Source organism: Convolutriloba macropyga, chromosome 13 (genome assembly GCF_964194025.1).
Source record: "Convolutriloba macropyga chromosome 13, txConMacr16.3, whole genome shotgun sequence".
NCBI lineage: Eukaryota > Metazoa > Xenacoelomorpha > Acoela > Convolutidae > Convolutriloba > Convolutriloba macropyga.
This window is the reverse complement of record NC_134480.1, coordinates 25,304,011-25,376,099: the sequence shown is the minus strand read 5'-3', so window position 1 is coordinate 25,376,099 and position 72,089 is coordinate 25,304,011.

Below are 72,089 nucleotides of genomic sequence, written 5' to 3'. Positions count from 1 at the left end.
TCTAAGCTAAAGCAAACCTCTGGCTACAGACCAAGCCAACCGCTCGCCGGTCCTTTGATAACAATTCGTTCCGACGTTAGTCGGCTATCTTTCAAGAAATTGTAAAAACGGGTCATGATCGAAGTCATCCGGTTGCTGAACGGTTCTCTAAGATTGTTCATCATTGTTGTTCCGACAGTTTTTCAAAACGTAGGAGAATGTGAGCAAATCCAGTTTTTTCTTCAGTCTAATTTTTTACTTTTTGTTTTTGCATCTTAGCGAAGACAGAAACATCATTTTGGAGCCCTTAAAAGCTACTTGATTTTATTAAAATCTACAAATTTTATCGCATACTGGGAAAGGAGCAAAAATTGGAAGGAAAGGAAAAGAATGGGTGTACTGAATTAGTGAAAAAATTATGATAATTTGTGATAAAACTTAAAAGTGTTAATACATTACATTAGTCAATGGGCTGTAATAATCAGGAGATCTATGATTGAACATAATTTGCAACTAACAAAACTCACTGAGAATAAATGTAACCCACTTTTCACAATATTAAAGTCATATTATAAGCTATGATAACCTGTGCTTGAATTGTTATTTTTTATTTAACCGGGGACCAAGTATAAATTTTACAAATTTTGTTATAATTACTATACACAAAAAATTGTCCAATTTTTCTTTTCACGTCTTCTCAATCATGAAGAAACTTCGAGGCGAAATTGTTGAGTACTTCTACTGTAAACTCAAAGAACTGGCCGAAAATTGAGTTTGAAAATAAGGAGGAAACCTTGATATGAGATGTCTTCACCACAAAATTAATTGATACAGAAATTCAAAAGGAACTTCTTAAGCAAACGGTCGAGTCGAGAAAAGCGTTGGAACTGGCGATGAACATGGCACTCGGCGATGAACATGAACAACACAATAAGATCCTAATCCCGGCTAGCGTAAACAGATTTAGTACCCACCTAGCACTCGATCATCGAATTGGTCACTTTCCACAATTTCCACAAACAAGGCAGTCGTCCTCCGCTCTATTGCTCAAAGTGTGGTGGACATTGTCTCCTAAATCGCCGGGATAAATGTTTTGCCAAAGGCAAATTATACACTAATTGTGGTCTGTTAAACCACTTAGCTAAAGTTTGTTGAAAAAAAAGAACCAAAAGCTGCAAAACCCAAAGAAAAGATCAGTTAACACACTGGACGAAGGTCTACACCCTGAAGTTTCGGTTAATTTCCTACATTCAACAAAACTCTGTGAATCTGTCTATAACAATGGCGAGGATAACATGGTAGCGACAATCCAAAACTTCTCGTCGACCTTCCACTACACTTTTCGTCGACTCCGGAAGTGCATGTAGCAATCTCAACCAATCACTCGGGTGTTGTCAACAGCAGTGCACATGCATTTTGAATACGCGAAAAGGCAAAACCACAACTTAGATTTTTTTCCAACGAGCCTATTCAAATTAAAGACAAAACTCTAACTCTCGTCTGGAGTAACGGATGGACGCGCTTCCTTTACGGTCTTTATAGACGGCTTAAAAATTCTAAATGGTCTTGATCTATTCGCCAGTTAGGACTTGCAGTAACTCAGTCATTCTCGCAGAAAGTTAATCAAGTTATTCTTTTTTCACCACACTCTGAATTCAAAAAACATATAGCGTTAAGTTTTCCCGACCTCATATCCCGTATTGAACGTTCCAAAAATCATGTTGCAAAATCTGAATTTCGTAAAACATTTCAACCTAAACAGCAAAAAGCGAGAAGCATACCCTTTAGTTCACAAGATAAAGTGAATAAAGAACTCAAAAAATTGCTGGACGAAGGACACTCAATAAAACTCACTAATTGTCCTGATAAGTATTTAATTTCTCCAATAGTTGCCACTGTTAAAAAAGATCAGTCAATTAAACTTGCACTTGACTCAAAAATATTAAATAACGCGAATCACAAAAACATGTAAAAAATGCCAAGAATTGATACGCTCATCGAATCCATTTTTCAACAAAATAATGATCCAGTGTCGCAAAACACTACCTAGATCTCACTTTTAGATTTTAAGTACGCGTGCAGCGTAAATTTAGACTCTAAAATTAGACCCAGATACATCTAAACATTGCAATCTTAAAATAATAAAAAGTGACTTGACAGGCGCATACCAATTTCAAACTGGATGTTACTGTTCAACAGATATGCCAGCGGAGTTCCAAAAAGCCACAGACTACATTTTAATTGGCTTAAAAAATACATACTGTTTTCTCGATGACATTTTAATCGTTAGTAAAGGATCAGAGGAAGATCATAAACAATTTGTATTAAACTGCCTCAAAAGACTGGATGAAGAAACCTTGGAATTAACCTTCCAAAATGTCATTCCAATAAATTGGAAATTTATTGGCTTGGTTATCATGTATCATAATCAGGTATTTCGCCAATCGAGAGCAAAATTTTGGCTATTTTGACCATTGAAGCGCCAAAAACACTAAAAAAGCTCCGATCCTTTCTTGGCTCGATACATTATATTAGTAAATTTGTTCCGAATCTTGCACAATTTAGCCACTCATTACGTCCCCTGTTGAAAAATCAAATAAATTTATCAGTACCGAAGTATATGAAAACTGTTTTCCTGAAATGTAGAACCGAATCGCGAATGCCATCGAAAAATGTCACAATAACCGGCAGCTCGAAACACGTGTCAAAAGGGACGCTTCTTGTTCCGGTCTTGGAGCAGCTCTTGAACAATTAACTGCAGATGGATGGAAACCGGTTGCTCTCACATCTAGATTCCCAATTTACAGTGTTAACGAATTAGAACTACTGGGTGTAGTTTGTTCTGTCGAATATTTCAAAAACTACTTGTTCGGAAAACAATTAAAACTCATTACAGATCATAGAGCTCTCCTCTCAATCTTGAAAGGAAAGTGATCTAACAAATCATATATTAGTCGCTTAACTCGCTGGGTAGATAGACATTTACCCTTTTAATTTGAAATTGAGCATATGCCAGGGGCGAAACGGCTTAGTGGATTACATTTCTCGCCATCCTAATCAAAAAGCTATAAAGGTCTCCGCTAATGATGAGGAATTTATGGTGGCTAAACTTGATCTTATTTCCGCATCTACTAACACCCTAAATTTAAAAATTAGTCAATCAGCACCTCAGTTACTTAATTCATTAAAAGCACATGATCCCGCACTGCAAATCACAATTAATAGTGAACTTGGCATAAAGCAGTAAATACAATTAGCGCATTTGACAATCGCCGTCACATTCATGAATTTTAATTATCCCCGCATCGCAAAATCAATTAACAAATACCAGTTTCAATTTGAAAAATTCTAAATATGCATCAACCGCGTCGCAAATATCAAATAACACTAAACTCGCAAAACGAATTGCACCTCAATTTAAGCATTCATTACCAAATCGGAATGAAAAGTATTCCAAGAAGCGCGATACCCATTTATTATTTCAATTCTAATTTTCCGCTAATTAGAAGACATTCCTAACATTTTTTTCAAAAATCACCAAACATACAAAAATATAGTGGTTTTCGCCCAAAACAACCTTAGAATCCAGTCGCATATAATTAAGCCTCAACTTCATTCTAAATTATCCAAAACATTAGATATTGACACCAATTCAACAAACAAAATCACTATGCCTTCCTAGAAACGAATCACCCGAGTTCAATTTAATGAATCCTCCAGCCCAGCGAATCCACCATCAATCCCCCCCACCCTACCTCCTCGCAGAGCGTATCATCCCCTGGCTCCAACTACCTCAGTTTGCCCTGCAGCATCCTCTGGCGTTTGCACTCCTCTGACGCCCAGCCCCCAAATCCAAACCTTTGATAACATTGTTGGAAAACAATTAGTAAATCTTCGTTGCCGCGTTAACCGGTAAAGGAGCGGTTCTTTAAGAGGTACGCGATTGTGTTTTAAATAAAAACGAAGCGAGACTAAAAGAGTTAAATCCCTGTATACACTCGTACTGGCGAGATCTGCACGACCGCGCTGGCTGCGTGTGCAAAGACGAGAAAGTAGCGATTTCTAATGTACTACGCGAGGCACTTATTGACGACAATCAAGCCAGCCCCCCTCCGATACCTGGGAGATGATGTATGACCACGCACTGCTGGTGGCCATACTTGAACCGCTAGCTCATAGTCAAGTCCACAGAGTGTAAACGAGCAATTTCATCCTCATATACCGTGTGCCGAACCGAATCAAAAAATGCAAATTGATTTTTGTGGACCAATTTTTGATGAAAAAGGGAGTGAAATATACTCCTAGCTGCAATAGATTGATTCTCTAAGTTCCTTACTGCACTTATGTACTAATAAGCTAACGGTCCTAATATATTAAATTTTATGGACATGTACATTAAAAATCACAGAGTTCCACGCTTTATTCGTTTGGATCAAGCAAACTGCCTTATCGGACATCAAGTAAGGACCTTCTGCAATAGAAACAATATTGAAATTTTTGAAGCTCCTGTTAACGATCATCGTGCTATTGGTTTCATAGAAAAACTAATTCAAACAATTATGAATAGATTTGCATGTATCAAAGAAGAGAAATCGGCTAATAATTCATTGAACATAAAGCATGCACTGAATATGATCGTTCACCAATGCGAATATTTAAACAGAAAACGACAAAGATCTCGCCCTTCGAAGCACACTTTGGTAGAAAGCCTAATACCCCCTTAGCGTAATCTCCTCTAAGTCTAAACTGGCTAATCTCTCTTACGAGATTATTATAAATTATTATATAGACGAAGACAGTCACCCCCGAAGCCATTGTACCAGACGACAAACCGATGACCGGGTACAGAAGCGACATAGACGTAGAAAAGGGGATGAATAGGGCTACGAAAAATGCAAACCAGTGATAGAGGCAAAATGTGGACGAAAAATCCAGATTTCGCAGATCTGGAGTGTCCAGGCCAATACCTCTCACTGAATGAGCAGTTCAAGTGAAATTGGTCAAAGATCCACGGAGAACGCCGATCCAAGAAAGGCGTCGAGGAACTCTATGAGGTATTAGCGCCGGAATCTAAAATTGTAAAAGCAAGCCTCAATACTGCATCCGCCATCCTGGAAACTGGTAAAGCTGTCGCGACTGTTAGAAACCGTGATTTTGCAGTGTTTTTATTTCCACAAGAACGGTAAACCCCACTGAAAGTACACTACCTAGGATTACATGCGGCTAAACGCAAGACTTACAATGAAAGTACACGCAGAGTACCTCGAAACAGTGAAAAACTCTTAGAGCAACGTATACAAAGCCATATCAAGGAATACACAAGAAAAATCATGAGAGAGACAAAAAGATGAAGCATCGAAGACTAGACGCCGGCAGCGGAATTCGATCAAATGCTAGGGCGTGTCCTAAAATTACCCAACTTTTCGACAATTGTCAACCCGATTCGCAAAGAGAGCTCTTCATTCGAGCACCTACAGCGTCTACATCCGCTTTTCAACAAGTTCTACCCGCGGCCAGTACAACACCACAAAATAAACATTTCTCTGACAGGACTCGCCGTAGTCCATACTTTTTTGGATTTGAAAACTCTTCGCCGGACTCTGAAATAACAGCAACTCCTAAAAGACTGCGTAGGGCAGGCGATGTTGAAAACTACCAGCCCACCAACATCTCAGTGGTTGAGACGGTACAAACCCTTGCCGAGAAACTCCCAGCCGAAGACAACATTTCCCCAACAATCGGAATTGTATCACCACCCCCTTGATGACCGGAGGACCCCAACACTCAACGAAGATTTTATATCTAGGAATGTATTCGAGGCTGCGAGTCAGGAGAGCTATGATTGAACCTAATTTGCAACTAACAAAACTCACTGACAACAAATGCAACTCAAATTTTATCATATTATAGAGTTATTATTAGCTATGATAACCGGTACATATAATGTTATTACTTAATTAACCGGGACCAAGTATTAATTTTTTAAATTTTGTTTTTATTACAGTTTACGAAAAATTGTACTGTTTGTACATTTCTTCTTTTCACATCAGTGGGTATGTGATACCTGTGTTCAGTACTTATTTTAATTTTTTGTGTGCAGTAAATTTAATACGATGTTATAAATAAGTTCAGTTTAAATTACCCTTCAGTTTTAGTTCATCTTCATTTTAATTCATATTTCCTTTTTCAACTTAACTTTCTTTCATCATCTTATGTTTCCTGCCTCGTGACTCTTATCACTCTTATCTGTCTGATCACCTAATCACATTTTGTTTATACTTGAGTTGTACGTCTTATTTCCCAATTTAATTTCAGTTGCTTCTCTTTCTTTATCTCACGCCACAGTTTCAGTAAAAGAATTAAATTGCGAATTCGCTCCGTGAAATACTATATAGAAAAATAAAACCGTCTCGCTGAGCAAAAGTATGCACCAAAAAAGTAGAATACGACAATCTGTAATAATCATTTTGTGTTGAGGTAAAGTTTTAAAAGTTTTTTTAATAATACGCAATTCTTAAGGTTTTTCAGCTTATTTGCGAACTTCTAAAATAATTTATCCACTGTAAGGCCATTCCGTTGATTTTTGCCTTAATTGCTAAATGAAACAATGCTTTTCACTCAAACTAGAATTTTTGTGGTTTAAAACAGTGTTTTAGTGGAGAAGAATGAAGCATAATGATAAATTTTAACCTTTTTCAGCCAATTTAATGTAGTTCTTTATTTTTAGGAAATTGAAAATTTTGCAGGCTTGCGATTGCTCGGTTATTGTTGTGGAAGAGAATTTATGGTTTCAATGACATAGGAAAAAAAATTTTATATTACTTGTAAAAGCATTATAAAAATTTTTCACCTTTTTTGTTAGTTGGTTTATCAGAATGGCGTTTTCGTTTTTTGACTCATTTTTTGTAAGTTCTGCTTGTCACTTTGTTAAGTTCCATTTGCCTTATAAACTAGTTCCAAGAAAGGCCTCGAGGGACTTTATGGGCTAGTAGCGCCGTAATCTAAAAATCTAAAAGCGAGCTCCACTACTCCATCGACCATCATTGAAACTGTTAAAACTGTACTGACTGTTTGAAACCGTGATATTGCCAGGCTTTGATTTCCACAAGAACGTTGAACCCCATTGAATGTATACGCTGACTACCTAGGGTCTCGAAACATTGAAAAACTCTTAGAGGAACGTATACAAAGCCATATCAAGGAATACACGAGGAATTGATTATCGTCAGTGCATGCTTTATGTTGAAAGAATGATTAAAGTTAAACCAATTAAGGGAAAACATAGACGGATGATTTCGGGAAACAATTCGAATTGTACTCTCTGTCAAAAAACGGGTTCATAAGGGAACTTAAATTGCTAAATTGACATACAGAACTTAAAAAAAGTGAGTCAAGAAACGGAAACGCCGTTCTGAAAAACAAACTAACAAAAAGCAAGAAGGTAAAAAATTATTATAATGCGTTTACCAGTAACATAAAAAAAACTTTTTTCTATGCCATTGAAACCATAAATTCACTTCCACAACAGTAACTGAACAATCGCAAGCTTGCAAAATTTTCAGTTTTCTAAAATTAAAGAACTACACCAAAATTGGCTGAAAAAAGTATAAAATTTATCATTTTTGCTTCATGTTTCTCCACTAAAACCCTGTCTTAAACCACAAAAAATGTAATTTGAGTGAAATGCATTGTTTCTTTTAGCAGTTAAGGCTAAACAAAACAACATAATTGCCTTAAAATTGATAATTTGTTTTTGAAGTTTGGAAATGAGATGAAACACCTTTAAGAATTGCGTATTAATAAAAAACTTTCAAAACTCTACCTCAACACAAAATGATTTTTAGAACTTGTCGTATTCTACTTATTTTATAAACACTTTGGCTAAGCGAGACGGTAATACTTTTGTAAATAGTATTTCGCAGAGCGAATTCGCTGCTTAATTCTTTTACTGAAACTGCGGCACTAGTTAAAGAAGAGAAGCAACTGAATTTGAATTGGGAAATCAGAAGTACAACTCAAGTACTTATAAACAACATGTGATTAAGTGATCCGACATGTCTGATCACGAGGCGGGAATTATAAGATGATGAATGAAAGTTAATTTTAGTCAGGAAATGTGAATTAAAGTGAAGATGAACTAGAACTGAAGGGTAATTTAAACTGCAATAAGTTATAACATCGTATTAAAACCTACTGCACTCAATTAATTAAGACATAAATACTGAACACACGTATCACATACCCCCTGATGTGAAAAAAAAATTGTACAAACAGTACAGTGTTTTGCAAACTGTAATAATAATAAAATTTACAAAATTAATACTTGGTCCCCGGTTAAATAAGTATACCTTCGAATACCTTCGTAGATATAAAATCTTCCTCGAGTGTTTGGGTCCTCTGCTCATCAGGGGCATGGTGATACAATTCCGATTGTTGGGGAAATGTTGTCTTCGGCTGGGAGTTGCTCGGCAGTGGTTTGTACCGTCCCAACCACTGAGATGTTGGTGGGCTGGTAGTTTTCAACATCGCCTGCCCTACGCAGTCTTTTAGGAGGTGCTGTTACTTCAGAGTCCTGCGAAGAGTTTTCAAATCCAAAAAAGGATGGACTACGGCGAGTCCTGTCAGAGGAATGTTTATTTTGTGGTGCTGTACCAGCCGCGGGTAGAACTTGATGAAAAGTGGATGTAGACGCTGTAGATGCTCGAATGAAGAGCTCTCTTTGCGAATCGGGTTGAGAATTCTCGAAAAGTTGGGTGATTCTAGGGTTCACCCTGGCATCGCCCGTGCAATATTTGAGCGAGATGAAAGTCCGCTGCGGGGCTCTCGTCTTCGATGCTTCATCTTTTTTTCTCTCTCTTTCCTTATTATTACTGTTTGCAAAAAATTGTACTGTTTGTACAATTTTGCTTTTTTACATCTGGGGGTATGTGATACGTGTGTTCAGTATTTATGTTTTAATTAACTGAGTGCAGTAAGTTTTAATACGATGTTATTATTTTTTGCAGTTAAAATTACCCTTCAGTTCTAGTTCATCTTCACTTTAACTCACATTTCCTGATTCAACTTTCATTCATCATCTTAGAATTCCCGCCTCGTGATCAGACATGTCTGATCACTTAATCACGTTTTGTTTATAAGTTACTTGAGTTGTACTTCTGATTTCCCAATACAAATTCAGTTGTTCTTTTCATTATCTCATGCCGCAGTTTCAGTAAAAAAATTATGCAGCGAATTCGCTCTGCGAAATACTATATACAAAAGTAATACCGTCTCGCTTAGCAAAAGTGTTTACAAAATAAGTAGAATACGACAAGCTCTAAAAATGATTTTGTGTTGATGTAGAGTTTTGAAAGTTTTTTTAATACGCAATTCTTAAAGTTTTCATCTCATTTGAAAACTTCTATAACATATTATCCATTTCAAGGCGATTACGTTGTTAATTTTGCCTTAACTGATAAATGAAACAAGGCATTTCACTCAAATTACAATTTTTGTGGTTTAAAACAGGGTTTTAGAGGAGAAACATGAAGCAAAAATGATAAATTTTATACTTTTTCAGCCAATTTGTTGTATTTCTTTAATTTTAGAAAACTGAAAATTTTGCAGGCTTGCGATTTTTCAGTTATTGTTGTGGAAGTGAATTTATTTTTTCAATGGCATAGAAAAAAGATTTTTTATGTTACTGGTAAACGCATTATAATAATTTTTCAACTTGTTTTTTGTTAGATTGTTTTTTAGAACGGCTTTTCCTTTTTTACTCATTTTTTTATGTTCTGTATGTCAAATTAGTAACTTTCAGTTCCCTTATAAACTAGTTTCTTGACAGAGTACACTTCGAGTCGTTTCCCGAAATCATTCGTCTATGTTTTCCTTTAATTGGTTTAACTTTAATATTTCGTTGAACATAAAGCATGCACTGAAGTTAATCAATTCCTCGTTTATTCCTTGATATGGCTTTGCATACGTTCCTACAAGAACTTTCCACTGTTTCGAGGCCCTAGGTGGTCAGCGTATACTTTCAATGGGGTTTACCCTTGCGAATATGTAAACAGAAAACACCAAAGATCTCGCACTTCGAAGCACCCTTTGTTAGAAAGCTTAAAAACCCATGAGCGTAATCTCTACTAAGTGTAAACTGTCTAACCCTTCTTACGAGAATAATATAAACTATTATATAGACGAAGACACAGTCATCCCCGAAGCCATTCTACCCGATGACAAACGGATGAACTGGTACAGAAGCGACAAAGAAGTGGAAAAAAGGGGAGGACTCGGGCTACAAAAGATGCAAACCAGTGAGAGAGGCAAAGCACGGACGAAGAATCCAGATTTCGCAGATCTGGACTGTGCAGACCAATACCTCTCACCGAAAGAGCAGTTTAAGTGAAATTGGGCGCAAGATCCCTGGAAAACGCCGATCCAAGAAAGACCGCGAGGGACTCTATGAGATATTAGCACCGGAATCTAAAATTCTAAAAGCAAGCCCCACTACTCCATCCATCATCATTAAAACTGTTAAAGCTGTCGTGACTGTTAGAAACCGTGAAATTGCCAGGTTTGGATTTCCACAAGAACGGCAAACCCCATTGAATGTATTCGCTGACCACCTAGGGCCTCGAAACAATGAAAAACTCAGAGGAACGTATACAAAGCCATATCAAGGAATACACGAGGAACTGATTATCTTCAGTGCATGCTTTATGTTCAACAAATTTTTGAAGTTAAACCAATTAAAGGAAAACATAGACGGATGATTTCGGGAAACAACTCGAAGAGTACTCTCTGTCAGAAAAACAAGTTTATAAGGGAAATGAAATTTACTAAAGTGACAAACAGAACTTAAAAATAGGAGTCAAAAACGGAAACGCCATTCTGAAAAAACAACTAACAAAAAAGAAGGTGAAAATTTTTTATAATGCGTGTACCAGTAACATAAAAAATCTTTTTTCTATGCCCCTGAAACTATAAATTCACTTCCACAACAATAAAGGAGCAATCGCAATACCATTTTTTAGTCATATAAGCTATGATAACCAGTACACATATTGCTTTTACTTATTTAACCGGGGACCAAGTATTAATTTTGTAAATTTTCTTATTCCTGTTTTCAAAAAATGTACTGTTTGTTTCATTGAGTGCAGGAAGTTTTAATACCATGTTATAATTTATTGCAGTTTAAATAACCCGTCAGTTGTAGTTCATCTTCAAATGAATTAACATTTCCTGTTTCAAGTTAACTTTCATGCATCATCTCATAATTCTCGCCTCGTGATCAGACATGTCTGATCACTTAATCACATTTTGTTTATAAGTATTTGAGTTGTACTTCTGATTTCCCAACTCAAATTCAGTTGCTTCTCTTTTTATCTCACGCCGCATTTTCAGAAAAAGAATTAGGCTGCGAATTCCCTCTGCGAAATACTATATACAAAAGTAATACTGTCTCGCTTAGCAAAAAGTGTTAACAAAACAAGTAGAATACGACAAGCTGTAAAAATTATTTTGTGTTGAGTTAGAGTTCTGAAATTTTAATAATACGCAATTCTTAAGGTTTTTCAGCTCTTTTGCGAACTTCAAAAACATATTATCCATTTTAAGGCGATTACGTTTTTTTGCCTTAACTGGTAAATTGAACAGTGCATTTCACTCAAATTACAATTTTTGTGGTTTGAAACAGGGTGTTAGCTGAGAAGCGTGAAGCAAAAATGATAAATTTTATCCTCTTTTTCAGCCAATTTGGTGTAGTTCTTTAATTCTAGAAAATTGAAAATTTTAGAGGCTTGCGATTGTTCAGTTATTGATGTGGAAGTGAATTTATGTTTTCAATGGCGTAGAAAAAAGTTTTTTATGTTTTTAGTAAAAGCATAATAAAAATTTTTCACCTTCTTTTTTGTTAGTTGGTTTTTCAGAACGGCGTTTCCGTTTTTTGACTCACTTTTTTTAAGTTCTGTATGTCACTTTACTAAGTTTCAGTTCCCTTATAAACTTTTTTTTACATAGAGTTTACTTCGAGTCGTTTCCCGAAATCATCCGTCTACGTTTTCCTTTAATTGGTTTAACTTTAATTCGTTGAACATAAAGCATGCACTGAAGATAATCAATTCCTCGTGTAATCCTTGATATAGATTTGGATACGTTCCTATAAGAGTTTTTCATTGTTTCGAGGCCCTAGGTAGTCAGCGTATACTTTCAATGGGATTTAGCGTTGCGAATATGTAAACAGAAAACAACAAAGATCTCGCCTTTCGAAACACACTTTGGTAGAAAGCCTAAATTATTATATAGACGAAGACACAGTCATACCCGAAGCCATGCTACCCGATGACAAACGGATGAACGGGTACAGAAGCGACATAGAAGAGGAAAAGGGGATGACTCCGGCTACAAAAGATGCAAACGAGTGAGAGAGGCAAAGCACGGACGAAGAATCCAGATTCCGCAGATCAGGACTGTGCAGACCAATACCTCTCGGCGAAAGAGCAGTTCAAGTGAAATTAGCGGGAAGATCCACGGAAAACGCCGATCCTAGAAAGGCCTCGAGGGACTCTATGAGGTATTAGCGCCGGAATCTAAAATTCTAAAAGCAAGCCCCACTACTACATCCACCATCATGGTACCTGGTGAAGCTGTCGTGACTGTTAGAAACCGTGATATTGCCAGGTTTGGATTTCCACAAGAACGGTAAACCCCATTGAATGTATGCGCTGACCACCTAGGGCCTCGAAACAATGAAAAACTCTCAAAGGAATGTATGAAAAGCCATATCAAGGAATTCACGAGGAATTGATTATCGTCAGTGCATGCTTTATGTTGAAAGAATGATTAAAGTTAAACCAATTAAGGGAAAACATAGACGGATGATTTCGGGAAACAATTCGAATTGTACTCTCTGTCAAAGAACGGGTTCATAAGGGAAATGAAACTTACTAAAGTGACAAACAAAACTTACTAAAGTGACAAACAAAAAGGAGTCAAAAAACGGAAACGCCATTCTGAAAAAAACAATTAACAAAAAAAAGCTGAAAATTTTTATAAAGCGTTTACCAGTAACTTAAAAAATCTTTTTTCTATGCCGTTGAAACCAGAAATTTACTTCCACAACAATAACCGAGAAATTGCAAACCTGCAAAATTTTCAATTTTCCAGCGCATCAACATCTCAGTGGTTGAGACGGTACAAACCACTGCCGAGCAACTCCCAGCCGAAGACAACATTTCCCCAACAATCGGAATTGTGTCACCACCCCCTTGATGACCAGAGGACCCCAACACTCCCGGGAGATTTTATATCTTTTCGAGGCTGCGAGTCAGGAGAGCTATGATTGAACCTAATTTGCAACTAACAAAACTCACTGAGAAAAAATGAAACTCTCATTTTATCATATTATAGTCATATTTTTAGCTAGGATAACCATAACATATTTTGTTAATACTTATTTAACCCGGGGCCAAATATGAATTTTGTAAATTTTGTCATTATTTCTGTTTACAAAGAATTGCTCTATCTGTGCAATTTTTCTTTTCAAATCTGGGGGTATGTGATACCTGTGTTCAGTTTTTATCTTTTAATTGATTGAGTGCAATAGGTTTTAATTCGATGTTATAATTCATTGCAGTTTAAATTACCCTTCAGTTTCTAGTTCATCACTTTAATTCACATTTCCTGATTCAGTTAACTTTCATCATCTTATAATTCCCGCCTCGTGATCAGACATGTCTGATCAATTAACCACATTTTTGTTTATAAGTAATTGAGTTGTACTTCTGATTTCCAAATTCAAATTCAGTTGCTTCTCTTTTGATCTCGCGCCGCAGTTTCAGTAAAAAAATTAAGTTGCGAATTCGCTCCGTGAAATACTATATAGAAAAATAAAACCGTCTCGCTGAGCAAAAGTATGCACCGAAAAAGTAGAATACGACAATCTGTAATAATCATTTTGTGTTTAGGTAAAGTTTTAAAAGTTTTTTTAATAATACGCAATTCTTAAGGTTTTTCAGCTTATTTGCAAACTTCTAAAAAATGTTATCCATTGTAAAGCCATTCCGTTGTTTTTTGACTTAATTGCTAAATGAAACAATGCTTTTCACTCAAATCACAATTTTTGTGGTTTTAGCGGAGAAGCATGAAGCAAAATTGAAAAATTTTATCCTTTTTTCAACCAATTTGGTGTAATTCTTCAGTTTTAGGAAACTGAAAATTTTACAGGCTAATGATTGCTCGGTGATTCTTGTGGAAGTGAATTTATCGTTTCAATGGCATAGAAAAAAGATTTCTTACCGGTATTTTTATAGTAAACGCATTATAAAAATTTTTCCCCTTCTTGTTTTTGTTAGTTGGTTTTTCAGAATGGCGTTCCGTTTTTTGACTCAGTTTTTTTAAATTCTGTTTGTCAATTTAGTAAATTTCAGTTCCGTTATAAACTAGTTTTTTTGACAGAGGGTACACTTCGAGTCGTGGTGCGAAATCATACGCCTATGTTTTCCTTTAATTGGTTTTTACTCTGGATTACATTCTTCGGTTCAAATAAGTCACAACTTTCATGTTTGTCTTCTGATGCTCCTAAATCATTGCTTCCATTCACAAGAATTTTAGTAGAATCAAGCATTGAATTGTGCAGAGTAGTGAATACGGGAAAAATCAAACTAGTAAAATCAAAAGAAACAGGAAATAGTGAAAAGTTTGGTCATTAAGTCATAAAGCATTGGGTGATCCAAATTTATTTGAGCGATTGCTATATAAGTTCTAAGCTCAATAGCCATTAGATTAGGAATCGATTTCATTGTTATTTTTGAAGATATTCGAAATTGAGTACCCAATAAAAACAGTTTTGTAGACTTAGAAAAATTTCTCTTAATTTCTGTCTTATATTTTTTGTTTCCTTTCCGACATGCTTCAAGCGGTCAACGGCGGCTAATTGTTGAGAGTTTTTCGGCCATGCTACAATTTTCTCTAAACTGAAACCATAATTTTTCTGTATGCCTTTGTAGAGGAGAAACGAAAGATTAATACAAAAATTTTTCAGTGCCTCCTCTTAATTCCTGTTTAATATTGTTAATTTTCAAAACTTTTCTTATAGTTCAGCAGGTATTCGATGTTACCATGCAGAGAAATCTCACTATGTAATTTGTGGAAATATGAAGCAACAAAACATAGGCTCTAAAATTTTACAAATTTTTAAATAGAAATAGGAATGTTTTTCCTGTAAACTTCTTAGCCATTTGAAAAATATAGTACACTTTATTCGTTTTTTGTGATGTTTTTTGCTTGAAACTGAACACCGTGGAGCATCTGTGTTACTTCGAATGATCATGAAAAAAAACCCTGTTTCCTGAGAAAAGACTGAACAAAATTGAAAAGTTTGGTCACCTTTGTGCCTTATTTTCCGGCTCGTTGATACAGCAAAATTAGTGTTTGGAAAAATTTTAAAAATATCACATTAAATAGATTGATTAAGAAATTTTTAAAAATTAGTTTGTTTGCGGACACTTGATCTTAGCTCACATTTCTGAGTTAATTTAAAAATTAAAGTTTTCGAAAATTTTTTGAATTAAGGTCCGTTTTTTGACATGGTCACTATTTGTCTCAACTCAGAACACCAATCACTGAGATGTTTTGAGTGTTGGAACTACAATTCTTTGTCTCCAGCTCGCCCCAATTCCGCCGAAATGCTTTAAGCAGTAACCGCATCCGTCTCGTGAAGGGTTAACATATTCCGAGTGGATCGAACATTCCCGTGACAAACTATCAGACAATTCTCTGAGTTTTTTGCTAGATCTTATTGCTCATTTCCACGATAGACAATGGGACTATCTGTGTCCATATTCCAATTTAATCTAAATATTGTAAATGATTGTGGTTCAGCTTTGAAAGTTTTCACAACTTTTGTTGACCCTTCTGTTTCTGGGCTCTGTGGCTTGAACTCATCCTTACTTGTTATCCATTTCGTCATTTAAACTCCTTTTTTGCTGAGGTTGTATCTGAGCTTCTGGTGGATTTTATTTGCTTCTTGAGGGTTTCTGAGTGACTTAAGGAAGTCGTCCATGTAGAAAATTTGCTGCACCGTTTTGACGAGACTTTCGCGTTGACTGCATTACCTTTCGCCACTTGGTGCCCAGCGTAACATGCACAAGTCGGCGAGCTTTTCGACAAAAGAAAACGTGTCGTGTGTACTCGTCAACTTCCTCGATCTTCCCTTCTGAGTTGTCTCGTCAGAGAAATTGTAGACATCGGCTATCGTCGCTTGTGACAGCAATGTGACGAAACATTGCTCCTATGTCGGCTGATAAAGCTATTTGATGCTCTCGGAGGCAAAAAAATAATTCTGATCAGACTCTAGAGCGGGTCCAGTTAAGAGTTTGTCATTGAGGGCTACGCCATGGTACTTAGCATTTGCGTTGCAAACTCTTCTCTGACTTTCTTGGGCTAATGCGGTTGATGACTGGATGATTTGGCGAATACCATTGCAGTCTGTAATTGGTTTGAATCACTTCGATTTGGTCAATTTTGCAAACATATACTCCTTTGACATCTATGTCAATGTTTTCTTGATAGCGCATTCCTAGGGCCTTGTCTTTCTGTAGTTCTCATATTAGTGACTTGAGTTGCCACATTGCAGATTAGAAGTTGTTTCGGCAACTTCACTTTTTCCTCACCACAGAAGTTCAACTTCGTATCCTTCACAATTTAATCGCATTGTTTGCTCCAACGTTTTGATTGCTCGTTATTGGTCTTTTTTATGACCGGTGACATCGCAGATTGAGGCGTAGGACTCAATATCCCACCACTTACTCTTTGGTTTGCTAATTTATCATCTGCAATTGATGTTGCTGTTGTGGTGATAGTTGCTGCTTGCTTCACTTGGAGCCCCTCATTTAAGGGCCAGCAAATCTTAGATTTAACTGTTGACGGTGCAGTTTTGTCTTTTGACTTCTTGAATTCGAAATGGTGATGGATGGCGTAACAATCTTGTCCAAGAATCACTTGAACCTTGTTTAGGTTGTAGGTCTGATGTGGCATGTTCCTTATATGTGGGTATTAGTCTTTTAGTCTTTCAATTCTTGCAGCTCCACCATCTGGTCACCTAACTTCAGTTTCTCGTACACAATCACTTGCACTGTTGTCAGTGGTCGAAACTGCTTATGGGCTGAAATAGCTATCGGCACTATTTCAAACTTGACATCCTTTGAGCCGTGGATCCTTGCGGCTTTGAAATTAAGGTTTAGATATCACTGATTTGTCTACTAATGAGATTGCGGATTCCAATCACACATTGCTAGCACATTTAGGCTTAAGACTGTGCTTATCAGTTTGATTCGCATCATTGGGAGTCTTCCATGATTGATGTTGGTTACTACTGCTATTGTATCGTCTGAGACACCTACTGCGGCTTCCTTCATTCTATGCCAAAATCTCTTGTGTTGCTTTCTTTAGTTAGGAACACTACATGTCCAGCTTCTGCAGTTCTTTGACAGGTGATCTGGTCTCAAGCAAAATACTGCAACCACTGTTCTCTAAGTTGCGGAGAAAACATTCTCATTGTTGAATCTAGCCATTCTTTTTGACTCTATGTCGGACGTTAAACCAAGTTGAGTTGAAGTGTTTACTACATTTGTAACTACATTTAAAAAATTCACAAACTAATTGGAGGATGAATATATATTTTCTCGAACTGAGCATTGACAATGACATCTGATCTGCCATTCTTCTCACAGAGTGTGTCCCAAGCATGATAGTATGATTGTGAGCTAAATCCCGTTTCCGATATTGCTGCTCTCGCTTGACCCTTGAGACTGGTCTTCAGGTATTGCATCCTTTCACTATCGCTGATTTGTTTTTGATGGATAACAACATTAAAAATTCCCGGCCAATCTGGCCATTTTAGAAGAGCTCCTGGAAATTCAGTTAGCTTTTGTTTTGGCACCAGCGCTCGGTACTGCATGGTAAATACCTTGGGGAGTGAATTGTTTTCTATTTCAACTCGCGGCAGATCAATTTCACGAGCTGTTTTATGCGAATCTGACACTTGTTTCTGTTTTGAAGTGCTGGCGTTTCTTTCTGTTGAAACGCCGTTTTTATCAACGGCGCTTGTGGTCAGTTACCCTATTTGAATTTTGGATTTCTGCTTTCTTGAAAATTCTCGGCCCTGTCAAGGGTGTTGAAAAGAGTCCAACAACTAGTTGAAATAGCGGGGTAGCTTTTAGATAGACGCTTAAACGTTTGTCGCCTATAGCTTTTGTGACATTCGTGGGAGGATCGCCAACATAGTCTGAAGATAGTGACCGCTTAGGGACAGAACGTTGAGCCACTGATTTTGCACACGCTGCTGTTCTTTATTGATTGCGTCTTGAGCCACCTTTTTCTATCTCATCTGCCAGCAATCCAGATTTTCTTCAACTTCCTTTTTTCAACACGAGTTTCAGAAGTCTTTGTTCTTGTCGGCTTTTTTTCTTTCGTTTTTGAGTTCTCTCTCTCTCTCTCTTTCTCTCTCGCTCTCTCTCTCTCTCTCTCTCTCTCTCTCGCTGCCAAAGACGTAACTCTCCTTCTTGATTTTGCTGTTGTACTGGCAGGTTCCAAACTTCTCGTTCATTTACTAGTGAATTTGCCGGTCTCTCACTTTTTGCTCTGCTTGTTAATTATAGCCATCAAATTTTCAAGCTCCATTTGCTCGACATTATGTTGTCTTGACAAGCGTGAGCTGGCAGCACTGAGTTATTTTCTTCTCCTGTTGGTAGCAGATCTCTGAGAAGAAACCTCAACAATTTGTCCCTTTGCTTTTGAAGCGTTTTTTGTTTTCAACACCGTCTGGTTTAGATCATTTTTGCTGCTCGTTGTGGATGCCACTAGGAATGTTTGATTTCCACAATACTCTCTGTGCCCGTAATGCTTGATCAGGTCTCGATGGTAGCTCCTACAATCACTGAGGTCCACAATTTTTGGGTGCAACCTCCTGTCTTTATTATTGGAATCCAATCTGCCTAATTGTCATCTAATTTTCCTACTAGCCCCTCCAATTGATTTTGCAAGGTCTATTTCTCCGAGTCGTTTAACTGGTCTGCTTCTAACCTCTTTTCCAATATTGACACTTCGTTCAAAACTGATAATAAACTTCCCCTCACTTTTATGCTTGCAATGTGTTTTTCCGACAGTCAACGACTGTTGTGCTATAATTTTCAATATCGCTGAGAAATGGTACTTTGTCAACTACCCATCGCCAAACTTTAGTCCTTCGTTACACCTTACGCTTTTAGTCATAATCGGAATTTTTCCAAAAAGATTGATTTCAACATTAACCTCTGCTGCGGTCTGTTGTCTTCTAATCAGTCGTACGTCTCGAGGAAGCATCGATAGGCACTTTCGGCTGTCACTGTTTTGTTTTGTGTCAAAAAACCTCTTGAATGGTGAGATGTCTGGAGAATATTTTTAGTAGGTCAGCTCGCTCTTTTTCTAAGGTCTTGAGTTGACTACTTGCCGTCCAATAACCTGCTTTCCAGTGTCTCTTGGGATTTTTGCAGGCCATCATTACTGATTGGGCTATGGTCCAATCAATTGAATTGAGGAATCGGTGTTGTTTGTGTCACTGTTGTTGTTTTCCGGGGCGATGGACCAAATGTTGCGGTTGCTCAAGAATCTCAGCGCAACCGAAAAATCACAGCTATGTTCTCGGGCTTTACACCTGCCTGGTTTTTTGGGGGGTTTCAAAATGACCAATAATCTCATCGAAACTTTCAGTCAGTCGGTTGTATTAAAGGACTTTAACTTTAATTTGTTGACTGAAGTTAAGAGTATGCTGAGTGATAATCTATATTTAATCTCGTGCTGAAGTTTGTAAGGCTTCAGTCAATAGCTAGTACTGTTGCTAAATTCTCGTCAGGAAAACTCATCTAACTTAAATTTTAAAAGATCTTAAGATCCGGCAAAACTTAACATAAAACACTAAAGTTGATGAAGAATTAAACTATAGTCTATGCTGAGAGCCAACTGCTCCTGGTAACAGTTTCTAAGGGTTCTGATTATGATACAACTTCACTATTCAAAAAAATTGGTTAAATTAAATCATAAAGTAGATATCACCTATAACATCACCATAACTCGCTGCTGATTGGTTAACCATGTAAAGTGATTTAGGTCAACATTTACAATGTAAATGTCAAATTACTGCGATAATTGCCTTTGTTGACATAAGCACGAATTGTTATTACGTAACAATGGATGCCTTGAATATATGACATTTGATGATTAACAAATGACTAAGAGTTCACAAAATAAGCATACAGGAAAAATTGGTTATAAAAAGGAGATGTGAAAATTTGCACTTTTGCAACAAATAAGGTTTAATTGCCACAAAGGAAAAGCGTTCATGTGTTCCATGGGAAGCCTACAGGTTATCAAAACCAAGTGCTAAGACCGTTGGTTCCTGATGTTTACCCTTCTGAATATCGGGGATTGGACACTTTTGGAGTCCAAACTTGTAAAATTTTTAATTTTTTGTCATTATTGTGTTCTGACATAATTTAAGGTTCTTTTATTTTTTTCTGTCGGACTGATAGCCCATGCTTCTTTTCAATACTTCGTGAACAATATTGTAATTTTTAATGAAGATGCTGGTCTTGATTCTTAAAAAGATACAAAAGATTTCCCATCACCTAATCAGTTACCTATAGACAAAAAGAAATCAAACATATTAGATGATGTACAAGAGCCAGATATTAATGAGTGCTTTTGTCGAGAAAGACAAGATAACTGCAATTTGGCATATCCTAATCAAAATCTATTTTCATTTGATAGAAATAAGGTTAGAGAAAATTTTATTTTCTTTATATTATTTGAAGAAAGAGGTAAGATTATGAATACAATATATAATGAATCCTTTACTAGTGGTGAGATTACAGATAATAACTTCACTAGTCAATGTACTGAACTATAGGGAATAATATAGTTTTATTGTTATAAATAAAGGAAAAATAAGAGTCGATTGCAATGAAAAAATTGAATTTATTGAATAATCAATGGAACTACTTCGCAGATAGTATTAGTAATTGTAAAAGTAGTAGCTTTATTGTATTTGTTGGAAAAAAACTAATACATCAGCAATAAGATCAAGTAGTTTACCAAGTCCATCTCTAACACTAAATTCAATATACTCTACTCTATCTTTTGTAACATTTTGATACAAAAAAGTTGTTGGAATTTTAACTCTCAAACAGCGGGCGGTTCAGTTAGACTGAAAGTGTATACTAACTCAGGATTATAACCATTATCGTTAACACCAGATATAATTTTACAATCAATATTATTTCTATTCAAACGCGTTATATCAGTAACTTTGTTTGCAGTATATTTACCAAAATGATCATTAATTATTATTACTTGTTTATTAAATCCTCTGAGCCGTCCTATTGAGTTTCTGTAGATCAAAAACTAACTGCTTCTGTTTTAAATACCTTTTTACAATTCAGTGTATTCTTATATGCTTTTAGTATAACATTACCTTATGTTTCTTGTTCTATTTTCTCTTTTTTATCAGATATTTCAAAAGATCCACATGTTATACTATCAATCGTTGATGGTGGGGCATTATTATTAGTGCTAACGTTGTCGCTATTGCTTTTGTTGTAATTGTTGTTACCGCCTTCGCAATTTTTGCTATTGTCGCCGGGCGGTGCATATAAAGATTCATTATTTTTTAGTTATATTAAACACTGATTTCTACACAGATAATCTAATTAACTCTAATTTTGAAGTAATGAGTATAGACCCACCGGTTAAATCTCCCTCGCGGTCTTGTTGTTCCGAAATTAAATGTTTCTTTGTGTTTAGTTTAGTTAATGTGTCGTGTTTTTTTGGTAAATCGTATAATACTATGTTATCAGTCGTTTCCTATTAAAGTGGACTTTATTTTTGATACAACTTTAAAATTCTTTTTTGAATACAGAAAAATGAGATTATAAAGCACCAACCAAACAATTCATCAACTTTGAAAATTTATTACAAAAAATACAATTATTAGTATCATACAATATAGTGAAGAGAATCAATTGAATACACATGATTCGTATTTAGAAATAGAGTTTAATGTAAGTGGTAACATTGGTAGTATTTTTTGCAAATGATGCTGATATTCGATTAGTTAGTGATGGCATGCTAGCACTGTTTAGTTCAGTTAAAATTTAAACAAGTGATGCTAGAACAATTGAATACATAGATGATTGTTAACAAAATCTATTGATGTATTAATTACTCATTACAACTAGTGATGAATATGAGAGTAATTTTGTTAATAATAGAACTATAAAAATTAGACCAAATAGAGGTAACTATGGGACTGTGGAAAGAAGGCATATATACAAGTCCATTAAGATTACTGACCTATTGGGTTTAGTTTATGATTTAGATAACTTTATTTGGTTAAGGATTCAAGTTAAATTGAAGGAAAACAATGAAAAGGCATTGTAAAGAGTTGAAAATGGTAATGCTTGTAGTTTTGCGAATTTTTGGTTATATAACAGATAGAGATATATTTTGTTGTACCTAATCTTTAATCTTAGTAATGATAAAATAAATATTGTGCAAAAAGAATGAAACAAAAAGAGTATTATATATTTCACTTATTACAAGATCAATGAACAAAATGTACCTAATGCTAATAACTTCTCATTTGATCTTGGTACGGTGAGTGGCATAGAAAAACCACAATATATAATAACTGGTTTTGAAGGCAAATATGATAATGTGCAATTTATTTATGCAAGTACATTTAATATAATTGATGTTACTGAGTGTTATCATCAGATTGGTAGAGTTTTTATTGTATAGAATGACTATAAGTTGTACTAGTTTTAATTATAATCAAGCTTTTAAATAGATTATAGTTTTTAATAGAAAATTTAATGGATTAGACTATACTGTTAAACCCTATTTAAATCATGATTTTTATAAAGACTTTTAATGAAAACCTGGTTTTTTAAAATGATTTAGAAATCATCAGATAATAATAAATAATGATAAATAATCAGAATCATAATAAAATTACATGATTTTTCATATCTTAAATTGATTTAAAAATCATTAGATTATAATAAATAATGAAAAATATTCAGAATCATAATAATATTACATAATTTTTCATATCTATTTACTCTTAGACTGTTTTTCTTAGACTATTATAATCCAGCTTTTAAAGAGATTATAGTTTTTAATAGAAATTTTAATGGATTAGATTATACTATTAAACCCTATTTAAATCATGATTTTTATAAAGATTTTGAATGAAAACCTTGTTTTTTAAAATGATTTAGAAATCATCAGATCATAATAAATAATGATAAATAATCAGAATCATAAAAATATTACAAAATTTTTCATATCTTAAAATGATTTAGAAATCATCAGATCATAATAAATAATAATAAATAATCAGAATCATAATATTATTACATAAATTTTCATATCTATTTATTCTTAGACTATTTTCTAATTCTTCTTGTTTTATTGTGTTTTCCTATTCTGCTTCTTTTATTTTGTTTTCTTTTTCTTGTTCATTCGAATTTTATGATCCAGAACGCGTCATTAGTTTTTCTCGGTGTTTTGAGCTGTTCCTCAGTCCGGTATGAACATCTAATATGGTGTCATTTATAGCACAGAAAACAATGTTTTCTACTCTAGTCTTTTTTGGGGGCGTTACTGCTATCAAGGGAGACTGCAAATCGTACTGCACATCCTTTTCCAAGGAAAAAATTAATTTCTTACCCGAAAAACTAACTTTTACACGGTTAGGATGAAACAAAAATGGAATCCTTTAACCAGCCAATAATATTCAAATCCTTTGAAAATAGCACCTCCCCTCCAGAAAACATTGGACGACAGAAAATGAGGCGTGTTGAAAATTCTTTCTTTTCTTGAAATATCAGTGTGCAATTTGTCTTGATATCCTTGTTGCATCTGCTTTATTGCTGTTAACACCACGTGCATAAGATAGCTGGTATTCAGGATCTGTTGAAACAATTTTAACATACTTCGCACAAAACTTGTGTTTAGAAAAACTTAGCATAGAAGACCGAAGGTAATGAAGAATCAAATTATAGTCTATTCTGAGAGCCAAATGCTCCTGGTAACAGTTTCCTAGGGTTCTGATTATGATACAACTTCACTATTCAAAAAAATTGGGTAAAGTAAATCATAGAGTAGATATCACCAATAACAACACCATAACTCGCTGCTGATTGGTTAACCAAGTAAAGTGATTTGGGTCAACATTTACAATGTAAATGTCAAATTACTGCGATAATTGCTTTTGTTGACATAAGTACGAATGGTTATTACGTAACAATGGATGCCTTGAATATATGACATTTGATTATTAACAAATGACTAAGAGTTCACAAAATAAGCATACAGGAAAAATTGGTTATAAAAAGGCGATGTGAAAATTTGCACTTTTGCAACAAATAAGGTTGAATAGCCACAAAGGAAAAGCGTTCATGTGTTCCATGGGAAGCCTACAAGTTATCAAAACCAAGTGCTAAGACCGTTGGTTCCTGATGTTTTCGCTTCTGAATATCGGGGATTGGACACTTTTGGAGTCCCAACTTGTAAAAATTTTAATCATTTTTGAGTTCTGACATAATCTCAAGTTCTTTGAGTTGTTTCTGTCGGTCTGATAGCCCATGCTTCTTTTCAATACTTCGTCAACAATATTGTAATTTTTAATGAAGATGCTGGTCTTGATTCTAAAAAAGATACAAAAGATTTACCATCACCTAATCAGTTACCTAAAGACAAAAAGAAATCAAACATATTAGATGATTTACAAGAGCCAGATATTAATGAGTGCTTTTGTAGAGACAAACATGATAACTGCAATATGGCATTTCCTAATCAAAATCTATTTTCATTAGATAGAAAAAAATTTAGAGAAAAATTTAATTCCCTTATATTATTTGAAGGAAGAGGTAAGGTTATGAATACAATACATAATGAATACTTTACTAGTGGTGAGATTACATATGACAACTTCACTAGTCAATGTACTGAAGTGTGTGGGGGAGAATATAATTTTATTGATATAAATATGTTTAAAGAGAAAATAATGGCGAAATAAGAGTCAATTGGAATGATAAAATTGAATTTATTGAATAATCAGTGAAACTGCTTCGCATATAGTATTAGTAATTGTAAATGAAGTAGCTTTAATCTGATTGTTGGGGAGAAATTATTACATCGCCATTAAAATCAATTAGTCTACCAAGCTCATCTCTAACACTAAACTCAATATACTCTATTCTGTCTTTCGTAACATTTCTATACGAAAATTTTGTTGGAATTTTAACTCTCAAACAGTGGGCGGTTCAGTTAGATTGAAAGTGTATACTAAATCAAGGTGATAACCATTATTTTTAACACCAGATATAATGTTAGATTGAATTTTATTACTATTAAAACGCGTTAAATCAACAAATTTGTTTGCAGTATTTTACCAAAATGATCATTAAATACTATTACTTGTTTCTTAAAAGCTCTTAGCCGTCCTCTTATGTTTTTTTACATCAAAACTAACTGCTTTTTTGAATACTTTTTCACACTTCATTGTGTTCTTATCTGCTTCTATTTTAACATTACCATATGTTTCATTACCAGCTGTTGTTGTTATTCCCTTTGCAATTTTTGCTGTTGTCGGCGGGCGTTGCATATAAAAATTGATTTTTCTTTTCAGTTATTTTAGACACTGATTTATTGACAGATAGTCTAATTAACTCTTATTTTGAAGTGTTGGTTATAGGCTCATTAGTTAAATCTCTCTCGCGTTCTCGTCTTTCCAAAATTAAGTATTTCTTTATGTTTAATTTTAGTTAATGTGTCGTGCATTTTTTGTAATTCGTATGATACTACGTTATCAGTCATTTATTGTCCTTTTAAAATGAGCTTTAATTTTGATACATCTTAAAACTATAATATTGAATAAAGAAAAATGAGATTATAAAATACCAAACAAACTATTAAGCAACTTTGAATTTTGAATAATAATATTACCATTATCAATATCATACAACATAGAGAAGAGAATCATTTGAATAAACATGATTCGCATTTAGAAATAGAGTTTAATGTAAGTGGTAACATTGGTAGTAATTTTGCAAATGATGCTGATTTTCGATTAGTTAGTGATGGCGTGCTAGCCCTATTTAGTTCAGTGAAACATTAATCAAGTGGTACTAGAAGAATTGAGTACTTATATGGCTGTCAACAAAATCTATATATTTAATAATTACTCACTAGTACTAATGATGAAGATGAGAGTGGTTTTGTTAATATTCAAACTATAACAAGTGACCAATTAGAGGTAACTAAAGGCCTGTGGAAAGAGGGCATATGTACAAGATGATTAGGATTACTGATCTTTTGGGTTTGTTTTATGGTTTAGATAATTACATATGGTTTAGGATTCAAATAAAGAGAAAAAATAAAAAGAAACATAGAAAGGGCATTTTAAAAAGTTAAAAATGTTAATGCTTGTAGGTTTGTGAATGACGGTAGTATAATAGATGGAGATATATTTTGGTGTAACTAATTTTTTTGTCTTATTATTGTGCAAAAATGTTGAAACAAAAAGAATATTAGAGATTTCAGTTATTACAAAATCACTAAAGAAAATGTACCTAATTCTACTAACTTCTTATTTGATCTTGGTATGGTGAGTGGTATAGAAAACCCACATTGCATAATATTTTTTTGAAAGGCAAATATGATAATGTACAAAAAATTTTTGCAAGTACATTTAATATAGTTGATGATACTGAGTGTTATTATAAGATTGTCAGTGTACTTTATCCCGAAGATAGAATGAATATAAGTTATACCAGTGTTAGTTATAACGAAGCGTATAAAGAGATTATTGTTTTTAATAGAAAATGTAATTGATTAGATTATATTATTAAACCTTAAATAAATCGTGATTTTTGTAAAGATTTTTAAATTAAATCTTGATTTTTACAAAGATTTAGAGATGTCAAACAATCAGAATCATAATAATATTACATAATTTTTCATATCTAATTATTCTTAGACTATTTTTCTTAGACTATTATAATCAAGCTTTTAAAGAGATTATAGTTTTTAATAGCAATTTTAATGGATTAGATTATACTATTAAACCCTATTTAAATCATGATTTTTATAAAGATTTTTAATGAAAACCTTGTTTTTTAAAATGATTTAGAAATCCTCAGATCATAATAAATAATGACAAATAATCAGAATCATAATATTATTACATATTTTTTCATATCTTAAAATGATTTAGAAATCATCAGATCATAATAAATAATGATAAATAATCAGAATCATAATAATATTACATAATTTTTCATATCTATTTATTCTTAGACTATTTTCTAATTCTTCTTGTTTTATTGTGTTTTCCTATTCTGCTTTTTTTTATTTTCTTTTTCTTGTTCATTCGAATTTTATAAAGAGATATTAATCATTAATTTTTTTATACTTCTTTTATAAAAATTTAATATTCCCTATTTTATTATCATATCAGATACAACAAAATTAATTAAAAAGTATTGATAAAATAGTTTTGTTGCCTAGAGTATTGGGTAATATGTCTATCCATTCACCTAGAAAGAATACTTGCAATCATGTTTTTTTCGCCGTTTTAGGTTTAAGAAAAAAGATAAAAAATGTCTTCCGAACAAACGGTTTTCATTTTTACTATTTTTTTCCAATGATGTAAACTTGTAAAAGTCTTTGGGTTGCTGGATAGCACATATCAACCACTACTTGATTTCTTCTTAGAAATTGATTTTTCTTTTCAGTTATTTTAGACACTGATTTATTGACAGATAGTCTAATTAACTCTTATTTTGAAGTATTGGTTATAGGCTCATTAGTTAAATCTCTCTCGCGTTCTCGTCTTTCCGAAATTAAGTGTTTTTTTGTGTTTAATTTTAGTTAATGTGTCGTGCATTTTTTGTAATTCGTATGATACTACGTTATCAGTCATTTATTGTTCTTTTAAAATGAGCTTTAATTTTGATACATCTTAAAACTATAATATTGAATAAAAAAAAATGAGATTCTAAAATACCAAACAAACAATTTAGCAACTTTGAATTTTGAATAATAATATTACCATTATCAATATCATACAACATAGAGAAGAGAATCATTTGAATAGGCTCATTTGAATAGGCTAAACATGATTCGCATTTAGAAATAGAGTTTAATGTAAGTGGTAACATTGGTAGTAATTTTGCAAATGATGCTGATTTTCGATTAGTTAGTGATGGCGTGCTAGCCCTATTTAGTTCAGTGAAATTTTAATCAAGTGGTACTAGAAGAATTGAGTACTTAGATGGCTGTCAACAAAATCTATATATTTAATAATTACTCACTAGTACTAATGATGAAGATGAGAGTGGTTTTGTTAATATTCAAACTATAACAAGTGACCAATTAGAGGTAACTAAAGGCCTGTGGAAAGAGGGCATATGTACAAGATGATTAGGATTACTGATCTTTTGGGTTTGTTTTATGGTTTAGATAAATACATATGGTTTAGGATTCAAATAAAGAGAAAAAGAAAAGAGAAACATAGAAAGGGCATTTTAAAAAGTTAAAAATGTTAATGCTTGTAGGTTTGTGAATGACGGTAATATAAAAGATGGAGATATATTTTGGTGTAACTAATTTTTTTGTCTTATTATTGTGCAAAAATGTTGAAACAAAAAGAATATTAGAGATTTCAGTTATTACAAAATCACTAAAGAAAATGTACCTAATTCTACTAACTTCTTATTTGATCTTGGTATGGTGAGTGGTATAGAAAACCCACATTGCAAAATATTTTTTGGAAGGCAAATATGATAATGTACAAAAAATTTTTGCAAGTACATTTAATATAGTTGATGTTACCGAGTGTTATTATAAGATTGTCAGTGTACTTTATCCCGAAGATAGAATGAATACAAGTTATATCAGTGTTAGTTATAACGAAGCGTATAAAGAGATTATAGTTTTTAATAGAAAATGTAATTGATTAGATTATATTATTAAACCTTATATAAATCGTGATTTTTGTAAAGATTTTTAAATTAAATCTTGATTTTTACAAAGATTTAGAGATGTCAAATAATCAGAATCATAATAACATTACATATTTTTTCATATCTTAAAATGATTTAGAAATCATCAGATCATATTAAATAATGATAAATAATCAGAATCATAATAACATTACATATTTTTTCATATCTTAAAATGATTTAGAAATCATCAGATCATAATAAATAATGATAAATAATCAGAATCATAATAATATTACATAATTTTTCATATCTATTTATTCTTAGACTATTTTCTAATTCTTCTTGTTTTATTGTGTTTTCCTATTCGGCTTTTTTTTAATTTCTTTTTCTTGTTCATTCGAATTTTATAAAGAGATATTAATCATTAATTTTTTTATACTTCTTTTAGAAAAATATAATATTCCCTATTTTTTTATCATATCAGATACAACAAAATTAATTAAAAAATATTGATAAAATAGTTTTGTTGCCTAGAGTATTGGGTAATATGTTTATCCATTCACCTAGAAAGAATACTTGCAATCATGTTTTTTTCGCCGTTTTAGGTTTAAGAAAAAAAGATAAAAAATGTCTTCCGAACAAACGGTTTTCATTTTCTACTATTTTTTTCCAATGATGTAAACTTGTAAAAGTCTTTGGGTTGCTGGATAGCACATATCAACCACTACTTGATTTCTTCTTAGAAATTGATTTTTCTTTTCAGTTATTTTAGACACTGATTTATTGACAGATAGTCTAATTAACTCTTATTTTGAAGTATTGGTTATAGGCTCATTAGTTAAATCTCTCTTGCGTTCTCGTCTTTCCGAAATTAAGTGTTTCTTTGTGCCTAATTTTAGTTAATGTGTCGTGCATTTTTTGTAATTCGTATGATACTACGTTATCAGTCATTTATTGTTCTTTTAAAATGAGCTTTAATTTTGATACATCTTAAAACTATAATATTGAATAAAGAAAAATGAGATTCTAAAATACCAAACAAACAATTTAGCAACTTTGAATTTTGAATAATAATATTACCATTATCAATATCATACAACATAGAGAAGAGAATCATTTGAATAGGCTCATTTGAATAGGCTAAACATGATTCGCATTTAGAAATAGAGTTTAATGTAAGTGGTAACATTGGTAGTAATTTTGCAAATGATGCTGATTTTCGATTAGTTAGTGATGGCGTGCTAGCCCTATTTAGTTCAGTGAAATTTTAATCAAGTGGTACTAGAAGAATTGAGTACTTAGATGGCTGTCAACAAAATCTATATATTTAATAATTACTCACTAGTACTAATGATGAAGATGAGAGTGGTTTTGTTAATATTCAAACTATAACAAGTGACCAATTAGAGGTAACTAAAGGCCTGTGGAAAGAGGGCATATGTACAAGATGATTAGGATTACTGATCTTTTGGGTTTGTTTGATGGTTTAGATAAATACATATGGTTTAGGATTCAAATAAAGAGAAAAAATAAAGAAAAACATAGAAAGGGCATTTTAAAAAGTTAAAAATGTTAATGCTTGTAGGTTTGTGAATGACGGTAATATAAAAGATGGAGATATATTTTGGTGTAACTAATTTTTTTGTCTTATTATTGTGCAAAAATGTTGAAACAAAAAGAATATTAGAGATTTCAGTTATTACAAAATCACTAAAGAAAATGTACCTAATTCTACTAACTTCTTATTTGATATTGGTATGGTGAGTGGTATAGAAAACCCACATTGCAAAATATTTTTTGGAAGGCAAATATGATAATGTACAAAAAATTTTTGCAAGTACATTTAATATAGTTGATGTTACCGAGTGTTATTATAAGATTGTCAGTGTACTTTATCCCGAAGATAGAATGAATATAAGTTATATCAGTGTTAGTTATAACGAAGCGTATAAAGAGATTATAGTTTTTAATAGAAAATGTAATTGATTAGATTATATTATTAAACCTTATATAAATCGTGATTTTTGTAAAGATTTTTAAATTAAATCTTGATTTTTACAAAGATTTAGAGATGTCAAATAATCAGAATCATAATAATATTACATAATTTTTCATATCTATTTATTCTTAGACTATTTTTCTTAGACAATTATAATCAAGCTTTTAAAGAGATTATAGTTTTTAATAGAAATTTTAATGGATTAGATTATACTATTAAACCCTATTTAAATCATGATTTTTATAAAGATTTTAAATGAAAACCTTGTTTTTTAAAATGATTTAGAAATCATCAGATCATAATAAATAATGATAAATAATCAGAATCATAATAACATTACATATTTTTTCATATCTTAAAATGATTTAGAAATCATCAGATCATAATAAATAATGATAAATAATCAGAATCATAATAACATTACATATTTTTTCATATCTTAAAATGATTTAGAAATCATCAGATCATAATAAATAATGATAAATAATCAGAATCATAATAATATTACATAATTTTTCATATCTAATTATTCTTAGACTATTTTCTAATTCTTCTTGTTTTATTGTGTTCTCCTATTCTGCTTTTTTTATTTTCTTTTTCTTGTTCATTCGAATTTTATAAAGAGATATTAATCATTAATTTTTTTATACTTCTTTTAGAAAAATATAATATTCCCTATTTTATTATCATATCAGATACAACAAAATTAATTAAAAGATATTGATAAAATAGTTTTGTTGCCTAGAGTATTGGGTAATATGTCTATCCATTCACCTAGAAAGAATATTTGCAATCATGTTTTTTTCGCGGTTTTAGGTTTAAGAAGAAAAGATTAAAAATGTCTTCCGAACAAACGGTTTTCATTTTCTACTATTTTTTTCCAATGATGTAAACTTGTAAAAGTCTTTGGGTTGCTGGATAGCACATATCAACCACTACTTGATTTCTTCTTGGAAATTGTTTTTTTTTCGACAGTGACATTTGCAGCAACTTTTGTCATTGATCCAGAACGCGTCATTAGTTTTTCTCGGTGTTTTGAGGTGTTCCTCAGTAAGGTATGAACATCTAATATGGTGTCATTTATAGCACTCAAAACAGTGTCTTCTACTCTAGTCTTTTTGGGGGCGTTACTGCTATCAAGGGAGACTGCAAATCGTACTGCACACTCTTTTCCATGGAAAAATTTAATTTCTTACCCGAATAAATAACTTTCACACGGTTTGGGCGGAAGGAAATTGGAATTTTCTAACCAGCCAATTGATAGTCAAATCCATTGAAAATATCACCTCCAGTGCCCAAAACATGAGAGGGGCCCGAAACAAATGAGAGGGGTTGAAATTTCTTTCTTTTCTTGCAATATCAGTGTAAATATTGTCTTGACTTTTGTTTTGTATCTTCTTTATTGCTGTTAACACCACGTGCATAAGATAGCTAGTATTCAAGAGCTGTTGAAACAATTTTAACATATTTCGAACAATCTCAACAAAGCCGAAGAAAACTGAGAGGTACTGAATAAGTGAACCGGATTTTTTAAATTATGCCAGATGTTCGCAAAGCGTTATATATCGATAACACCTCAAAAAGACAAAAACAAAAAGCCTCTAGAGGAATACTTATGGGCTTTGCACTGACACATCTTATATCTTCGTTCCTTATATCAATCGGTCAGAACCGACATTACACATTTGTATGTATACTTCGTCCCTATAATTATGGGTAAGTTCAAAAGACTGAAACACAATAATTTAGCTGACGTTTGGCAAAAAATTACCTTGGAAAAGGTGCTTTTTGCTCGAAATGTAAATTTTGAAGATTTTGTGGACAACAAACAGTGACAAAAGCATCAATTGGCCTAAAGTTGATTTGTCGAATTTCCTTATTAATTAAATAAATGATTTAGAATTAAAATTTCATCATGAGTGAAAGCCAGTTTGCATTTTTCTTCTTAATCTGTGATGGCCTTCTAAACAGTTCTTTCCAAATTAGGCTATCTTTGATTTATACCAATCTGATACGTTAGAAGCAATAGTCGAGCAAATGTTTCTTTTGTAATGGAAAGAATGGAAATTTTTGGCCTCTATCGTCAGATCATGAATAATGGTTCCGACCCCACTTTTGTGGGAGGCAGGAACTATATACACAAATGGGCTTTTTGTTCAGTCAGTTTTCGCCGGTCGATATATTCATCGCAGATAGTTATTTTTAATATCATTTGAAAGCCCATCCAGCGTAGAGTATAGTTTTTTGATTTTTTTCCTGGAGATATCGGGGTTTAAAGTCTTGTGAATAATAGATCAATTTCCAATGTTCTTTTCAAATTTTCCGTAAGTTTAGCCCAAATTTTCGTTAACTTTGCTCAAGTTTGTTCAATTCTATACAAAGTTGTTATTCGTGTTACCTGTAAGGATAATGGACTGGTTGCTGAATGGCTTTCTCAGAGATTTGTTATTTGGTAAACCTTCTTTCTACTTGCGACATTCTACAACCCAACAGCAACTACAACAGCCACTACAACAGACAACGCGCAAAACGACTGAAGCAACTCGTGAAGCAGGAGAAGCATTGGAGAAGTTAGAGACGACCTGAGAAGTGATAAGACGACCTGAGAAGTGAGAACAAGTGCTCTAAAAGTGGAGAAGCAAGCAACAGACGAAAAAACAAGTCAAAGGAATGGGACCAGAAGCAGTAATGTTTGCTTGTAGAGTATACGAGGTGCCTTGAAGGCTTACCAGGAGCCTAGTACCTTGTCCGAAAAGAAGTTGCTGGTGAGTTGAATTGGTGCTTTCTTGCTTTTTTCTCGGCATAGGCTAGCTCAGTGATTTACTAGACCACACCGGATAAGCACCCTAGACCTTATAGAGCTCTCTATATGTTAGAACAGCTCGAAATAAAACTTTCACATATAGTATCATTGTTTTTTGCATATTTTTAATATAGAATAAGTATTATCGCAAAAATTGAAGTTTTAATAACTTTTATAGAATAAGTGTTTTTGCAACTTTCAATATAGAATAAGCGTTGTTGCAACTATTTGCCATTCTAAGTGCAATAAAAGCTGAATTAAGTTTAGTTTTAATCTGACTCCCGGGTTTCCGAGTAATGCGATTAAATGTTCGAAATATTCCCTCCTTCAAACCCCAAAAACAAATCTAGTCACTGACATGAATAATACTTTAACCCAAAAACGCGCACAGCCTCAAATGAACAGACCCACTCCAATGATAGCACAGATGTGGGTTTAGAGATAGATTTGGATTCAGATACAAAAAACAACCCCGACAATGACAACCCAGCCGTACTACTTTCACTAGAGCGAAAACGAGGCTTTGACGCAGGTGAAAAAGCCGAAGCCGCTAATGAACGTCCTAATGTAGAGCTACAAAAAGCAAACACTAATTACCAACAATCAGGTACATTAATTTTGAGGGATAGAGACCTCCACGATCTGCGTTTCCAACGCCATGATAGGACTTAATAACCAAAGAGACCCGGGCAATGTAAGAAAAATGCCACTGAAAAATTGCTTCTCAATAAAACCCAAAAATTATAGGAGCATCCAAATTGCTTACACCACAAAACATGAAACAAGAGTTTCACAAGTACAATTTAAAAGTTAACTCTTACTACAAAAGTCAAGAAAAAGTAAACCAATGGTTCTTAATTACAAAAACTTTGCTAGATGTCAGCCTAAGCATAAGTGCAGAACAACAAAAAAAAGGAAAAAGTAAAAAGTAACGTAACAAATCAAGAAAAAGACTAGTTAGAGTCCTATCCAAAGATGAAAACCAAGCAAAACCAATCGTAAACGGGGCTGTTTTGTGCATACGAAAATTCAAATTTTAAGGGTCAAAACAAAACAGCAACCAAAATAGTGCAATGCTTTAAATGTCAAGCACATGGTCACATAGCAGCAAACTGCGAAAACGTACAAAGATGTCCAAAATGCTTTAACCAAAACGTATTTTGCAGCGCAAATCGCAACGAAAAGCACAGCGCTGAATATAAGGGCTGTAAAAAAAACAAAGAAGTGAAACAGCAAGCATGTGCTGCGTCATATGCAGAGGCTCTCAAAAATAAACCAGAAAGCACAGACAAAGAAAGAGCACAAAAAATAACAAGCGATGCTCGAAAGCAAATTGAGAAAAAAATTCGAAAAATAACGAGTAACTTTAGCAAATATGAAAGCAAAATAGAGCAGATAACAAAAAGCTCAAATGAGCAACTTAGAGTCGACCTTCAAAGCCAAATTGACCAATTAAGCGCAAACTTACAAAGTTTAATAGCACTGAAAGAAAAAGCCAGAGAAAATATTAGGAAAACAGTCATGGAAGACATCACAAAAGTTTTATGTGAATTATTAAAAGACACCAAAATGGCAGTAGATGAAGGGAAAATGGGACAAAAACTAAATAAACTCAATGACAACAGAACTAAAAACCAAAATACTCAGCACTGAAACCTAAAAAGAAGAACCGCTTAAAACTAGAAGCGAAATTATTGAAAAAAACAAAAATTTTATTAAAAAAACACTAATAGTCAAGCAACTAAATTATCCCGGACTTAATAAAATAAAATAGAATTATTAGATGTACTGAACAAAACACAAGCTGACATTGCTTGCCTCAAGGAAACCAATTTAGGGAAGAAAAACCACACTAATTTAGAATGCTATACATTAGCAGGAAACAATAAACAAAACCGTATAGGATCTGCAATCTACATCAAATGCAGATTAAGTTACAAAATTTTAGAAACAAAAACATATGAAGCAAAAAGAAATTAAAAACAAGAAAGTATCACAACAAAAACACTTGGACTCTATATAACAAACATCTATGTATCACCACAACTAGAAATAAAAACGGACTTAATCACAAGAATACAAAACAACCCAGCCCACTTAATAACTGGTGACATCTATATAAAACACCCAATGATCGGAGCCAACGACCAACTCACTAACAAAACGGCAGGAATATAATTGAACAAGGCTTGACGAGGAAAACTTAAAATGACTAAACAATCATGAACCCACGCACAAAGATGGGGGAACACTAGACGTGCACCTAGCCAACTCTAAACTAACAAGCTCATCTGACAACTTTTATGTCTTCAACGAAACCCCTAGTGATCATTACCCAACTGTGAACACCTACAACATAGACAAACCAGCCCAATTACATAGCAAAGTTAACTGGGAAATGTACAAAAATCATATCTTGCATAAATCAGATGACCTTTATAGGAACATAACAAACAAAATAGAGTTAGATAGAAGCCTAGACAAAATTACACTAAACATTCAAGCTGCATACAAAGAGAGCATTAATGTGAAAAAACATATAACTATAAACCACCAAACCAATTACCTGGCAAAAGGAAAACACAACTTAGAGAGAAAGAGGAACAAATTGAGAAAAAATGACGAGAGAAACCGAACCCAACACCAAATAATATGCAACAAGATCAACATACTGATGAAAGAAATAAAGAAAATAAGCAGAGACAACAACACAAGACAACAATTGAATATAATTGACAAACTAAACCAAGCAAAAGAAGATAATAACCTTTGGAAAGCTGCAAATATATTTCTTAACCCGCCACAAAAAACAACGAAAAATTAACAATGAATAATCAAGTAGCTGCAGATGACTTTGCAGAAAAGCTAAGATCAACAATGAATACTATCGAACCAAAAACAGAAAAGGCAAAACACCACGAAGAAATTGTCTCACTGAATATAAAAGAAACAAACTTCAAGGCAAGCAATTTAAGTGAAGAAGAAAGAAAACCCACAGAAGTAAAACCTGCAACTCTTAAAAGTATATTAAGAAATCGTAAAAATACCGCAACTGGACCTGACGGAACAAAATATCAGTTGATAAAACAACTACGATTAGAAAATGTAGAAATTTTAGCGCAAACATTTCAAACATCAAAACAATTAGGACATGTACCAGCCCCATGGAAAACTGCAACTGTAATAATGATACCAAAAGTAATAAAAGATCACGAAACGCTAAAAAGATACAGACCATCCTGCCTTGGAAAATTATGCAAGAACATTGTAATTGAACACTTGGTAAATCACTGTGGAAAACTAAAGCTGTTCGGAAATCAACAAAGCGCCTATAGATATGGCAGATGCACTACAAAAACCTTCTAACGCTGTCAGAAAAAGCAACAACAAGCGTTAGTCGGAAAATTGCAACAACTGCTGCCTTCTTAGATGTTGAGCAAGCTTTTGACTCTGTATGGCACGAATGAATCTGATAAAAGCAAATTCAGATTAACACAGAATGGTGGATCACAGAATGGGCTAGTAGCTTCCTAAGTAACAGAAAAACTAAAGTAATATACCACCAAGCAGTTTCTGAAAATTTTACACCCGGAGCAGGGGTCCCCCATTGGAGCATTATAAGCCCAATCTTGTTCTCACAAAATGCAGATTATATCACTATACACTACACGCATGAAAAACAAGAAATAACGTCTAAACATCTACAAATTGGAATCAGACCTTTAGAAAAATGGTGCGATAAATGGAAAATACTCCTCAACGCGGGAAAAACAATATACACTATCTTCACAAGACAAATACGAAACACAAATCAGAGGCTTAGATTAGCGTCAGAAGACATTAACGTAAGCAAAGAAGTAATTTTTCTCGGAGTTGACCCTAATTATAAATTAACCTAGACAAATCATGTCAACAAAATAGTCAGACAGAAAAATGCATCAAATGATCAACATGCTAAGACATCTTAAAGCAAAAAACAAAATTTAATTTACTTATGTAATTAAATTTAAAAAATGGTAAGACAACTATACATATACGCATATGCAGCCTGGGCAAATAAAACAAAAACTGATCTCAACAAGATAAAAAAGAACAAAATAAAGTTATAAGACTTGTATAAAACTTGCCATTATGGACGACTACAGATGAACTTAACCAAATAGGAAATTTAGAAACAGTAAGCAAAAAATATCTTGCGGAATACCTTGCAAGAGCTACAAAATGAAATATAGAAACTAGAAACATAGCAGAAAAAGTTTTGTCAACTTGGAGCCAGATCAGGATGTATCAAAGTACTTTGCAAAGCATTTTATAAAGGCAGAAAAAAATCAAACAACGGTGGATGCGGACGTCATCGGTTATGACTCAAGACGCTAGCTGAAGCCATTCAAAAGAAAAAAAAATTAAAGGGAAAAGAGCAGAAAGGAAAAAAAGAAAAAAACGAAAAAAAAGGAAAAATCTAAAATAAAGGTGAAGATAGACGTCTTGGTGTATAACTCGAGACGTTTGCTGAAACCATCAAAAAGGAAAAAGAAAAAAAAGAAAAAGGCAGAAAGAAAAAACAGCAAAAACTAGGGCAAAACTCTAAAACTAAGGTGAATGCGGACGTGTTGGTGTGTGACTCGAGACGTTAGCTGAAGCCAACAAAAATAGTGGCACATTTTCTAAAAAAATCTAAATGAAAAGCTAAATCAAGAAAAGGAAAAAAATGATGTGAACGCCTTCATGTATGACTCGAGACGTAAGCTGAAGCTATCAAAAAAGTAACAAACTCTCCCAAAAATCTGAATTCAGGCAAAGCAAAGGTGGATGTGGACGTGTTGGGGTATGACTCCAGACGTTAGCTGAAACCATCCCAAAAAATACACTGCCCGGGCTAAAAAATTTGTGTTTGTAAATCCTTTTTTAACACCCAACATGCCTTTCCAGAACCCAAAAAACCACAGAACCAAAGAACACCACATCAGAAAGATCAGTGTGGGAGACTGGACTGATCACTGGAATCATTCTAGTTCTTGAAACTGATCTAACTCCAGTTTTTCAGTAAAGGAGGGCACAATGACACCATTTCCCTCATACTGACCCCACACTCAAACTCCAGTGTAACAGTAAGGGAGGGCAGATTGATTGTGCGAGTCATGCTGAGGCTTTGATACTCCCGTTACCGCCACACTCTGTTACCGCTTGGGCCACTCATCACCGCAAGGGCGAAAATAAGAGGCACAAACCACAAGGTGTTGTACTCTCAGTGCACAGGCCTGCTGATTTTCCTCTGAAAGGAAGGATTGGCTGCCGGTGGTGCTCAGTGAATGCCTCTCTTTCTCTTTCTCTAATGACTTTATTTCTGTTTTCCATTCGCCATAAACATCAAAACCAACGACCGGTTACTGTACTCTCCGTGCACCAGCCGGTTGCTTGTCCTCTGAAAGGGCGGATTCGCTGCCAGTGGTGCTCTGAGGGTGGTTATCTTTCTCTTTTTTATCTCTTATCATTTTTCTTTCTTCTTATCTATAAACTCTATCTCTTCACTCTCTCTCTCTCTCTCTCTCTCTCTCTCTCTCTCTCTCTCCAAAACTTACCTCCTTTTCTCCCACTCCATGACCCCCTCTATCCTCTCACGAATACACAACAAATAACCCTGAGATATCATAACCAGGTTCCCTTCACACCAATCTCACTAACTCCATCCTCCAGACAAGCACTCAGTATAAACCACCAGAGACCAACGGAAATACCAAAATCAAATGTAAACAAAAGTGAATGCGCGGTTTAAAAGGTGGCGTAAATTACCACCTGATAAATTGCAGTTGGCAGTTCACTGCTAATTGAACACATTAAAATTAAATCAATCAATCCGAGATTTGTTATTTGTTAACTTCGCAATTTTGCTAAATTTTTAGAATTTCACACTTTCACATCAAAAATTCTGACAAACAAGCTTTTATAGCGCACTTTTTTTAGGTTTTCCAGACGTAGAAGCCTAAAAAACGCGAACCCAACCTTTTTCGACTTCAAAAGAAGGCAAAAATTGCTTCAGCTTCCTATTAAAGTCTCCTTGTATTAAAACATTGCCCGTTTTTGACTAACTTAAATCAATATGTATCCAAAAAACAACATCATTTAATTTTGATATATTGAAAATTTTCGTTTTCCTAACTACTTATTTCACAAAAAGAGGGACTTGGTGTGCAACCTTGGGGTGACTTGGTTTGCAAGTTTGGTCAGTAAGCTCCACGTGGGGCCCCCGGGGTAACTACCGCTAGCTCAGTTAGTGGAAGTTAGCTAAGCTGACAGTCTGGGGATTGGGCCCTGAAAAAGCCACCTATAGACCTAAAACAAACTCGTTCCAAAGAAGTCCTTGCCAGTCCGATTCACATCATTGCAAGCAAGGGCCTGAGATGCGAGGTGTTAAGGCAGAGCATTGAATTATCGCCCTTGAAAAAATGGAGCAAAAGTGGTTGTTGACGGGACACTGTGAACAAAAAGTTCTCACCGACTTTTTTCTGTTGAAAATGTCTCCAATAAGCAAAAGATGGTCAAAGTTAATGGATTCGAATGTCAGCAAAATAACGAAAGTGAAATCGAAACCAGTAGTTGAAGTTTTAATTATTTAGTAGCGAATTGGCTGGCTTCCAAATAAAGTCTTTTGCGAACTCTGATCGGCCATAAAACCTTGTTAGTAGGCAACGAACGCTGGGTGTAGTATGGTTGAGATGTGAGAGAGCTGTGATAACTGCTACTGTATCACTGAAAGTTGATGAGTAGTGGAGCAGTGTATCCATGTGCACAATTAGTATCTGAAGTCAAAGTCTCCTAGTAGGAAATACTCCCACTCTATGGCCCCCTCTATCCTCTTACAAATACGCAACAAAGAACCCTGAGATCTCACAACCAGGTACCCCATCACACCAATCTCACAAACTCCATCCTCCAGACAAGCACTCAACATAAACCACTAGAAACCAACGAAAATACCAAAATCAAATGTAAACCAAAGTGAATGCGCGGTTTAAAAGGTTGCGTAAATTACCACCTGATAAATTGCAGTTGGCAGTTCACTGCTAATTGAACACATTAAAATTAAATCAATCAATCCGAGATTTGTTCTTTGTTAACTTTGCCATTTTGCTAAATTTTCAGATTTTCAGACTTTCTCATCAAAAATGTTGACAAACAAGCTTTTATAGCGCACTTTTTTTAGGTTTTCCAGACGCAGAAGCCTGAAAAATGCGTCAGCTTCCTATTAAAGTCTCCTTGTATTAAAACATTGCCCGTTTTTGGCTAACTTAAATCAATATGTATCCAAACAAACAACATCATTTAATTTTGATATATTGAAAATTTTCGTTTTCCTAACTACTTATTTCACAAAAAGAGGGACTTGGTGTGCAACCTTGGGGTGACTTGGTTTGCAAGTTTGGTCAGTAAGCTCCACGTGGGACCCCCGGGGTAACTACCGCTAGCTCAGTTAGTGGAAGTTAGCTAAGCTGACAGTCTGGGGATTGGGCCCTGAAAAAGCCACCTATAGACTTAAATCAAATTCGTTCCAAAGAAGTTCTTGCCAGTCTGATTCACGTCAGCGCAAGCAAGGGCCTAAGATGCGAGGTGTTAAGGCAGAGCATTGATTTATTGCCTTTGAAAAAAGGCAGCAAAAGTGGTTGTTGACGGGACACTGTGAACAAAAAGTTCTCGCCGACTTCTTCCTGTTGGAAAAATCTCCATTAAGCAAAAGATGGTCAAAATTAATGGATTCAAAAGTCAGCAAAGTAACAAAAGTGAAATCGAGACCAGTAGTTGAAGTTTTAATTATTTAGTAGCGATTTGGCAAGATAGATGTGGTGATAGTCACAGAAATTACATCACAGAGTACTGTTGCAATTGTGATCAAGGACCTGAAATGATAAAGAGTGACTACACTACTTGTTTTGTCAAGGCATCACTTGCTCTGCTTGTCCCGAAAGATAATTGGATACAGACGAACTTGAGGCTCTGGGACACAACACCTCAAGGAGCAGGACCCAGGATGGTCTTCGCATCAATACGCTAGTCTTCATCGAAATCATTCATCTAGAGGTCTAATGACTAAATACCCGAGGCTGCGTCCAAAAGGGAGTAACACTCTTTAGGATAGTGGATGGTTGTTGAATGGTTTTTGCAGAGATCTGTTATTTAATAAATTCGCAAATTTTGCTAATTTTTCGAATATCAGATTTTCTCATAAAAAATGTTGACAAATATGCTTTTTTAGCGCACTTTGTATAGGTTTTTCAGATGTAGAGGCCTGAAAATGCAAGCACAACCTTTTTCAATTTCAAAAGGGGCCAATTTTTGTTTCAGCTTCCTATAAAGGTCTACCTGAAAAAAAATTTTGCCCGTTTTGGCTAATTTAAGTCGGTATATCCAAAATGCATCGTTTACTTTTGATATAATGAAATTTTTTGATTTCCTAATTATTTAATTCACAAAGGACGAAATGGGTATAAAGAAAAAATAGGTGTAAAGAAGGACTCGCAGCTAGATCAAGTCCAATTTTTTCTCTTCGTGAACTCCTTTGATAAAAAAAATGTTCGATTTTTATCGGGGCGCGATCGTTTTTTAAAATAATTTTGCAACTTTTGTCTTTATGTTCATTTTTGAATAAAACGAGTTCATACTACGATTCAATTGAAGCAGGTTTTCTTACAAAAAAATGAGTTTCAATTAACATATTGCTAATTTAAAAAAAAAACAGAATTCTTGTGTTTTCCTTGCACCTTGTGTTTTTTTTGCAGACTTGTGACATAGTTTCATATTAAAAAATCCAATTAGCTTCGGTGTCTTTATTTGGTACAATTGAAACTACCGTGTTTTCAATTGATATCTAATTGGTTTTAATACTTAGAAATTAATTGGTTTGAGTGAACATCTCTGCACTTTTGAACTATACATCTTCTAAATCACATTTTTGACGACCTGTAGCTTAGTTCAATAAAGACAACTTAATTTTTTCCGCGTTAATCAGAATCTATTTTTCATAATAGATTTAACTTTAACTTATGATTTCTGCTTTGGTACTACGATGTTCAAACAAAAATTACGAGGTCTTTGCATGTTTACCCTTTTTAATGTTCAATTGTGTCTGCTTATCAATTTAGCCCATTCATGACAGGTCCGAATTGCGTCTCAAAAACGCGCAATAAATTATTTTTAATGTTTTTGTGAAAATTTCGACGGCTGCGACACAGTTCGACGGCTGCGACGGCTCCTTGTTTCGACGGCTGCGACACAGTTCTTTCGCAAAATTTATTATAAATTTCAGTTTTTAGCATTGTTTGTTGTTTTTTTTTGTCGTCCGAAACAATTCTACCGCATGAAAAATCTCAATGGTCTCTTTGGATGTGTACAAGAACCAATTTTAAAATTTTGTATTATAACTAAAGGTATATAATAATTATTATAATTGGAACAATTTCTCTGCGTATTTTAATCATCTAAATCCGTATTCGTATACTGTATTCTGATTGGTTAATAATCTGTCGCTTTACTCAGTAACACCCTCCGGCCCAGAGGAAGATGTTGGGAGATTCGATAATAATTTCGCAATCGGGCGTACGAGCAATCAGGTAGACGTGCACAGGACACTTGGAACCGTAACGGAGTTTAATGATCCGAGCAGGGGGGTAGTAACCACTTGGGTTGGTCTCTTCAACTACCCAAAACAAATCACCGGTCTTAAGGTGTTGCTTGGCAGTCGTCTGCCACTTGAAACGTCGGTTCAGCGCCCGTACGTACTCTTTGATCCAACGTGACCAAAAATTTTTAGCAAACGACTTTGCGCGGGCGTACCGTTTACGATGATTGACATTGTCTACGCCCACGAATGACGGAATTGCAGTCGCTTGGTTACTGATTAGGAAATGGTTAAGTGTTATTGCGCCTAGGTCGGACGGGTCGGCAAAAGATGGTCAAAATTAATGGATTCAAAAGTCAGCAAAGTAACAAAAGTGAAATCGAGACCAGTAGTTGAAGTTTTAATTATTTAGTAGCGATTTGGCAAGATAGATGTGGTGATAGTCACAGAAATTACATCACAGAGTACTGTTGCAATTGTGATCAAGGACCTGAAATGATAAAGAGTGACTACACTACTTGTTTTGTCAAGGCATCACTTGCTCTGCTTGTCCCGAAAGATAATTGGATACAGACGAACTTGAGGCTCTGGGACACAACACCTCAAGGAGCAGGACCCAGGATGGTCTTCGCATCAATACGCTAGTCTTCATCGAAATCATTCATCTAGAGGTCTAATGACTAAATACCCGAGGCTGCGTCCAAAAGGGAGTAACACTTTTAAGGATAGTGGATGGTTGTTGAATGGTTTTTGCAGAGATCTGTTATTTAATAAATTGGGAGATTCGATAATAATTTCGCAATCGGGCGTACGAGCAATCAGGTAGACGTGCACAGGACACTTGGAACCGTAACGGAGTTTAATGATCCGAGCAGGGGGGTAGTAACCACTTGGGTTGGTCTCTTCAACTACCCAAAACAAATCACCGGTCTTAAGGTGCTGCTTGGCAGTCGTCTGCCACTTGAAACGTCGGTTCAGCGCCCGTACGTACTCTTTGATCCAACGTGACCAAAAATTTTTAGCAAACGACTTTGCGCGGGCGTACCGTTTACGATGATTGACATTGTCTACGCCCACGAATGACGGAATTGCAGTCGCTTGGTTACTGATTAGGAAATGGTTAAGTGTTATTGCGCCTAGGTCGGACGGGTCGGCGCTTACGGACGTTAAAGGGCGTGAGATAAGTGCATATTCGACGTGACAAAAAACAGTGTTCACGAGTTCGTCAATGTGGAAACGAGTACCGAGGATGATGAAAGGTAGTCGCTTAAAACTACGTACCAAACTCTCCAAGGTGCCACCTTGGTGTGGCGCGCTAGGTGGGTTGAACATCAATTTAATGCTTTTGTGGTCAAATTCGACGGCGATGATGATGGTGTTCCAGTTTTCGATATACTCGCTTAGTTGTTTTTCCGCGCCAAGATAGTTAGCATCATTGTCTGACCAAATAATGGCAGGTGTACCCCAACGGAAGACGAACCGCTTCATTCCCATTACACACGAACTGGCGTCCATGGACGGAACAATAAAGACAGCTTATTTTTTTCCGCGTTAAACAGAATTTAATTTTCATAATGGATTTAATTTTAACTTATGATTTCTGCTATGGTACTACGATGTTCAAACTAAAATTACGAGATCTTCGCTTGTTTGCCCTTTTCAATGTTCAATTGAGTCCGTTTATGAATTTAGCCCATTCATGACAGGTCCGAATTGCGTCTCAAGAACGCGCAATAAATTATTTTTATTGTTTTTGGTGAAAATTTTGACGGCTGCGACACAGTTCGACGGCTGCGACGGCTCCTTGTTTCGACGGCTGCGACACAGTTTTTTCGCAAAATTTATTATAAATTTCAGTTTTTACCATTGCTTGTTGTTTTTGTTGTCGACCGAAACAATTCTACCTCATGAAAAATCTCAATGGTCTCTTTGGATGCATACAAGAACCAATTATTAATTTTCGTATTATAACTAAAGGTTTTGATTATTTTCAGATAAAACATTTCTAAGGGGCTTGCTTGAAGCGTTTCATTTTTTTCTTTTTTCGACATGACCTAACTTAGTTTCATTATTGATCGATACTAACAACTTTTTGCTGAAACGAAAACGATTTTTTGTTGGTTATATTTGTTGTTTATTTGATGTTTCCCGGTCTTAGACTTTCTGTTTTCTGAAAAATTTTTCTGAGTTTTTTTAAAGGCCAATACTTCATAGTTTTATGTCTTTCTCACGTAGACCCTTCACAAAGAGAACCAATTGAATACTGAGTAAATAATTAAATTGCCTTCATTTGATTATAGTTTTTACTTGATTTTAACATCTAATAGTTTTAATGGCTTCAATTTTGTGGTTTTAGAAAAAAAGTTCGTTGAAAATTGAATTCGGTTCGCGTTCATTGATTTTGGTTGTCTTATGACTGAGTGTTGCAGTTAACCAGCCCTAGTGTCTTACAGTCAGATTGGTTTATTCGGAAGATCGAGAGTCTTTTTTGTTGCCTCTTCTGCATCTATGATCATTGAGTTTAAATCAGCGAAAGTAAATGGTGTGCAGCTTGAACAGCTTGACTATAACAGCATTTTTTCTGATGCGGATATCTGTATCCATCAAATTGGACGACTATAGTTTTGACTTTGCCTGTAATCTTCATCTGCTCACAACAGTCCATGAGTTTGGATTTTCTTTAAACGCACACTGAAATCCTTCGCGTGTTGTGCCACAGGCCTCAGTGATGATGGTGGAACGTTTCTTGGCATAGTCCAGACCCTCCTCCCTGCTTTTTTCGTTGTCTTGGTTGTCTTTCTGGTTTCCCACTAGCATCTTGACCACTTTTAGGTGAGTGGAGCGCATGCCTGGTTCTGTGAGCCATTTTCTAAGTGAGTTGAAGGAATAGCGCGAACAGACATCATAGAACAAGATAAATCAATTAGCGCCTCTGTAGTAGCTGAGAATTAAATTGCGGAAGCGCTCTTGACCAGCAGTATCCCCAACTGCGTATCACAATTAAGGTAACTGAAAATTAATTGATCAGATTTCATTTTCTGTTCACTTCAAAAATTCCGTAAAATCCAAAGGTGTAGGACGCGGCACCATAAAAAAGGCGAAAACACTCTTTCGTTTGATAACTTCAATTCAAAGCGTCATGAGTTGTAAGCTCCAGATCCAGCAGACAACGTATCAACATTGCTAAAGATCATAGCCACGTGCTAACTCATCGATCAATTCAGCAAGTTAAACCTAGACGGCAAAGGTTTGTTGATGCTCATTTTACTGGTTTTTGTCTGATATTTTCAGTCAAAATTGGTCCATATTCGATCAACTATCGTCTAATTGACCTAAAATTATTAAGCCGAAAACAATTTTGTTCGAAACTTATCATGGTATTATTTACATAAAATTAGGTTACACGAATTTTTTCAGGGAATTATACGTAAATTGGAACAATTTCTGTGCGTATTTTAATCATTTAATTTCGTATTCGAATACTTTATTCTGATTGGTTAAAAATCTCTCGCTTTATTCAGTAACATCCTTCGGCCCAGAAGAAGATGTGAGGAGAATCGGTACTAATTCGCAATCGGGCGTACGAGCGATCAGGTAGACGTACACAGGACAGCGGAGCGCGCGACGCTGTCGGAACCGTAATGGAGATTAGTGATCCGAGCAGTGTGGTAGTAACCACTTGGTTTGGTCTTTTCCACTACCAAAACCAAATCACAGGCCTTAGGTTGTTGCTCGGCAGGCGTCTGACACTTGCATCGTCGGTTCAGCGCCCGTACGTACTCTTTGATCCAGCGTGATCAAATATTGTTAGCATACAACTGTGCGCGGGCGTACCGTTCACGATGATTGAACTCGTCTACGCCAACTACTGACGGAATTGCTGTCGATTGGTTACTGATTAGGAAATGATTAAGTGTTATTGCGATAGATCGGACGGGTCGGTGCTTACGGGCGTTAACGGGCGTGAGTTAAGCGCATATTCGACGTGACAAAAAGTAGTGTTCAAAACTTGGTCAGTGAGGCGACAAATACCCAGTATGGCGCAACGTATTCACTTAAAATTACGTACCAGCATCTCCCAGATGCCATCTTGGTGTGGCCAACTAGGCGGATTGAAACTCCGTTTAATGCTTTTGTGGGCAAATTCGACGGCGATTTTGATGGTGTTCCACTTTTGGATATTCTCGCGTAGTTTTTTCCGCGTCAGCATGTGAAGAGGAAACCCCAACTCTTCTCGGTAGTCCAACGCACACTAACGTAAAACGGGCCGAAGTAGTCAACCACAGTGTTCTTGAAGGAAGGGGACTGAAATGCGAGTTTTTCTACTGGAAGGTCAGCCATAATGGGTTGAATAGTGGCAGCGCAAAACAACCTGCATGTAAAGCAGTTAGATTTAATAGAACATAGTGATGAACGTAATTTAAGAATGGTTTTACGTTCTTGTACATTAGCCCGCAGGTAGTCAACACCTTGATGATGATGGCGTGCATCGATAAAGATAGGATGTTCTACATCAAAGTCAATTTCGACCAACCGTTTGATGCGGCCGGCCGATCAGATTAGACGACTTGGCCCAATAAAGGGAGAAAATAAAGCAATCCGGCTACTCTGTTTATCGAATTTGTTTTTGAGGAGATATTTTCTCTCCGCATTTAATGATTCCCCTAGCACAAGGTACTTGGGATGACGCTCTGCTTCGTCAAGCTCCATGGGGTCTGTGATGCTACTATTGGCATTAAGGTAACATCCGTGAGAAGGTAACAGGCGGAGAGCGTACGCTGTTATCTGTAGCAACTTGTTATCTTGGTTGAGGTTGCGGCGAATGATGTATTGGTTTCCTCAATTTCCTTAGTTACTATACCAAGTTTGGTATTTTAACTACTTTGGTGCTTGGACGAACCCGGCTGCTTGATTGCAAAACCTCAGTACTTGCAAATCCACAAGTACTTGCCTCTGCCGCATTATCGCTTGAGGCAACGTGGTTCCATTCGTCTACGCTAGTGTGTTGTAAAATATTGCATACACGGTTTGCAATAAATATTGGCTGCTTACTCGTTGAGTTAAGACATTGCAAGACATTAGTGATATCGGTCCACATAAAAATATTGTAAACATGCACAGTGAGTGATCGACAGATGTGTTGTTTCAACCGAGTGGCCAGTAGGGCAGCTAGCAGCTGTAGTTTTGAATTCTCATCACCTTCATAGGTGCTACGCGAGCTTTACCCAGGACATATGCAAGCTCTGTTTTTGGCCCACTAGAAGTGTTTACTTGAGTTCGGAGGAATGCAACAGCGCTGAAGACCTGTTTAGAACTATCGCCGAACATATGTATTCCAGGTGTCCAAAATTTCCGGAAAAGAAGCTCCTTGGTATAATGATTTTGGCAAGCGTGGTTAGTTCCACACTTCTTTAGTAACAATCGGGCACCAAAGGTAAAAGGTGCAACTGGGCCGATGAGATCAATTATCTCAGACACTAGGCTCAATAGCAACTAATAGAAACGTTGTATTAAAGACTTAGTTACTGTTCTGGAGGTATTCCGACTCGCAAATAGAGTATCATTGTTGTGATCCCACTTAAACCCAAGCACATGCGAAGAATCCCCCTTAGATGAGGCGATAACTTTTGGCTCGGTAGACTGAGTTGACCCATCAATTCGATCAGCCAGATTTCGTACATCGCTTACAAATTTAATGAGGTTGAACCCACCTAAATGTAGAAGATGCGCCAATTCTTTCGATTTTTTGAGAGCCCTCTCAGGCAACTCCATCGAATCCAAGTAACCGTCCTCGTAAAAGTTTTCTAGGACGACATTGGTTGCTTCTGGGTACTGAACTATGTTGTCTCGTGCCGTGCGTTGCAATGCATAGTTAGCGCATGTGGGCGAGTCCTAGGCACCAAATATATGGCGCGTTTATTGATACACTAAAACATTTGTTGTGGAGTCCTCTCGTCACAAAACAAAACAGTGATGGCTGGTCACAGTCATGAACACCCTTTTGGAGGAACATACTCTCAATATCTGCGGACGTGGCGAATTGATGTTGACGGAACTTAAGTAGCACATGGATTAGGTTTTTGATCAGGCCGGGGCCAGTGAGCAAAATTTTTTCAAAGAGGTACCGTGGAATTTTGCTGCACCATTTACTTCCCTACACACTTTCCCCTGTTTGTTCGGGTTGGCTACGGGATTATGTGGTAGGTACCACTCTTTATGCGACCGCTGTTCGACCATGTGAGCATCAGGTATTTGAATTATGTAACCTTTTTCCAGTTCTTCACTGATAGTCTTAGCGTAGTTTTCTTTCAATGTTGTGTCACTCCAGAGCCGCTTTTCGGGAGAATTGAGCTGTACCAGTGACAAAAAATAGTTATTCGGGAGCTGGATGTTGTCATCAGCCCATGACATACCGACATCTTATCTTTGGCCGTTATGAAAAGTTGTTGTTTCAAGTATTTACTGGGCGCTAGCATCCGCTGCCGATCGTGGGTCAACTCGCATTTACGCACCGTACAATTCCATATCAAACCAAGACTCAATCTGATAAGCTAATTCATAATCCTGTTCAACATTGGCTTTGAAACACGTTGAGACTAAACTTGAACTTGACGGAAGTGGACGCTTAAATCCCAACCTATGGGCATGCGAGCAGCGAACTGTGAGCACAATTCGTCAGCTGCAATGTAATCTAGCGGGCGGATGGCATGGTGTCCAATTATTATCTCAATGTTCCCATAGCTATAACTTACTGGATCTAGGACGGCCAGATGTGGGTAAGTCAGGCATGGATTTAACGTCAATGATGTCGGAACTTGCTTTTAATGTTCCCCTCACATTGGAACGTACATTGAATGCTTGAAGTCTTGAAATTTATTAGGTGTGACAGTCAATTGAACCACTTTTGAGTCCATGATTTCTTCCGTGTTTATACCCTTGACGGTCAGTTTTAATGCATTACCCTGCAAACCGAGTCTAGCTGCGAGACTATTGGACACCCAAGAGTTACTGCAAGCGGTATCGCATAAAACCAACGCCGTAGTACTAGTACCAGAAGAATTAGTATCTTTCAGTTCTGTCACCTGAAGAAGTTCTTGGACAAGTGACAGAAGGCAATATGGTCGCTTTGCTTGGTTGCTGTTCACCAGTAGTTGGCCTACTAGTACCTGCATTCGACATCGAAAAATTGATTTTTTTTAGTGTTTTGCTGGAAAAATCGTTTCAGCACCGTGAAGTAAGGAGTAATGGAAGCTGTTGCAACCATCTTTTCTAAATTTACGGGGACTTTTGCACTGCCTAAACATATGTTTATCACGCTAACAAAAGAAACAGAGCTTTGACTCGGCCACGACATTGGCTCTCTGCGTGGGGGGTCTTTTCCCTAAAGTCACGGCTTTCCTCGCAGCTGGTGGCTGCCTTTACATACAATGCAACTAGAGATTGATGTTGACGGGGAATTCTGCTGAGGCTTAAGATTACTCTTGTGTTGCGTGTTTGCAGCAAATGCCTTCGTAACAACTTTTGTTCTTTTTACTGATTTGTTGAAATCCTCAGTCATGGCTTTAGTTAGTGTATTATTCAGTAAATTGTGCGCTTCAGATTTTTCCTTTAACCAGTTGCTAACGTCCAGAAGAGTAGGTTTCACCCAATGCTTTTTGACAGTGAAGAGTGACCATGACTCCTTCATATTGTTTGGTAGCTTCTGTACGGCAGTGTTGAGAAGGGCAGCAATTTTTAAATCCGAATCACATGACCGCGATTAAAATACCCCGACAAGTTTTGAGATGCACCCTGAATAAATAATGATGTTATCGCTATTGTGCATCTTCAATGGTGGGAAGCTGTTGAGTTTATCCAAATGTGCACTTACGACCGCCTGTGGTTGGCCAAATTTACGTTCTAAGGTCCTGAGTGCGTCTTTGAACATTGCGCCGCAGTAGGCGAACTCAGCTATAGTTGTTTTAGCTTTACCTGTTACGAGGGTCTTAACTTATGTCAATTTCACATCGTCAGTTAAGGACTGAGAGTCAATTGCGCTTTTAAGTTGACCATACCATTCTTGCCACTGTAGGGGATCGCCACTGTATTGGCACAGTTTCCATTCAAGTAGCGAATCAGTCCTCTTGCTCGTTATGGCGTCAGCTAGCGCCCTAATGAGGTCTGCCTTTTTGGCTGCTGACACCGGAGGTGTGGAATGCAGTGGACTACCCCAACACAACGGTAAAAGTGCTATATGACCGTACGTGGGAGGAATAAGTGGCGTGACAAAAAGTGGATCGATGTAAGTTACCGTACTGAATGGGTTTACTTGGTTGCTACAGGTTGCTGCGTGGTTGCTATTAACCTTTTGCTGTGCAATCCATTGTGAGATCGCATGGCTATTGGCAGGGTTAGCAGTGCTTGAGGGAAGTTTTGGTTGAAAGTTATTGAAAACGGCTGCTTTGTTTGTCACCTCATTTGATTTTGGGGGGTATGCTGAAGAAAACGCCACAAATTTATATCGGGGTTACGGTTAAGGGGAAGTTTTGGAGCGGTGGGACACGGCAATGGGTGGGCTGAACGGGAATAGATTGGGTTTCGATGTGGTTTATTTAAGTTGGGTACTTGGGGTGCTATACTGGCTGGGGTTATGGAAACTTAGGAGTTGAAAGATGATGCGGCGGGAATACAGGCGGCTGTGCCATGTGTGGGTTCAGGAATGGAGAGAAATTATGCGGGAGTTGGGTACTAGGGAGTTGTGTTGCGTTTGGAGTGTTATTTTTGGGGCAGAATTTGTTGTTGTGGAACATGAGGGATGGACACATATAATTGACCAGGCACTCTGGAGCTCTGCTTGGACACGAAAATCTAATTTACCTGTGGGTTTGTTTAAAAATCAGATACAAAAATCGAGTTTGTTGGTGCCAGTACAGGATTAGGTGGCCGGGGGCTTTTCATAGGTGGCAGAAGTTGTGGAGGTGCGAAATTTTATACGGCGGTTTGACTTTGGTTCCCTGGAATCTCAACACCACTACCTGATTGACTATTTGCCTGGCGCACTCCTTGGACATTGGAATATTGCTGCATTTGAGCATGAAGGTATTCTTGATTCAACGCCTCCTGTTGAGCAATAGAAATGGCAACTCCTGGCACCGTGTTCTGAGATAGCATTTCAAGATGCTTTAAATTACCGGCAACATTAATTGAGTTTTCTGGAGGATTACTAAGGGCAGTATCTTGAACAGGATGATAAACGGAGGCTGAACCAGACGAGAAAAATTTAATTCACTTGCAGCAATACAATCAATTACCGGATGGAAACGAATTTACCCAACCGTGAACAAGTTTCTGACTTCTATCTGATCTCCTTTCTCTAAGCCAATTTAGTTCTCTTGAGTGGTAACTAAACAATGAACGATTATTCATTAATTCGGCTGCATCTAATTTAGCCGCGGCAACACGCTGGCGGTGGTCTTCCTCCAATTCTTGAAGTGCCATCTGCTCCATTTGTAATTAAAGCTCTTTTTTCTCATGGAAATTTTGTTTAGCGAGACGCGTGGCAGCTTGTTCTTGTTTCTCAGCCTCTTCGCGTTTTAATTTTGCCACGAGAAAGTCATGTTTACATTGGCTACACCTTGATGACGTTGTTCGTCGTGAACTTCTCTTAGACTGCCCTTGAAAGTTAACGCCCTCGCTTATGATTTCTTGATCAGCAACTGAGTCAATATAGCTTCTAGCCACAAATTATCATTGTTCTTAGTTACATCATCCAACCAATGCTCAAGGGCAAGGTATATTGAATCTGGGTTCTCCGCTTTGCTGGCCAAGTCAAATATTTCTTCATTCTTCTCTACCAGTGTGCTGAAAACAACCTTCAACTTAGACACCAAGCGTTCAACTTTAGCCCTCATGTCTTTCCGATCTATGGCATCAGTAATGTCCTTGTGGACGTTACGTAACTCAGATTCTTTATTAGATCTTGCATTAAAGAGCTTTTTCAATTTCTCTTGCTGTTCGGCCATGATATTCAAAGGCTAATTTTTTAATGTAGAGCACATATCAACCAAACACGTGAAATGAAGGTTATACCGAACCCAAATGACAACGACTTAATAATAAAGACGTAGAAGAGCGAGAAAAAAGTTACAAAGTAACGAATTACTCGCGAAAGTGAGTAGAAAATGGGGGAGGGCGTCTATCGTGCTTCTAATCAACGTGAGACTAAACAGGAGGACAGACAACCGACAAAAAAGGACCGGGTGGATGAGGCACGACGAAACAGGAAACGAAACGGACGGGCGGGAAGGACGGGCAAACGGCACACAACGAAACAGGAAGTTGAACAGAACTAGCAAAAACGCGGCTAGGAAACGGGCAACGCAACGGACGGGATGGAAACGCAGAACCAGTGACGCACACAGAAACCGGGAAACGAGACGGACGGAAAGGAAATGTTGGGCGACGGGCTCACGACGCAGCGGTATATGGGACGATTAGAACGGAAGCGTTGAGCGTTGAAAGAAACGGAAAGACGGGAAGGAGTGGACGAGAGACGATTAATCAACGAGCAGGGATGTCACAAAGTAATATGCTAGCAGACCCATGCTAGCAACTAACTCAACCAAGCAAAATAGCCGTATTTCCAGAACAAACATAAGCCATACCCTAGAAGGAGGAGATATGCTACTCCAAGACAAAATAGCACAAGTCATTATGGTGCTTAATATATACAAATTGCAACCTAATTTACGGCAAAGGAGTAGTATACTAAATGGAAGAAAAAAGCTTGAAACTAATTAGCCATAACTCCAGAATTAATTTAAATTACACCCTAGCAAAGCCGAAATCTAAGCAGCCCATGAGCATACTAACAATATTAAACAAACAACAGCCAAAGTTAAATAACTACAGAAATGTATTTGTCGACTATGACAGCTGGAAAAGTCAAGTAACAATCTAGCCGTAACTCGAAAATAAACCTAAGTCACACTCTAGAATGCAAAATACCAAGCCAACTAAAATTCATACAATTACACGCAAACATACAGCAGCAAAATCAAAATACTACAACTGTGGTGCTAGTAATTTAGTAAAGTTGAAAAAGTCAAGAGACACTCCAGCCGTAACTCGTGAATCAACTAAGTCACTCACTAAATAGCTACAAGACGAAAACAACAGACCAGCATACTAGCATAAACAACATACTGCAACAAAACAGACATACTTCATTAAATAGGACAACAAACTAAATCATTTTCCGGAAAAGTAGACGGAGAGAACGAAAAGCGAAGTTTTAGGAGAGCGAAGTTATTGAGAAGAAAACGGAACACGCACAATTGAAGGGTGAAAGGACAAAAAGAACACGTACGAAACGGTACAAAAACGAGCAACGAGGAAAAATTCTGGGAATTCGATTTTTTCTTCAAGCCAGAGGTTGTGGATTTTTCCCCAGATTTTCTGAGTTTATTGAGTTTAACTCAATTGACGAACCCTCTCCCTCTAGTAGATAAATTGTAATTTTGACAAATTTGTCAAAATTTTAATTTTTTGTTCAATTTTTTCAAGTTTTGCTAAATTTTTTCAGCGAATTCTTGATTACGGTACGGTAATCCAGTAAAGTGAACTGATTTAAGCTCAAAAATCCGGTTTATCAATATTTGGTATTGCTTTTCTAAATTTTTTAGAATAAACCCTTTTGGTAATATCTTTAGTAAGGGATGGTTTTGCCGTCTAAATTATCTCAAAAAGAAGACTAATATATCGTTTTAGTTGGTTTATTCGGAAGATCTAGAGTCTTTTTTGCCTCTTCTGCATCCATGATCCTTGAGTTGAAAGTAGCGAAAGTAGATGTTTTGCAGCTTGAACAGCTTGACTTACAGCATTTTTTCTGATGCGGGTATCTGTTTCCATCAAATTGAATGACTATTGTTTTGAATTTGCCTATAGTTTTCATCTGCTCACCACAGTCCAGGAGTTTGGATTTTCTTCAAACGCACACTGAAATCCTTCGCGTGTTGTGCCACAGGCCTCAATGAATATGGTAGTGTTTCTTGGCATAGTCTAGACCCTCCTCCCTGCTCCTTTCGTTTTCTGGGTTTTCTGTAATGCCGCCCACTAGCATCTTGACCAACTTTAGGTGAGTGTTAGTGCATGCCTGGTTCTGTGAGCCATGTTCCCAGTGAGCTGAAGGAATAGCTGGAACAGACATCATAGAATAAGATAAATCATTTCGCGCCTCTGTATAAGCTGGGAATTAAATTGCGGAAGCTCTCTTGACCAGCAGTATCCACAACTGCGTATCACAATTAGGGCAACTGAAAATTAAATGATCAGATTTCATTTTCTGTTCACTTCAAAAATTCCGTAAAATCCAAAGGTGTAGGACGCGGCACCATAATAAAGGCGACAACACTCTTTCGTTTGATAACTTCAATTCAAAGCGTCATGAGGTGTAAGCTCCAGATCCAGCAGACAACGTATCAACATTGCTAAAGATCATAGCCACGTGCTAACTCATCGATCAATTCAGCAAGTTAAACCTAGACGGCAAAGGTTTGTTGATGCTCATTTTACTGGTTTTTGTCTGATATTTTCAGTCAAAATTGGTCCATATTCGATCAACTATCGTTTAATTGACCTAAGATTAATAAGCCGAAAACTATTTTATTTGATACTAATCATGGTATTATTTACATAAAATTAGGTTACACGAATTTTTTCAGGGAATTATACGTAAATGGGAACAATTTCTGTGCGTATTTTAATCATTTAAATCCGTATTCAAGTACTCTATTCTGATTGGTTAATAATCGCTCGTTGTGCTCTGTAAAACCTAGTGTATTCCAACAATGTTGCAAGTCAGCCTGTTTTTGTTTATTTTGAGAGTTTTATGGTTTCATGGCTTTTGAAACTGTTTGCTTCATAAAAAAATCAGATGACTTCTCAGCTTTGTCTCTTTATATGTTCTTTTTTTTAAACTTAGCTAACTCTCTGGCCTTCTACGCACTTCCTTTCAAAAATTGCGATTTATGATATCTGCGATATCTGAGATTTAAGGTTTTCTTGTTTTCTTGCCGCAACAACAAACGAATGGTGAGATGGCTTTGGCGTTGAAAGATTGAATAATTGAGCTTACAATGTTTTCAGTGAACAAATTGCCAATTTAACGGCTACGACACTGTCTTCTTGCTAATTTTATTTGATTTTTTTTTTAGAAATATTGTCTATTTCTGTTGTTCTTTTTAGTCTTAAAATATTATCTGGATAACGACAGGTCTGAATTGCTTCCTTATGAGGTATAAAAAAACAGGTCTCAATTGCTTCTTCAATTATAAGTCAACAAGTATTAAATAACCATTTTAATTGCTACAGTTGATACCTATGGCTTAATCGCTTAGAAAAAATGGTTTTCAAAAATAAAAATTTACTTTTGAACACTGCCTTTTCTGCAGTTTTTTTCTAAATGTTACGATAGTTGGGGATAAAACATTCAATCAGCCACCCGACGTGTCCCATTTCCCCACACACTTTCCGTATATAGGGAATTGTGTCAAATCGCGCGTATAACTGGTACCCTTGTTTTATTCACTACTACACACAAACACACATTTATTCATCACTAAACACAGATATTTTCCACCTTTTCTTTAAAAATCAAAAAAAATTCACTGCATGCGCTCGTTAGCATCGCGATACGTCCACCAATACATGAAAAAAATTATCAGTCTATAAACAGAAGTGATGAAAATGAAACAGTGCATGTCATGCTAAATTGGCCACCTCCATTAACAAACATGGCAGTCATCAAACTAAAAACAAGCAATTACTTTTTAACAGGTAATTACTTGCGAAAGCATGACGATTTTTAATTTATCAAACATGTTGGAATATTCTAGAAAAAGAATGTTCTAGAATCATTCTATCTGAGTAGACCAATTTTCTACCTGACACTTTTTGGCTATTCATCATAAGTTTCACTTCACTACAAAAACTTGCGAAAAGTTTTAAACAGTTTTCTTCATATGACGAGACTTTAATATGTGGAGCTTTATCAAATACTTCTTTATCTGCCAAATATCTAAACGAATTGACTAATTTAACAACTCCAATGGTTATATTTTGTAAAGAGAACAAATACATACCTGACGAGCCCGCTGAACACACAATCGAGAACGAGAAACAAATACAAGCAGATCACTACCAGTTCACAAGTAATTTCCACACAATGTTCAAAGCAGTAGCTCAGAAAGATATTCAACTACAATCTGGGTGCTTGACAGAAATACGATTTTCATAACCGGTAAAAAATGATTGGTTATTGTCACATATATTTAAGAACAGTATAGATATCCCTACACTGAATAAAACTTTTGGCTCAATTTTTGTTAGTAACTCAATTTGTGAACCGAAATTGGAATTTCTAATTCCAACAAATTGTAGCCCTATAACTTGGCTATGTTGCTGCAACGATTCATTCTGCTACAGTTAGCAGTTGTTTTTAGGGCGGATATGCAAGATTTAAATCCAATAACCATAGTAAATTTTTCTAACTTTAATGTTAGCAAGTATATATTTCGGTTTCCATAACAACAATGTTCAAACTAGGCTAAGGCTTCATTAATGCCAGAAAGAGCAACTGTCTATGTGCTTTGCTACAATATCACGAAATTTCTGAGATTCAACCGATTTCTGGTAGTTTTTCAAGCCCTATTTACACCTCTCTACATATCAAAATAACATCTCTCATTGGCTGTAAAAAAGGACTTCGACATAATGTGAACAGTTTTTCATAACGTCAACTTTTCATTGTAAAGTCGATCTCATGAGGTTTGTTTAACCACGCAGAAGTTTTGTCAATTATTTTTAATGGACAACAGACTGAATCACAACCAATCGTAAAGAATCTGTTGCAATTTAAAAAAGAATTTCGTATTTTCTCCGAATAAATCTTCAAATAGAAATTCTGCGACTTCGGTTCAACAGTCATAGTTGTTGGTGATAGTATGGTAAACTCCAAAATTTCCTATTGATTATTTGCAAGATTCGGGGATAGGAAAACTATCACTATTTTACGCATATCACGCGAATTACTTTCAATTTTTTTGCGTAATTGGCAAACTGATTTGCCGATAGTTGTGTTAATTCGCGTTCAAGTAATAGTTTCAATTAATGTACTAATAATGGTCGCTAAATATGTAAGAAAATTGATTTTTGCATATTTTTTTTTGCTTTGAAAAATTCTATGTACCAGCTTACAGTTTTGCTTTTTTTGTCTATTTTAAATCTAAAATAAGAAATATGTAGTACATTATCACAAAAAATTAGAATGACCACACCCGCAAAAATAAGCATAGCCCTCTATCTAAAATCATGCTTTTATGCTTATTATGCTTTTTTAAATTATTGAGCTGAGGGTCTAATTTTTTTTGACATTTCTATTAGGTTATCAATATCAACACTACTAGCTTCAAACTCAGAGAGAAATATATACAAGAGCAACTGGGCTCCTGATTAAAATAAATACCTCTAGGTTAATCTAGCTTTGGGTGTACTCTTTTTATATGACCCCAGAACCCACTAATGCTAACAATAGAACGACAATAATCACATTTAACTTGACTAGCATTACAATCCTTACTTGTAAACTTATTTATATCAAAATCTATTATCTGTTCAATCACCTCACATATATTACAAGTTCTTCTTGGCTCAAGTCTAATCTGTTTACCAATATTAACGGCGAAGCCGTTCCGCTGATAAATATAATCTTCATCTTCATCTTTATCTTCATCCTCATCACAATTAAGGGCTTTACTTTAGCTATATTTTTAAATAAACCATTAATCTCGTCTACGTTCTCATCTTCACTCATACTCTTACTAAACCATTCGTAATACAAACACCACTAAATAAATCCTATCCACATTTACCCACACCTCTCGTATTATCATGAAGTGTAGCATAGTGACACTTGATGAAATAATATCTTCCAAACACTAAAAACAATTACGAACCATTAATTACAACGGGCAAAAATTTCAATTAAACCCACTACACGATAATTAGAGTAACTTAACTCTGAAAAAAATTTATTAGCAAAAGTATATAAATAACTCTTCTTATATCTTCCATTTATAAGTGGTTTTCCCTCTTTAGCATAGTTTTCTGATAGATAGTTGATAACAGCCGTAGTAAACTTCCCATTAGTGGAGAACTCTTCACCCACAGCTTTAACAACAGCTTTATTTAAACAAGTAGTAACTTTAATAAAACACTTATCTTTTGAATAGTTTTCATTTAAGTTGGGTTAACCATGTATGGAGTATGTTCTTTATCTTGGTTAACAACCAAAACTTTGTCAATAATATAATCATAGATATCTCTATGTTCATATTTAAATTCCAAGTCTTCACCATAGCCGTAGCTTCGCAGAATATTAACTAATATATTAGTTCCAAATAAAGCTTAACTAACAGTAATAGCCGCTAAACCAACAGCTAATTCGTATTTAGAACCAAAAGTGTTTTAAAATTCTGAAAGAATGCTGCTTTATTACTTGCTGTAGTATATATATATATATATATATATATATATATATATATATATATATATGTACATATATATATGTATATATATATATATATATATATATGTATATATATATATATATATATATATATATATATATATATATATATATATATAGTATCTGCACTAGGTCAACATGTTTTTTTTTCGAGCTGTCTTATGACAAATGACAATCACTTGAATATTATAATGTCTCCTACTTGTAAAAGAAGTGTTTATTTGTTTATTTAAATTACGACCCTGATCATCAAGTACTAATATAGCATCTTCGAAATCTTCTCTTTTTCTGTAAACTCGTCAATAGCAACTGTTGTATATCCTTCCCAATCTGATTTATCTTCACACACCACAATGCTAGATTTTTCTTCCTCTCTTTAAATCTCCAAATAGTGTTTAACAAAATATGTTTTACCAGTGCAAGTGACACCATAAACAATAGAGTGTAATGAGGTCTTTTTCTATTCAGATTCTCTTAATTTTTTTCTTCATATTTAAAGACCTTTTTAATGCATCATATTTAATAGGCACACTATCATAAATAATAAATGCAATAACAAACAATATAAAAATCTTGAAAATTATTTTACACATTTTTATAGGTCAAAAGTTTAATTTAGTCTACGAGCTCTACACAGTCGAAGACATTGTTATAGTCTAAGTCTATTTTTAAAGAATTTATATAACTAAAATGATGGCGAAGCGTGGACGAAACTCTATAGTTCTAACTTTTGAAAAGTTTAATAATAAAATTATTATTAATAATAAAGCTGTGGGTAAAATCGAAATAGAGAATATAGATAGAGATATAAGTTTAATAACAATTGAAATAGTAATGAGAGATCAGACATCAGAACCTATTAATGAAACCAACTTTAACATTATTGTTAATTTGCATCCACCTTATGGTACTCATTGGGTTTAGGTTATATGGAGAGACAGTGGCCAATATTTCGATAGTATCGGTATTGAGACTCCACCAATATTCTTAGAAGAATATATTGAACTAGGGTCGGAAAGGAGAATACAGGAATATGATGAATCTTATTGTGGTGCATATTGTCTATGCATGATCTATCTTTATGATAGAGGATTTAGAATTAAGACTTCTCCTAATGTTCAAATTAGTCATTGTAAATATCATCAAATATATAATAAGTGTTTTTATTTAAATTGTATTAGTGGTATAGATTGTAATGTTAACGATAATAACGTTTATAATGGCGAAGCATGGTGAAAGACTCATAATGATAAAGATAATATTGATGTCAACGGGCTTCGCCCGCAGACTCTGGCCGATGGTGATGTCAAAGTCATAATAATTGAGCTTCACCCGCATCCTACGGCTGATGTCGATGATTTTGTTTCTATTAATGATCTGGGAACCCGACTCGCAGATGATGATAAGGTTAATGATTAGGACAATGTTTAGGATGAATCTAAAGCTAAAACTATGTCTTTCCCAGAAACTACCAGATGTGTAGTATCAGGACAACGCGATTGTGGTAAAAGATGGTTATCAAAAAATCTAATTATATATAGAATATACTTTGATAAGCTATACATAATCTGTTCTATAGTTGATCAATATAAAGATCTCGAAAGCATTAATGAAAAGGCAGATTTTGAGTTCATTAATGACAAAAGAGATATACCTTCACCTGATGAACTACCAAAAGAGTTAAATAATTTCATGATATTTGAGGATCTTAAAGCAAAAAAATCGGTTATTGTTGAGTACTTCTGTAGAGGTAGACATAATAAGTGTAATATGATATATCTTAATCATAATCTCTTCTTTTTGTATAGAAAGAATGTTAGAGAGAACTGTAATCTATTTTTTTATTTGAACGAATAGGTAAAGCCCTCACATCTATATATCAAGATTTCTTTAATGATGTCGAACTTACTTATAAGATATTTATTAGTTTATTTGAACCCTGTTTTCTTTCAATTCTACGTTTCATTGTATTTATATCTTCTTCGATTCTAACATTACGTTCAGTTTCTTCTTTTGTTAATTCTGCTATATCAGCCAATTCATGTGCACACGATGTAATAGTTGAATATAATTTTGGAGTCCCTTTGTTATAAAATGGAATAGATGTAATGTTAGACTTTGTGTTAGAGCTAAAGCTAGAGCTGAAAGTAATACTAGAACTAGAACTATAGCTAGAAATATCTAAAATCTTACTTGCATACGAAAATTGATTGTTCCTTTTGTTTACGTTAAGCACTGATTTATAAACTGAAAATCTGATTAACCTTCATTTTGTTGTATTATGCATGGGTTCACTAAAATTAATTTTTCCTGTTGATTTTATCATTTTAAGTTTAAGTTTATGTTCTTCTTCAGTTTTAGTTAGAGCTCCATGTATCTTTTTTAACTTAAATAGAACTAAGTTATCTGTCGATTTTATTAAGAAAATTTTAGCACTAGATCTAAATCTATCTAGCACTAGCTCGAGATCTAGAGTTTGCTCTAGCTATATATCTAGTACTAGTTCTAGCTCTAGTTCTAGCTCTAGTTCTAGCTCTATGTATATATCAACAAACTTTATTTATAAAACAGGACTTTAATTTGGATACAGCCTCTAGTTATAATAATGATATACACAAGAATAAGATCATTAAATATAAACCTAAAAATCTAGCAACAATGGATACGGTTAATACTTATTTTAATATTATTCACAAGAGAGAAGAGAACCATTTAAATGTACATGATTTTTATTTAGAGATGGAGTTTATTGTATCAGATAATAATGATGATATTTTTTTGAAATGACGCATATATTACACTAGATAAATATAGTGCGATGGCGTTGTTAAGTTCTGTTACACTTGAAACTAGAAGTTTTAGGACTAGTGAACATATAGATCATTGTCATCCTAATCCATTTGTGTATAAGTTTTTAACTAGTACTGATGATGAATATGAGAGTGGTTTTGTTAGAAATCAAAGTAATAGAAATAAGGAACTCAAAAGTGGTCATGTTGCTGCTGAACGTGATCATATGTACATGATGATTAAGATGAGACATCTATTCGCTTTGTAGGTGGTTTAGAAAAGTTTGTATTTGGTTTTTGGGATTAAAACTAAAATTAAAAAGAAATAACAAAGATAGAACTCTATTTAGAGTTAATGCTGGTGCTGGAGCAATAGCTAATGATAGCAAAAAAGAACTTGATGATATACTATGGTGTGTTCCTTGTATTGATCCTAGTAAGGAAAAGAGAATTATTGTACAGAAAGTAATCAAAAAAAGAATAATACTGATTTTAGTTATTATGAAAGAAAGACATTTTATAAGAATGTACCCAATGCCACAAACTTCTTGTTTGATCTTGGTATGGAAAGTGGTATGGAAATACCACAATATATAACAATTGGTTTTAAAAAAAATAATGTTAATGTACAAACTCATGATGCAAGTACATTTGATATAATGAATGTTACTGAATGTTATTGTAAGATTGTAAGCGAATTTTATCCTGAGGATAGATTGAATATTAATTATGGTGCTAATAATTATAATGAGGCTTTTAAAGAGATTGTTAATTTTAATAAAGAATATAATGGATTACCTCATAATATTAAACCATATATAAATCATAGAACATTCAAAAGTAGTTAAAGAAAATATGTATTTGATACTAGATATCAAAATGATCATAAAGGCCCACAACCAATACAACATAATTTTGAAATTTAATGTTGCAGTTGCTGATGTTATATGTCATGCATTAGTATTAACTAGAAAGGTTATTATTGTTAATTTCGATGGTAATAAGATGGTTTATATAGTTTCATGACCGAAGCTAATGACCGAAGGTCTATTTTACCATAGCTCAGGCTCTAGCTCTAGCTCTGTTGTAAAACTCTAGCTCTAGCTCTATCTCTATCCCTATATCTAACTCTAGCTCTATAACTGAACTATTTTCTAGTTGTCCTAACAAATACTTTAGCATAAATAAAATAATTCCTTTTTATTCTCTAAAGTTAAAACCTTAGCTACCTTAGCTTTAAGTTTACATCTACGTTTAGGTTTAGGTTTAGCATTAGGCATTTGCTTAGGCTTAGGCCTGGGTATAGTTACAACAACAAAAGGACTATACTTTTTATCTTTCATTATTTTCATGTTTAGATATGAGTCAATTACAGAAGTTCGAACTTGATTCATATTGTGTTGGTGGTAGACATTATAGTGGTACTAATAACATCAAGGGTTTCATTTCATAAAAAGTTGTTAATATGTAAAAGGGTAATTGTACTACTTTTGGAAGAAATAATTCAATGACTGTTGGTGACGCAACAATAGAAGCAGAAGGATTAAAAGATTTCTTTGAGAGTGTTGGTAAAGCTACAGTTACCTATGGAAAAAAATTGCTAAAAATCCAGTAAGAGCATTAGAATATGCAAACGAAGGCGGGCGGAAGGGCAGCCGCAACTAAAAATCCTAGAGCAGCTTCAGCGGCTACTCCAGATTCAATTAAATTTGCAACTACGGGTGAAATTATAAGAGTAATAAAAAAAGAGAGGTTTATATCTAGGACAAAAAAAACATAGCCTAACTATAACTAAAGCTATAGCTATTAACTATAACTATAATTGAAACTATAACTTTACTAGAACCGGAACTATAGCCATAGACATAGCTATAAGTAGTTAAAACTATAGTTGTAGTTATAGATCTACATCTAATTCTAGATACATTAATAACATTAACCTAGCGGTAAATATTAATACTAAAACTATTATTACTATATATATATATATATATATATATATATATATATATATATATATATATACAAATAACAATTACTAGACACCATTAACTTTGGTTTACGAAAACACTCAATTTTTTTTCTTGTCCTTCTTATATTCCTCATATATTTTAACTAACTCATTATATTCATCTTCATCTATTTTATTATCTTTCTTTGATATATTATATACTTTATTAAATTTGTCACTAAACTTTTTGCTTAAAATATACATTTGTGAATTTTTGATAATTTTATTTGTCGTTTTTTTTTGCTGTAGCAATAGCTGTTGGTATAGAATAAGATAATCTTCTACCTGTTAATGCAACTGATGCTGTTTTTGCTGCTGTTGCTACTGATGGTAATAAAGGTTCTGTTATCTCAGCCATGTTAATATATATTTTATAATAATCTTTTATAATAATCTTTATAATAATCTTTTATAATATTAGCATTTTTATTAAATTTATTATTAGATTGAACTTTTCATTGATTTCCTTTTCATTGACAGCAACCGCTTCGCTGACCAATAGAGTTGCCGCTTCGCTGATTAATCTTTCTGATACAGATATCAAATCAGGATACAGTAATCTCTCACTCGGTGCTGATGATTGACCAATTTTCAGTAGTAAAATAACTATCAAATTCTTTCATTATATCTTCTTGACTAAAATCATAATGGATCTCAAGCCTTACTTTTGTTTCGTTGTCTACTAGCTTTCTTTCTAATAATTTAGCTATTATAATTTTATACTGTCTTTTTTTTCCTTTTGAGAGCCTCGTCAACAGTAGAAGTAGTCTTTTCATTAACTTCTTTAATTTCACTTAGACCAGTAGTAAACATATCATCTAACTGTATGTTGGCACAATTCTGATTGAAATTATTTTGTATCAAATTCTAGCTCTAATTGGTCAAACTTAGAGATAGTATCTGATATAAAATTGACCTCTGGCCGCGGGCGAAGCCCGTTTTTATGTTAGATATAAGTAAAACTTAACACATTACCATTAAAGTCAATTGGTCTTCCGTCCTCATCTCCTATATGAAACTCCATTTATTCCATTATTAACACATTAATATAGTAACATATTAATATAGTACATTATTAGGGATTATCATGTAGCCTGGTGGTTCTTTTAGATTAAAAGTTTATAGTATGTCTGTATTATTACCATTATAACACAAAATAGAACATTACAGTGATTTTATGTTTATCATGTAGCCTGGTGGTTCTTTTAGATTAAAAGTATATAGTATGTCTGTATTATTACCATAATAACACAAAATATAACATTACAGTGAATTTTAATAGTATTGAAATCCATGAAATCGATAATTTTTCAAGATTTGTATTTTCCCGCCTATATAATATTTTCCAAAACCCTTGTAATGGGGCAATTGGGTTCTCAACATTATAGCTAACCGAACCTATTTTTGTTTCATTTCTACATTTCATTGTGTTTATATCTTTCTCGATTATAACATTACCTTCAGTTTCTTCTTTTATTAATTCTATTATATGAGTCATTTCATATGCCCCCGTGTAATAGTTGAAATAATACTGGAGTCTCTTTATCATAATTAGGAATAGATGTAATGTTAGGCTTTGTATTAGAGCTAGAGCTAGAGCTAATAGCAATACTAGAACTAGAACTAGAGCTAGAACTATCTAAAATCCGGCTTGCATATTAAAATTGATAGTACCTTTTATTTACTTAAAACACTGAGTTATAAACTAATAATCTGATTAACCCTTATTTTGTTCTACTAAGTATAAGTTCTCTAAAGTTGAACTTTTCTGTTGACTTTATCATTCCAAAGTTAAGTGCATGTTCTTCTTTAGTTTTAGTTTGAGCTTCATGTATCTTTTGTTGTTCAAATGGAATTAAGTTGTCTGTCATTTTATTAGAAAATTTTTAGCTCTATATCTATATCTATCTAGCTCTAGATCTAGATCTAGAGTTGTCTCTGACTATATATCTAGCTCGAGTTCTAGCTCTAGCTCTAGCTCTAGCACTAGCTCTAGCTCCAGCTCTAGCTCTAGATATATATCTACATATTTTATCCTTAAAAAAATGGACTTTAATTTGCATACAACATATTTTTATGATAATGACATACGAAAGAGTAAGACCATAAAATATAAACCTAAAATCTAGCAGCAATTAATACGGATAATACTTTCACAATAGAGAAGAGAATCATTTATATATTCATGACTTTTATCTAGATATAGAGTTAGTTCTATCAGATAAAAGTGGTGGTACTTTCGAAATATTGCTAATTTTAGACTATTTGATTATGGTGTGTTGGAGTTGTTTAGTACTGTTAACTTATATTCATATAATAATTACTAGACACCATTAACTTTAGTTTACGAAAACACTCAATTTGTTTTTCTTGTCCTTCTTATATTCCTCATATATTTTAACTAACTCATTATATTCTTCTTCATCTATTTTATTATCTTTCATTGATATATTATATACTTTATTAAACTTGTCACTAAACTTTTTGCTTAAAATATACTTTTGTGAATTTTTGATAATTTTATTTGTCATTTTATTAATAATTTTTCTTTATAATGAACCACAAGCATTTGCTGTAGCAATAGCTGTTGGTATAGAATAAGATAATCTTCTACCTGTTAATGCAACTGATGCTGTTTTTGCTGCTGTTGCTACTGATGGTAATAAAGGTTCTGTTATCTCAGCCATGTTAATATATATTTTATAATAATCTTTTATAATAATCTTTATAATAATCTTTTATAATATTAGCATTTTTATTAAATTTATTATTAGATTGAACTTTTCATTGATTTCCTTTTCATTGACAGCAACCGCTTCGCTGACCAATAGAGTTGCCGCTTCGCTTATTAATCTTTCTGATACAGATGTCAAATCAGGATACAGTAATCTCTCACTCGGTGCTGATGATTGACCAATTTTCAGTAGTAAAATAAGTATCAAATTCTTTCTTTATATCTTCTTGACTAAAATCATAATGGATCTCAAGCCTTACTTTTTTTTTCGTTGTCTACTAGCTTACTTTCTAATAATTTAGCTTTTATATTTTATACTGTCTTTTTTTTCTTTTTGAGAGCCTCGTCAAACAGTAGAAGTAGTCTTTTCATTAACTTCTTCAATTTCACTTAGACCAGTAGTAAACATATCATCTAACTGTATGTTAGCACAATTCTGATTGAAATTATTTTTTATCAAATTCTAGCTCTAATTGGTCAAACTTAGAGATAGTATCTGATATAAAATTGACCTCTGGCCGCGGGCGAAGCCCGTTTTTATGTTAGATATAAGTAAAACTTAACACATTACCATTAAAGTCAATTGGTCTTCCGTCCTCATCTCCTATATGAAACTCCATTTATTCCATTATTAACATTTTAATATAGTAACATATTAATATAGTACATTATTAGGGTTTATCATGTAGCCTGGTGGTTCTTTTAGATTAAAAGTTTATAGTATGTCTGTATTATTACCATTATAACACAAAATAGAACATTACAGTGAATTTATGTTTATCATGTAGCCTGGTGGTTCTTTTAGATTAAAAGTATATAGTATGTCTGTATTATTTCCATAATAACACAAAATATAACATTACAGTGAATTTTAATAATATTGAAACCCATGATATCGATAGTTTTTCAAGATTTGTATTTACCCGCCTTTATAATATATTCCAAAACTCTTGTAATGGGGCAATTGAGTTCTCAACATTATAGCTAACCGAAACTATTTTGTCTCATTTCTACATTCCACTGTGTTTATATCTTTCTCGAATATAACATTACCTTCAGTTTCTTCTTTTATTAATTCTGCTATATCAGCCATTTCATATGCCCCCGTGTAATAGTTGAAATAATACTGGAGTCTCTTTATCATAATTAGGAATAGATGTAATGTTAGGCTTTGTGTTAGAGCTAGAGCCAGAGCTAATAGCAATACTAGAACTAGAACTAGAGCTAGAACTATCTAAAATCCGGCTTGCAGATAAAAATTGATAGTACCTTTTATTTACTTAAAACACTGAGTTATAAACTGATAATCTGATTAACCCTTATTTTGTTCTACTAAGTATAAGTTCTCTAAAGTTGAACTTTTGTGTTGACTTTATCATTCCAAAGTTAAGTGTATGTTCTTCTTTAGTTTTAGTTTGAGCTTCATGTATCTTTTGTTGTTCAAATGGAATTAAGTTGTTTGTCATTTTATTAGAAAATGTTTAGCTCTATATCTATATCTCTCTAGCTCTAGATCTAGATCTAGAGTTGTCTCTGACTATATATCTAGCTCGAGTTCTAGCTCTAGCTCTAGCACTAGCTCTAGCTCCAGCTCTAGCTCTAGATATATATCTACATATTTTATCTATAAAAAATGGACTTTAATTTGCATACAACATATGTTTATAATGATGACATACGAAAGAATAGGACCATAAAATATAAACCTAAATTCTAGCAGCAATGAATACGGATAATACTTTCACAATAGAGAGGAGAATCATTTATAAATTCATGATTTTTATCTAGATATAGAGTTAGTTCTATCAGATAAAGCTGGTTGTACTTTCGAAATATTGCTAATTTTAGACTATTTGATTATGGTGTGTTGGAGTGGTGTAGTTGAAACTGGTGGTGGTAGGACTAGTGAATATATAGATCATTGTCATCCTAATCCATTTATGTATAAGTTTTTAACTAGTACTGATGATGAATATGAGAGCGGTTTTGTTAGAAATCAAAATAACAGAAATAAGGAACTCAAAAGTTATCATGTTGCAGCTGAACGTGATCATATGTACATGATGATTAAGATGAGAGATCTATTCGCTTTGTAAATGATTTAGAAAAGATTGTATATTGTTTAGGACTCAAACTAATATTAAAAAGAAATAACAATGATAGAGCTCTATTTAGAGTTAATGCTGGTGCTGGTGCAATAGCTAATGATAATAAAAAAGTTAATGATATATAATATTGTGTTCCTAGTATTGATCCAGTAATGACAATAGCATTTTTGTACAGAAAGGAATAAAAAACAATATCAACTTCTTTTATTATGAAAGAAAGACATTTTTGTAAATTTGTCTAAAGCTACTAATTTCTTATGTGATTTAGGTATGGATTGAGTTCGGGAAAGACCTCAAATTATAAAAATTGGTTTTGAAAAAAAAATGTTAATGAACAAACTCATGATGGAATACTTTTGATATAATGAATTTTATTGTAAGAATGGTAGTTAGTTTTATCCTGAGGACAGAATGAAACTTAACAACGGTAGTAATAATTATGATGAAGCTATTAAAAAGACTGTTTGTTTTAATGGAAAATAAAATGTTTTACTTCATAAAAAAACCATATATAAATCATAGAACAATCAAAATTAATTCAAAATTATTTGTATTCGATACTAGATATCAAAATAATCATATAGGTTCACAATCCATACAGCTGAATTTTAATTTTTCTGCATCTGTTGCAGATGTTATATGTCATGCATTTGTATTAACTAGAAAGGTTTTCAGTGTTAATAGTGATGGTAATAAGATGGTTGATATAGTTTCATAGAAACTAATGTCCGAATGTCTTTTGAACCATAGCTCTAGCTCTAAATCTATTTCTAACTATAGCTCTAATTCCAGCTCTAGCTCAAGCGCTCTAACTATATAGCTCTAGCTCTATCTCTATATCCAACTCTAGCTCTATAACTGAACTATTTTCTAGTTGTCCTAACAAACCCTTTAGCATAAATAATCTAATTTTTTTTTCTTCTCTAACTTAAAACCCTTAGCTTCAAGTTTACTTATACGTTTAGGTTTAGGTTTAGTCTTAGGCAGTGGCTTTGGCTTAGGCCTAGGTTAACTTACAACAACAAAAGGATTATACTTTTTAACTTCCATCTTTTTTATATAGAAATGAGTCTTTTACAGAATATCGAAACTAATTCAAATTGTGTTGGTAGTAAACATTATAGGTATACTAATTATATTAAGGGTTTTTTCATCGAAAGGCGTTAAACTGTAAAAGAGTAATTGTACTACTTGCGGAAGAAATAAGTCAATGACTGTTGGTGACGCAACAATAAAAGCAGAAGGATTAAAAGATTTCTTTGAGAGTGTTCGTAAAGCTACAGTTAACTTTCGAAAAAAAATTTGCTAAAAATCCAGTAAGAGCAATAGAATAAGCAAGTGGAATAGGAAGTGCAGCCGCAACTAAAATTTCTAGAGCAGCTTCAACGGCTACTCCATATTAAGTTAAATTTGCAACTACGGTTGAACTTAAAAGAGCAGTAAAAAAGGAGAGATTTATATCTAGGATCAAAGCAAACACGGCTTAATCATAACTATAGCTATAGCAAATAACAATAACTATAAATAAAAATATATTTCTAAATAGAACTATAACTATAGCTATAGCCCTAGCTATAACTATAGCTATAAATAAAGCCATAACTATAGCTATAGCTAAAAATTATAACTATAAGTAAAAATATAATTCTAAATAGAACTATAGCTATAGCTATAGCCCTAGCTATAACTATAGCTATAAATAAGATCTATAAGTTAGATGTAGATCTATAAATAGTTATAGATCTACATCTAATTCTAGATATAGTAATAACATTAATCTAGTGGTAAATAATAATACTGAAACTATAATCGCTATAGTTATTTATATTATTAAACACTATAAATTTTATTTTAAAAACACTCATTTTATTTTTCTTGTTCCTCTGATATTCTTCATAGGCCTTAACTAATTCATTATAATCACCCTCTTCTCATATTATTATCATTCATTCATTTAGTATACAGTTTACTAAACTTGTCTTTAAACTGTCTGCTTGATATATACTTTTGCGTACTTTCTACAATTTTTTTCTGGTTTTAGTATTAATTGTTCTTGATAATGAACCACCAACAAATCCTGTAGCAAAAGCTATTGGTATAGAATAAGGTAATCCTATACCTGTTAATGCAACTGATGTTGCTGTTGCTGTTGTTGCTATTGATGGTAATAGTATTTCTGTTAACTCAGCCTTGTTAAATTATGTTTTGTATTTACCTAAATTTTTATTTTAGTTACTAGTTTCAGTTTCATAATAATTTCTAATATCTTTATGATATTGATATTTTTATTAAACTTATTGTTAGCTTGACTTTTTCATTTATGTGCTGTTCATTGACAGCAGCAGCTTCGTAAACCAATGGAGTTGCCGCTTCGCGGATTAGTCTGTCTGATACTGATGTCAAATAAGCATATAGTAATCCCGCACTTGGTGTTGATGATTGACCCATTTTCAGTAGTAAAATAA